Consider the following 62,936-nt stretch of genomic DNA (forward strand, 5'->3'; position numbering starts at 1 on the left):
AAATTATTTTTTCATAAACTTGTAAGTTTTCTTATTTATTTATTTATTTTAAATCAAAATTATTTTTCCTTATAAAATTGTTAGAATATATTCTTTTAATAAAAGTTAAACAAAAAATTCTTTTTAGATAAACTTGTCATTTTTTTTAAAAGGAAAACAAAAACTCTTTTTCTAATTTAAAAAAAGAAAAAAAAATCTTTGTTAATAAAGGTTAAATAAAACTTAAAGTCATTTTTTTCATAAATAAAATTGAATTGAGATCTTATTGTACATAAAATGTGTGAAATTTTAGATAAAATTTTGAAAATACAAAATTCTTTTTTAAACATAATTTTAAAGTTCCCTTTTTTTAAATCAAAAAATCAAATTGAAATTTTTTTTGTGAATAAAATAATGAAAACCGTTTTTTTTTTTAATAAAATTGGAGAAACAATATTTTTTAAATAAATTGGAATCCCTTTTTTTTTTAATAATAATGAGTATGAATATTTTTCTTTGAAAATAAAACTTGAATACAAAAATAAAATTGAATCGAATCATTTGTTGAAAATAAATTAAAACTTTTGTTTGTAAATAAGTAAATTAAACTTATTAATTTGAAGTTGCTTTTAATATAAAGAAAATCTTTTTAAAATTTGTTAAAAATGTTATAATCTTTAAAATAATCAAATCATTTTTTAAATCAATTTAATGAAGCACTTTGTACTCCTTTTTTTATTATTCCGTTTGTATTCTTTTAATATGCTTTTGTCTTTAACTTATATTTATTTATGACATTCTTTTTTGGTATTTATGATTAATTAATTAATTAATCATCGCAATTTTACTTACTTGCTTAGTAGAACCCTTTTTAGGGCTTAAAAAGGTACTCATGGTACTTTCCAATAAGTAACTTGATCATCGAGTTTAATCTCGATTTTTTTGCAGGCATGTCTTTTCATTCAAAAATGAGTCACAATAGGGTTTTATTTTTTATTTTGTTTTTCTTTTTAAAAATACACAAAAATAAGTGGCAATTTTAAATTTTCAAAAAATAAGTTTTTCACAATAAAAAAATGACTCTGAACAATAAATGGGAACACACGTGAAAAATACAGGTTTATACCATTGTTGTGGGTTTTGTTGATTTTCCTATTTGATTTCTTAGGAACATTTTGGAATCCAACATAGATAAGGAGGAACACATGCACCCCTTGAAAATTTTAAAACAATTGTGATTGTAATAAATAAATTAATTAATAAAAAAACAACTATGATTATTAGAAAGAAAAAAAAAACAAGTATACTAACCATTGTGGAGGGCTTCCTTCCATGTGTCCTCCCCCAAATCAAAAACCCTTGGTCCGTCCAAGGTAAGCAGATTATCCGGCTAGAGTCATCCGTTTGAACCAAAACAAACTCCGTCTGGCACAAGAAGAAAGAGATTCTTTCTTTATGAGAACTAGACAGAATGGATAGACCATGTCAACAGAGATCTTTAGACGAATTAACCAACACAACCGAAGACTCCAGACATTCAGCAAATGGATAATCATATCCAATGCCTAAGCAAAAACCTAGACGACATTTACGCCCAACACCTAGAGCGAGCATACAACATGAAGCTTAATCCAACTAAGTGTGTCTTTAGCATTAGCGTGGGGAAGTTTCTAGGGTTTATGGTAACCCAAAGAGGAATTGAAGTTAATCCGGCTCAAGTGAAAGTCGTCCTCGAAACCCCGTTCCAAACAGTAAGAAAGAGTTACAACGCCTCATGAGTCATCTTGCAACTTTGGGACATTTCATAGCCCATTTCCCAGACAAGTTGAGACTTTTCTTCCTCACACTTAGGGGGGTAAGCACATTCAGCTGGACGGACGAATGTGAGTAGGCATTTGGAGCAATTAAGCGCTACCTCATTGAATTACCCATCTTAAGTAGCCCCAAGTCTGGCGAAGAGCTCTATGTGTATTTAGTTGTATCAGACTATGTCGTCAGTGTCGTCCTATTTCGTTAGATACGAGACAAAGAGCAAAGGCCCCTCTACTATGTGAGTAAGGCAATGGTAGGCGCTAAGACTCGGTATTCCTAGGTGGAACAAATCGCTCTAGCATTGAAGGATGCCGCTCAAAAGCTCCGTCCATACTTCCAAGCTCATCAAGTGATCGTACTCACAAACCAACCACTCTGAGTTACCCTACACAAACTAGATCTATTTGGACGAATGTTGAAATGGGCAATCGAGTTGAGTGAGTACGAAATCAAGTATCAACAAAGGTTATCATTGAATGAACCAGTTATGGCTGGCTTTATAGCTAAACTCCCTAAAAAACAAGTACATCCGGTTGATTGCCCTAGAGAGCAATGATGGACACTTCATGTAGACGGAGTGTCCAGATCCGGAGTTGTTCTGATCCTACAATCACCAACTGGTGAACTAATGGAGCAAGTTATCTGTCTTAGTTTTTTTGCTTTCAACAACGAAGAAAAATATGAAGTTGTCTAGTTGGGCTAGATCTTGCCCTAACACTGATTGCAACCAAGTTGGAAATCAGGAGTGACTCTCAGCTAATTGTCGGACAAATTCAACGAGAGTATGAAGCAAAGGATGAATGCATGGCTCGCTACCTCACCAGGGTGGAAGATCGCTTGAAAAAACTAAACGAGTGGGTCATTAGACGGGTGCGATGAAAGGAGAATGAAAAGGCAGATGCATTGGTCGGAATAACTACCACTTTCCCCATAAAAGAGGTAGTAATGCTACCAATCTACCTCAAAGTCACGCCCTCAATCACACCTGAACCAATGTGCAGCACTAGTGAAGCAAACTCCGACTGGATGCATGACATCATGAGATACCTCCAGATTGAGGAATTACCAGAAGACGAGAAGCAAGCATTCAGATTCCGCATATAAGCAACATGTTTCACTTTGATTATTGACCAACTTTATAGACGATCATTTAGAGGTTCATACCCAAAATGTTTGAGCAAGTCAAAAGCCAAATATGTCATGGACGAACTCCATGAAGGCGTATGAGACAATCATCTAGGTGGACGAACTTTGACACACCGCGTCTACACACAAGGGTACTATTGCCCCACCATAAGTGAATGTTGAAAGCTATTTTAAGAGGTGTGATCGATAGCAATGACACACTCTCATTCCCCATGTACCTTCAAAAATTCTCAACCCGGTCATCAGTCAATGGTCGTTTGCACAATGGAAGATGGACATAGTCAGCCCCTTGCCCATTGCAGGAACACAAAATAAGTCTTTGCTCGTGGCAACTGACTATTTCAACAAATGGGTGGAAGTAGAAGTCTATGCCAGCATCAAAGATAAGAATGTCACCAAGTTCGTTTGGAAAAACATCGTATGTCGATTTAGAGTTCCACGAGCGATTGTTACGGACAATGGGCCATAGTTTGACAGTATTGTCTTCTGAACATTCTGCTCGGAGTTAAACATCCAGAACCTATATTCACTGTCTTGCTATCCACGAAGCAACGGACAAGCAAAGGCAACAAACAAAACCTATTGAATGCACAGAAGAAAAAGTTGGAGAGCGCAAAAGAAAAATGAGTGGACGAACTGCCCGGAGTTTTATGGGTTTATCGAATAACATCCAGACGGCCAATAGGAACCACTCCTTTTGTCATTGCTTATGGTATGGAGGTTGTTATTCTAACTGAAATTGGCATGCCTACTACCAAAACAACCGTGCAAGATTATAGGGATAATGATGAACTCATAAGACAACTGGATTGGGCAGACAAAATGCGAGGAGTTGCGACTATCCGAATAGCTTCTTACCATCAAAGGGCGATCGCTCTGTATAATAAAAAGGCACGACCATGGTTTTTTCCAGCCAGAAACTTTAATCCTTAGAAGAATCTCCGAGAACACGATTGAAATAAGGGCTGGAAAACTTCAAGCAAATTGGGAAGTGCCATATGTTGTAACTAAGGTTGGAGACTCATGGACGTACCATATTCAAACACTAGATGACAAACCCCTACTCCACCCATGGAATGTAGTCAATTTAAAGTAGTACTATCAATAAAGTTTTCTTACGAAAATAATATATCAGAGACAAACAACTAAAGTAAGCATATTCATATTTAAAATTAGTAAAGGCATCCATTGTATTTACAAATTTAGTAGTTTAGGCTACAATCGACCAAAATGAACAAATATAAAAAATCACTCTTTCTCGCCAGATAAACCACCTCCTGAAACATGTCCTCTTCCATAGGTAGGGCCGCCTAGAAACTCGTCCTCGTCATCGGAGGGGAAGTTGGGAGTGTCATGGGTGATGCCAAGCTTCTTCATACAACATCGATAGTCTTAGAAAAACATGTCATCCACCTATTTTTGGTAGTCTACCTCCAACTATTCTTTCTATGCAACAAACATTGCCTGAAGATCTTGCAACTCCTACCTCAGCTAGACAACCTCTTCTTCAGTCTTCTTCTTATCTACCACCATAGCTTCTTTCTTTTCAATCAACTGACGAGCTTCAGCCTGGACTGCCTTCTTCTCTTCCTCAACCTTCTTCAGCAGATTGACTCCTTCTTCAGCAAGCTTTCGGGTAGCAGCGACCTCACTCTTCGTCGTCTCTAAGCTAGCGAGGAGATCATCATTCCCGTCCATGTTATGGGCAACATATGCCCTCATGGTTTTGGCTACTTTCAGCTGATAGAAAAAGTGAGTGCGCTGCCGCATGAGGTTTCAAACCATGACTATCACCTAGGGGGCAGTAGAGAAATCATTGTAAAACAAGAGGCTAAGGCAAAATAAGTAAAAAATGGGGAGACGACATACCACTTTTGCCATCTCAAAAGTTGTATAGTATTGCATACGGGCAATACGGGTAGTAGCGATGTCCGAAGTACTGTACGAAAGTCGTGCCTTGAAGAACCGACTTGGATTGTCGTCTATCTCGATTGGGATCCGCTAAGTAACTGAAAAAAGCACCCTCATGTTTTGTATTGGGGGCTCTTTTTCAATGAAGGAAGGAATTCGCTTCAGAAGCTTAGATACCTCATCCCGACTAAGGACATAGGTTGACTTTGGACAGGGATGAAAAGAAGTCATGTACTCGAACGATTCTTTGTTGAGGTTGTCCGGGATGACAAAGGGTCTCCTCATCTCGTGATAAATAGTATCATCAGTGGAAGAAAGTTTCTCATCCAGCTTAGGAGTGACGATCGCAGCAGTAGCCGAAGGTATTGGCACAGGCGGAGGAACTGAAGCAGGTTTCGAACAAAATTTCTTGGAGGGAGTAGGATTGACATCAATGGATTCGAATAGGCGCTTACGTTGTCTCTCACGAAATCTGACCCTCAAGTTGGAAGTCATATCCTCTTCTTCTTCTTCTTCTTTGTAAATGATAGGGGACACTACCCAATCAACCTCTACTTTTGGCCCATCGCTAGAAGATGAAAAAAAAATGAAGAAGAAGGAGAAGATGAAACTGATGAAGAAGACGAGGATGCAGGAGGCGGATTCCTCGTCCTCCAGATAAGACGAGTAGTAGGCTTCTTCCTTTTTTGAGTGGAAGGACGGACAACAGAACTAGAAGATGGATGAACAACAACCGAAGCTTACCTTTATGTTCTCTTTTAACGCTTTCTCTCCCGCTCCTCTAAATGGGCCTGGCGTGCCTTAGAATATGCTAGACGAGCAACCTCGTAGAAGGGCAAATCCTTCAGCACAAAGTGTTCACCAAACACCAAAGACAGTGGAGTTGACGAGGGAATACAGGCATGATGAACGACTTGGGATTGTCGATCAGCGCTAGCAAGTTCTTGTCCGAAAAAAGAACCTTATAAGCTCATTCGGTCTCGTCTATCTCTAACAGCTTGTTGAGTCGGGTGAAGGAATCCTTTTCCACTCATTCTACAAGGCGTCTCCACATTTTATTTCCGGTTATACAAAAACGGAGTGGTCATTAGTAAATTTACAGTAAGAAAGAAAAAATTGCAAGATACAAAGAAAGTAACATAAGCATATCCTACTCGGAATCTCCAACAAACACTGTGGAGAAAAAACCTTGTTCGATCCCTTAGACGAACCACTCCAAGAACCAAAAACTAGGACATGCCCCTTTGCCTAGCTTTTGCATGAATATGGAAGACCGGTCACCAATTGGAGGAAATGAATATGAACAAACAAGCTGAACATTTCCTTCTGACTCATCTTGATAATATAAAACAAGACTTCTAGCAAGGAGAGATCCAGCTGGAAGAACATGTCCAACACACTACACCCCATCAACACTTAGATAACGTTCGGATGAAGAAAAACTGAAGAGATTTGTGTGAAATGAAGAAACTGCTTGAAAAGCTAAAGGATAGGTAGACGAAGCCTAGCAGCAAATTGTTCCTTGGTAAAATACATCATGTTGTTGGGAAAGTCAGCTAAGGACAGAGCCTCAGCGTCTGTTAGTTGGATCGGGATACTGTCCAAGATATGGAAACGAGCTTGAAATTCTCGTTCAGATAGGACGCTATCTAGATGATCTGGTCTGAGGCGTCCGACTCTAGTGTTTTTCTGTCCACTTTGCTAAGGCCTTTCGCTGGTAAAAATGACTCATCATTTTGCCATTATGCTAAGTGGATCTAGGTTGTGTGGAAACTTGCACGGGACAACGCAGTTATCAAAACCAATCACCCAACCCATCCGTCGTTCAACATTGCCTCAATAATATACCAAGAAACCTAGATGGACCAAAAGTTAAAGTCTAGACTGATTGGCTATCGAAGCTTGCAAAGCAAGTCCTTTAGCCAATAAATAGAGAAATGATCACTCCTATCATCCCAGCGCAATGGCGGTAGGACAAAAAACTTGAACTGGCGAAAAATGCACTAACAACATAGAAGCAAAAGAGGAAACCTAAAAAGCCTTAAGTGCGACCATCAACAAAATCATCATCTCCAAAGCAAAAACATCGCAAAACCCTAGAATCTAGATGCCAAGGTGTCAATTTTCTCTCTAACCAAACAACCGTCGACACGGTTCGGAGAAGAATAGTAAACGAAAGGAAAAATGAGTGGTGGAAATCTTACCGGAGTCAGAAATGAGCATTCTCTAGTGGGGAAGAAATCCGTCGAAAGCAAGCTTAAGGACAATGACGAGGAAGGTGAAGAGTGACCAGTGGCAGATGCAACGGCGGTGGAGGTGCAATGCGGGTAGAAAAAGTCCAAAGCAGGAAAAGGCCAAAAGATGATCCAAAAAGTGTGGAACCCTTCTATTTATAGGGATCCAAAACCCTAGGTATTCCAAAGGATAAGCTGCTTGGAAACACATCCCAAAGCCAATTGAAGAGGTGCACCACCTGACAACCAACCTTGATTAATGTGACCCATCATTACTACCCCAAATGACACGTGTTCTTAAGTGCCCAAATAACTTGAAAAGACAATTACTCTGTTCTGCCTCAACCCACCATCTACTCGACCAGATAGAAGCAGACGGATTAAAGGGGCATTGTGGGGGACTTTTCTCTCCACGTGTCTTCCCCAAATAAAAAACCTTTGGTCCATCCAAGGTAAACAAATTATCCAGCTATAGTCATTCGTTTGAACCAAAACAAATTCCATTTGGCGCAAGAGGAAAGAGATTTCTTTTTTTTCTGAGAGCTAGACGGAATGAACAGACCATGTCAACTGAGATCTCTAGACGGATTAACTAACATAGTTGGAGACTCTAGGCATTGAGCAAATAGATAATCACATCCAGTACCTAAGCAACAACCTAAACGACATTTACGCCTGAAAGTCAATGTTTATTAATTGCTACACGCAATTTGCAACATTGACAAACGTAAATGCATAGTCAACTACATGGTCCGAAACTTTTGCTCGACAACTAGCTAATGGCACCAATCAACAAATTTTATTTGGTATGATTGCCCAATCCACGCAAATATGATAATGTTGACCCTCTTGCTAAGGCTTGACTTTCACCCCTGATGGCAATCATCATCATAGAAAAAAGTATGAAGGCACCATCAACGTTATGACGATGGTGTCATCCGCTCTATAAAAGCCCTATGAGAAGCATGAAAAAGATACGTGCAATCAAAACCATTCGAAAGAATTAGACCTTTCCTATTGCTTTTATGACTTAAGTTTCGGAGGAGCGTACCCGGACCACCTGTCTAGACATCCTTTTGTGTAGGGAAGAAGCCCGTTTGACTCCAGAGAAGTTAGATGAACTCAACCTAGTTGGCACTACACCAACAACCATCACACTAGTTTTGTGTTATTAGGATTTCTACCCCTTTGAATAAATGTTATGTATTTTGCCCGATGTTTACTTTCTAACTCTACCAATGAATCATGCAAGTTTTGGAGTTTTTAGGTTGGTGAAATCTTACATTTCTAATTTAAGTGTTTGAATGAAGTTCAAATTGTGACCTTTTGTTTATTTTCCACATAATTTCTTGAGAATCAAACATGGTATAGATTATGAGAATCTTACAAATACTTTCAAGTTCTAGAAAAGAGATGGGAAAAAGAGAAAATAAAGAAGAAGAAAAATTAAGGAAAATGGGGAAAAAAAAAGGGAAGATGATTGATGTTAAGGTAAAAAAATGGAAAACAATGATGGAATGAGAAAAGATATAAGAATATAGGAAGAGGAACATGAATGGAAATGAGAAAGAAAAACAAAGGAAAAATAAGAGCTTGTGTGGTTTGGAAAACATTAAAAATGTAAAAATTAAATAAGAAGAAAATAGGAAATTTTTTGTAAGAAAGCAAAAAAGGAGAAATGACAAAAGAGAAAGGAGAAAAAAGAAAATGAATTAAGGTGGGTTGGGAAAAATTTTAAAAATAAAAAATAGGAAACAAAAAATGAATAGTGGTGAAAAGAAAAAATTGATAAAAAGGAAAAGAAGACAACAAGAGAGAAAAAAAAAATGAATGGTCACAAAAAGGAAAGAAAAAAAAAAGGAAAAGAAGATGGACAAATGGTGTCATTTGGTATTTCAATAAGTCATTTTCATATCTCATATTTATGGTAAAAGCGATTGAGGTTTAGAGAGTATATGTAATTGTCAAGAATGTTGGTGTATTTCTCTAAAGGCTATGATGTGTTGTCCTATTTTTTGTTGATAAAAAGTCATAAAAAAAATACTATCCATTTCATTTTTTTAATTATATAAAAATTAATATAAATACAAATAAAGTAAATTAAAAAATATTAAAAATGTTTCCTTGATTCAAGAAACTACCATGGAGGAGATGAATAGATATTATTTTTTTTATAGCCCCAAACTCAATTTCCTTAAATCACATATCTTCCCAATTTTGACAATTCTAAAGGTAAAGGAAGATAAGTATTAAATCAAAGAAAGTTTGACCTCATAAGCTTTTGCTTATTTTCTACTTGGTTTCTTGAGAACTAAATATGGGTTATAGGTTGGTTTTGTAGGGAGAGTATTTGAGAATCCTATAAGTATTTTGTAAATGCTTATTCCTTCTCATATAAATATCATCCACTTTTGACCCAATGAGCCCGCATGACTTTAAATCACGTATGCATGGTTAATCTCCTATCCAAAGAAAGATATTGCAACCCCCATGCATACACAAACTTCTTATTGTGCCCTAAAGTATTTTGAAATCAAACAAATAAATACCCCTTATAGAACTAGACAAACAAAGTTTCACATCAAAAGTATGAGATTGACTTTGATACTACTTGTAGTAAACTTGACCAATAATCATTTTAGCCCTATTAATTAGGAAGCTAGAGAGAAAACTATTGGAAGTCCTAAGGGAATACAAACACCTATAGGGTAGTCCATTTAAGATCTAACATGGATCATTCCTTTGATATGCACACTGCATTTATCTAGAAGAAAATGCTAAGCTTATGAGGTAACATCATGAAGATTGAATCTACTAATGCAAAGAAATTAAAGCCGTTAGATGAGGAAATCATCTATCCCATATCATATAGTAGTTAGGTGAGTCATACTTAGGTTGTGCCTAAGAGGAGTGATGATAAATGAGAAGGGAGAACCCATACCAAAAAGACTCGTTATGGGATGATGAGTATCAATTCAGGCTTTTTTCATCTCCCTAGGTGTTCGTTTCTAAGAACCTCCTGTGCGTACACATTGAAGGACTAATCCCATGTAAATCAGAAATGGTCTAATCTAGGGCATTTTTATAGCCCCTCATGAGCTTTAGTAATTTAATTTCCCAAGTTTGAGAAAGTAAAGAGGATATTACAATTGGTAAGGTATTCTTCAAATCCAAGAAGACATGAGTGTGAAAGGAATCAACTTTAGATACCACTAGCTTTGATGCTACTTTCTTTATGAAAACTTCTTCCACAACTTGCAATATTTCTCCATGCTTTACCTCCTCTATTAGTGTCTCCAAGACTTGAAAATCATCAAAAAAAAAACTTCCAAGAGCATCAATTAGTTACATAATCATCAAAATATGGAGATTCAATTGATTGCACTAAGCATAACTTAGTGGGATCTTTAATACAAAATATTAGTTACATGTGTTTTTTTACAAAAACATCACATCAACCATGTTAGAAAGATTCTGGTTTGTTGCATGAAGGAATGGGCGATTCATCAACTGTCATCTTTATCACGAGATAGAGGTTTAAAAAATATATTAATGAATACTACATGAATATTTTCTTCAAACTTCTCAGAATACTTAATTAATTAATTATAAGATTACATATTAATGAATATGAGTAATATAAATTTAAAAAATATTTCTTAAATTCGTGAAGCTTTGAACCAAATTATAACCCATGAATTGAAAATCTTCTAGATGAATTAAAATTGGGTTGAATTTGAGTTTTGACTCCTGAAGGGCCCAAACTTGGAATTGCAGCATTTGATAATTGATATAGAGGGTTGCCTCATGTATTAACATCAGCCCGCTACAAGTCCAATCGTTTGAAAATTGGGCCGGCCTAGGCTCTCAGCCCATTACTATATGATCAATCCGTAAGGCACGTTGTGCACCACATTAGGGTATGCTTGCAGCGCAAGAAGTTCCGACCTCTGTTTACACCTAAAGCATTCCGATAATTTCCTCTCCAGACGCTGCTTTTCGATCCAAACTCTAAGCTCAAGGTATCTCTCCATTGTTTATGTCTATTCAATCAATCTACTTCTATGTTAGAGGCATTAGTTTGGATGCCAAGAAAATTTTGGATGGTAAATATTCATCATCTAGGGCTCGATAACGTAGGAAATGTTTCGTTACGTAAAAATTATGTGATTCTTTGGATAGGTTGATCTGACGCTTTGGCAGCGAAGAAAGTAGGAAGATAACGTATGAATTAAAATATGGTTTTCTTTTAATTTTTTAGAGAGTCGGATTTCACTCTTATTGCTTTATAACTTAGGAGCGCAATTGCTGGAAGTTCTGCATTATAGGGTTTCTCTTTCAACAGCCATGGAACTATTGCATGTTAATTTTGATCTATTTTAGATGCGGAGAAAAATATGATGAGAGGATTTACAATTTTGATTATTAAAATTTTCACCACCGAGGATTGGGGAAAATGGGAAATGCTGCTTTTCTTAAAACAAAAAGATGAGATATAGCATAGCAATGAAGATGCTGTTTTCCTTTTTTTTTTTTTTTGGGAAACTCAACAGAGGGCTAGGGTTTGTGTTTAAATGTTTCTATCTTCTATGCTATTGCTGAAAATTTTGAATGCTAGGATTTTATTTTGGTCTACAACTCAAAATTAACCATATGGGAACATTATCTGTACAATTATATGCAAAAATATTTGGCTTGAATTAATGTTCAATAATTTTACCATATGGAAACTTAAATGGTTCCCACTTCTGCCAATGATTCCCAGTGTAAATGGAAGCTCTTGGAAAAAAGGGGAGCAACAAAAAGAGAAAGTAAAAAATTCTTATCTTAAAAGAAGAAAACGGAGAACTTTAAAGTGCTAAATAAGTGTATGTTTGGATACATTTCCTGTTTCTATTTTAAAATAAAAAATAACAGGAACTTTTATATAAGCTATAAGAATTCTTAAAGGCGTACATTGAAAAAGTAATGGTTTTAAGAAAAATTGAGGTATTAATTTTTTTTTTACCATTTCAAAATTTAAAATTTCTGAATTTAAAGACATAAGATAAATCTTTACTTTTTGTAAACATATCCAAACGGACACCAAGTAAAATGATTTTAATTTCTTATGATATTTATGGTCAAATAATAAAGCTGTGGGATATGAGGGGAAAAACGATATAATAGGGGGTGTTTATGGAGACAAAAGGTATACAAACTCTTCGTACTTTTATATATAGTACTAGCATCGATATGGATAGTAAATAATAAAGTTGTGGGATATGAGGGGAAAAGTGATATAATAGGGGCATTTTGGAAACAAAAGTATACAAACTCTTCGTAATTTTATATATGGTATAGACATCGATATAGATGGTAATGATCTATAGATATAGATACATATGTCTTACCTGTAAGAAAATATTTAATATGAAAGCTTAGGTTGTGTTTTGTGTCAAGACTAATATTTTTTCTTCAAACCAAGTTCAACATGGCATTTGTTTTCTTCAAAGAACAGTTTTTATTTGCACCTATGTTGATAGATAAGTCAATAAGTAGTGAAAAATATGATACTCTGAAGGACGTTTGTCTTGTGTCCACCCTACAAGCTGCTAGAATGTGTTTTCAAGCATATGTTGATGGCAGGTCAACAATTTCAATTTGACCTTGCCTTTTTCCTGTTGTGCCCAGTTATCTCTATATAATACTTATTTTTATATGCTTTTTGATCTCCATTTATCATTTATGTTGAAAACTTTGTATAGAAAGTTTTTTCCATACATATAGACCTTGCTTATTGTAAGTTCTAAACCTATTAAAGATTTGTTTAGTGAACTAATCAGTGGATTTCCTGGTTGCTTAGTCACTTCCCCATTTTACATCTGTTAACATGTTTCAAAGTCCTTATTCATTGCTAAAGGGACTGTAAGAGTTGAGGTCTTGATCTTCTAGAAGTTATCTCAAATTTAATCCTGTCATATGCATTCCATATCATTGTGTCACTGAAAATGTTGTAAGCATGGCGATTAAATAATTTGATTACTTATCTGATATTGTTTATGTTGACATGTTTTTCTTCAGCTTTTTCCGTTCTGCAGGTTGCAGGCATGTTTCCCTCTCGGGGAAGCAATACATATGGACAGCAACCATATGCTGCACAATCTGGATATGGACAAAATGTGAGTGTAAATTTATTATTAATATAATGTCTTCAATGTGAAAATTTCATACCTACACTTGTGCTTAGAACCTTACTGGATGGTACATTACCTATTGTTTAGTATTAAGGGATGTGGATGCACAGAATGTTTCTTGAGTGAATCTCATTTTGCCGTTATCTTTTATATCCTTGTAGCTGGGATCTGCTTATTCTGGAAGTTCCATTGGAGGACCTGATGGGGGTACTCAACTTTCCGTGGCTTCTCGGCATTCGTCAATGTTAGGTGGTTCTCAAGAAGCCGAAATTGGTGGATATAGAGCTCATCCCTCAGCTGCTGGTCATTATGGGGGACAATATAGTTCTTTGTATAGCTCTGCTTTGAGCAGTTCTCAACAGGTTAGTGGATTTCATTTGATTTTCTCCACAAGAATTTCAAGCAACTTCTACATAATTATCTCATTTCAACTCAAAAGCCTTATCTTATCAATTTTGGGTTAGTCACATGGATTTAATCATTCTTGTATGTACATTCTCTTGTGTGTTTATATACATAGTTAAAAACTTACGATACACAATATGATACAATGATACGATACATTTTTTTATGGAAATCGATATGTATCACAATCTGTATCTTATTTTAAAACGTATCTTACGATACATATACGATACATGATATAATACGTGATATTACGATACAACGAGACATACATCTTCAACTATTTTCTATAATTTAAAAAAAATCAAATTATTATTATTTTTTGGTTAAAAGAATTTATTGTATTATTGTCTAAAATATACTAAAAAAATTTAAAATCGATCATAAAAATGAGAAATAGGTTAAATAATCTTAATATGAAAATTTACATTCTTGTTGTCATATTCTATATTAGAAGTCATTATTTTTATAATGAATATTGGAAAATTTTCATTTGAATAGTTTGAACGTTGACAATGAAAATGATGGTGGTTAGTGAATAAAAGTTTGCACTTAATATATTAGTTTTTTTAATTTCTTTTTTTGTGGAAAAGGAATGATAACAAACTTAAAGAGCTAGAATTTTGAAGATGACACATAAAGTCATACATACGTATGAGTTAGAATTTGTAACTAAAAATTATAACTAAAAATTGAAGAAGTTTATCTTTGTGGATTATGGAATGAATCTATATATTGAAGTTATATTTTGTTAATTTGAACTTGTCAAAACTTTAACATTCAATGCTTTGATTTGATGGGTATACTTTAACTCTTTAGATCGTACTATCTTCCATAAAATTGGTTGTATATTACTCTATACTCCATACTTTAAATAGAGATGCACACATATACATATTTTTTCTATTTATTTTTCACTTTATAAAAAAACTTACAATATACGATATAATACAATACATGATACTAAAAAACAGAAAAATGATATATGGTACACGATACTAAAAAAGAGAAAAACGATATACGATATATTTTACGAGTTGACAACTATGTTTGTATACACACATGAGAAAAATGCTACACTTTTAATATATAAGATCAACTCTGTGGAGCTGTTGCACCTAAGTATGCAGAGGATATTTTTAATGACCTTAGTGTCAGGATTCTTTATGTTTGGTTACCTGTTTGATGATGTTAGTAGTTTGTTTATAACAAGATTAATGAAGCAAGTGAAGTGGCATGCTTTAAATAGACATAGTCAATTAGGCAAGTGGCTTGGTGAGACTGGATGGTCATCTGTATTGGCCTCATGATCACCTTCAAAATGAAATTGTTGTGACATGATACTCATAATGATTGCTTCTTTTACAATATTATTTCTTGTTTAATGTTTTTGTTTTTGTTTGTGTTTTATGTGCCTTTATTGCCTCTGCTCCAAATGCCGCCTCTCTTCCTCACTCTTGCTCACACACACACACACACTCACACTTGAAATTGCTATTGTAGTACATCTCTCTCATATTTACATACATTATCTTTTATTGCATCTGTCCATTTAGTTTGACTATAAATCCTTGGTTGATCTGTTTTGACTTTTTTGACCATCTAGTTTTAGGTTAATTGGCTGGCATCATATATAACTTTACCTACAAATTCATATATTATCTTCTCTGTACAGGTTCCAGCAAGTGCCAAAGGAGTAGGACCATCAACTTTGGAATCTCGCAGTGGCTATGCATCAGCTATGCCTGAGTCACCTAAGTTTACTTCAAGCGACTTTGTCTCATCATCAACACATGGATATGGTCAAAAAGGCGATCAGTTTTTTTCAGAGAAGCTTTCTGATTATCCATCTATGGAGAGGCGGCAATATGGTGAGCGACAGAGTGCCTATGTAGGAGGGAGGGAATTGCAGAGTGAATCAAGTGGACGCTATGCTGATCCTGTTGGGTTTAGTCATCAACACCAGGTGTTGTATTTTTCCAACAATACTCACACACATATTGTTCATCCTCCCTGCTGCTCAAAATTAATTTGCTTTTTCCTCCTTTCTTTGTGATGGTTTAATTCTTTCACCATGATGGTCTAATTTTTCTATGTATATCATGCAACTTCTGTGACAGCCTGAGATTTATGATCGTGTTGATCAGGCATCACTTCTTCGACAAGAACAAATGCTTAAAGCTCAATCACTGCAATCTACTTCTCTTGATGGGGGTGCCAGGTATTTTTCTTTGATGAGTGTTTACTGTTTGGCACACTTAAGTAATTAAGTGATGTGTTCAATAGAAAATGGTATTAGTGTTATTATGTTTCCAACCCTTTAAGAAACAGTGGGTCATCGTTGCTTGTATTATTGATATGATGGACCTATCCTTGAGAGTGATAGTGTACCAGCTGTAAACAGAAATATTAGATGATACCATATTTCTCACCACACTGAGTAGCAACGCATTTCTGGCAGACAAACTGATTATCTTGCAGCAAGGAGTGCAACTATTCGTCATTCAACCCAAGATCTTATGCCATATAGTGGAAGATTGGATGGTGATCCTCGCAATCTATCGATGCTTAGTGGTTCTTCATATGGTGCACAACATGCACCCTCTATTTTGGGGGCTGCTCCACGAAGAAATGTGGACGATCTCATGTATGCTCAAAGTTCTTCAAATCCAGGTTATGGAGTGAGCCTTCCTCCAGGTAGGGACTATGCCACAGGAAAGGGACTTCATGGCACATCTCTTGAGCCTGATTTTCTATCACGTGGTGGTCATACAAGGATCAATGAGCGTAAAGATGACAGGAGTGCATATGTTCGAGAGCTTGAGCTAAGGGAGGAGGAACGACGTAGAGAGCATTTTCGTGAGAGAGAGAAAGACAGAGAAAGGGAAAAAGAACGAGAACGTGAACGAGAAAGGGAAAGAGAAAGAGAAAGGGAAAGGGAAAAGGAAAGGGAAAGAGAACGTGAAAGGAAACGCATTTTCGAACGGCGGGAAAAGGAGAGAGAACGAGAGCGCAAACGTGCAGCTGAAGTTAAGCGTGAACGAACTCCACTAAGGATCTCTAAGGACCGCCGTGGATCCTCTTTGGTGAAGGATGAAAGATCAATACGACGAGAATCTCCACGTCATGAAGCATTGCATAGGTGGATCTTGATGTTTAATTTTGCGTCCTGCTCTAGTTCTCTATATATAGCTGCTTGTATATCCTGGGCCCACCATAACTAACTTGTTCTTCTGTTATGCTGAAGGCGTCATACACCTGTTAAAGAAAAACGGAGAGAATATGCCTGCAAGGTAAAAAGAAAAAAACAATCCAAAATATTAGTCTTCAGTCATTATCAGAACATTTTCCTTCGAGAAGATCTGCTCGTTTTTCTATAGGGACCTGGAGTTGAAGGCTTCTTAGGATTCAGTCTTGTTCCTTGGCTTCAGTTTTGTAGCTTTCTTCCATGTTATATTGCTTCTGGTTGACTTTTGTTTCTGCCTTTTCTTGTTCCTATTATTGGCTTCAGTTTTGTGGCTTTCTTCCATGTTATATTGCTCCCAGTTGACTTACTTCTGTTTCTGGATTTCATTGTTAACTGCCTTGTTTCCTGCTTCACTCCTTTGTTTTCGCTTAGTTTCTCCTCTCTGGATCTTGTAATCCTTAAGATTCATTTGTCCTCTTTTTTCTTTTTTCCTTCTTTATCACCCAGGCTTAATTTCTATCCTGTGATAATTTTGCTGGGCTCTTAGTTTTCCAGGTTCCTATTTGAGACCTTAAGCCTGAAACTAGAAACTTTTACTTGTATGTGGTATTATATTTTCTAATTTTTTGTTGGAGGCTGTTCAGTTTTTGTGAGCTTGAGTTTTTCCTTTAGAGCTGGAGAAGTGACTAAACACTGGAAAGTTCAAGTCTTTAGGTTGTCATATAAGATTATTATTACTTTTATGTGTTTACTGGATTATTTATTTGATGCATATCACTATCCTTGTGTACAACTGAAATTTATTTATTAATTCCAATGATGTTGGTACTTAATGCTTTCCATTTATAGGTTTACTCATCCAGTTTGGTAGATATTGAGAGGGACTATTTGTCCGTGGATAAGCGTTATCCCAAACTTTTCATATCTCCAGAGTTCTCTAAGGTTTGTTATTTTAATTTTATTTGAAATTGAAGAGTAATGACTTGAAATGGTTTGATATTTGTTTTTGACATTGTCCTTCCATCTCTATTTAGGTTGTTGTGAACTGGCCCAAGGGAAACCTTAAACTTTCTTTCAATACTCCTGTCAGGTACTTTCTTGGAAATGCTTTTATTTTACATGGATTGCCTAAGTTTTAATTCTTTTTATTGTATGCTTATATTGGTCATTCAGTAGCTTGGACATTTTTGTTTATTTATTTATTTTTATTTTTCTGTTGTTTCAACTGGAGAGGGAATACTACTCATTCATTCATGAAGTTTTTAACTGTCATTGTGGAAACATCTCCATTGATATTTCACCTTTAATGTTGATTATCAGAAGTGGACAGAAAATTTAGAATCTGATACCTATTAAAAATTGGGAATTTAGTAGAAATTATTGCAACTACAAATTGTTGTAAGATTCCAAATGTTCTTTGTTCTTTATTTATTGGTTGCACATAAACCACACATTTGAAGAACAGAGAAATAAGTAAATAATAATAGTTGAGCACTGTCTCTTTTGATACAGTTTTGAGCATGATTTTGTTGAAGAAGAGAGTTTCCCTGAACAGAAAGAGGTATCTACCAAGCAGTTGGCTGAAGAACCTGTAGAATCAAAACAAGGAAGTACAGTGTGGAATGCAAAGGTAGGTTATTTGTAATCTTTTTAATTTTAGATTCATGCTTACAACTTCTTACACGTTCGATTTGAAAACAAATCCGTCTTCATTCTGTGGGTGCTAATGTAACTCCAGCTTAACTTTTAATGATCTTATATAAACTGATTTGGAAGTTATAGATGCATAGGTAAGTGCACATAAGCAAGTTGTCAGCTTGAATACTTGAGATCAATTTAGACAAAAGTAGTCTCTTTAGTATCAACATGAGTCAGGATTAAATCACTTGGTTGGCTTTGATGCTTGAATTCAAATGCTCTGATCGACCCATATCCTACTTGGGTCTACCATTAGAGGGGAACCCAAAGGCAAGTGATTTTTGGGATCCAATGATTGATATAATTTTGTACATATTAGGTGGAGGAAAAAAACCATTTTGTCATTAGGGGGAAGAATAAGTCTAATTCAGTCATGCCTGTCTCAAATTCCTAACTATTTCCTCTCTTTTCAAGATTCCATCATCAGTGGCTTCAAAGATTGAGAAATTGCAAAAGGATTTTGTTGGTTAGGTGTTGGGGAGGGTAAGAAAGATCATCTCATTAGTTGAGACTTAGTGTGCAAGCCTAAAGTGGAAGGGGGATTGGGGTTTGAGAAGATTTCTCTAAGGAAATATGCCCTTTTAGAGAAGTTGCTTTGGAGGTTTCTTAGGGAAAGTTCTGTTCTTTGGCATCAGATTATATTAAGCATCTATAATATGGTTATATCGTTGTCTCTAGAAGGCTATTGCACCCAGGGTTCTAAGTATCGACCGAGTCCTGTACAACTCAACCAAGTTGTATTTGCCTTGGTATTTTCCACGTCGAGTCCGATGCCTGATACCATCTTAATCACAAACTCGCCCCAAAATGGGTTAAACTCAGTTAACTTGGTCGAGATTCCGAGTTGACTCGGTTGAAGATCTAAAATATTCCCCAGTTTAGTGATGTTAAAAAAAAGTTCGTTGTGTGATTGATGTATGTCATTGTCTCCCTGGTTCAGATGATCTTGATGAGTGGACTCAGCAGGAATGCTCTGGAGGATCTGTCATCTGAAAAAAGCCATGATGACCGCATACCTCATATTTGCAATATCCTTAGGTTTGCTGTTCTTAAAAAGGACCGTTCATTTATGGCAATTGGAGGCCCATGGGATGTTGCTGATGGAGGAGATCCTTCAGTTGATGACGACTCATTGGTTCAAACAATTCTTAGGTTTGTGCTTATACTGTTGCCTGTATTCCTGTATGGTGCAGTCAACTGACCTAAAGTAATTTAATTTCTTAGATATGCAAAGGATGTGACTCAACTTGATTTGGAGAACTGCCAGAATTGGAACCGTTTCCTTGAGGTAATCCTTTTCTTTCTAGTGCTTAAACTTCTTCATTCTGTTGGAAATGTAAGCTCAATCAAATGGATCTTATGGATGCATTAGCCCCTTATTATAGCATTGGTATGAGATATGGTCATGGTTCCTTCATGGTTGCACTCACGAACTTCTATGTATCTCTTTTTTTGCTTTCCTAGTTGATTATTGTAATTGTGCATTATCATCCTTTATTTCATTCTTGCTTTTATAGTTTCTTATCATTATTGTCCTGATTGACATGTATGAATCTTTTTGCTTTAATAATTGTCTGTCTCTAACTTTCTTTAGTGATTGACTGATCAATAATTTCTATTTACATCTGACCTATGATTGTCATGAAGTGATACTGATTGAATGCTCATGTCATTGAATTTAGTAAGAATTCTGAAGAATTAAGGATGGAGTGCTCTAGCAGGTTCACTGATTTATTTGAGTCTCATCTTATTTTCCTTCTTGATCAGATTTTTGCTGTTTCTTACTCATTGTTTCACATTTCTATTCTTACCCTTGCACTCCTCTTTTCTTCCTCTTGATTTTCCCTAGTTTCTCTTTTCATCAGTTGTTTCTGCACCATCTTTTATGTGCTTTTTTTTCCTTTCAATTTGCATTCTCCTGTTCTCAGGGTTCATTAACTCCATCTACCTGTAAACCATTTAGTGGCATTGAACTTTAATCATATACATTAGTCATTCTTTTATCCATGCATGGTTAATGCAAATTATATGGGTTCATGGAAAACTCTTGAAAACTCTATAACATTTGCTTACTCTAGTCTTTGCTTTATTTATATTGTTGTTTTATTAGTGATTTCAATGTCCCTTTTACTGCCTTTTTAAATTGTCATCAGAAAATTTTAGGGCAATTTTTCAGTGTTGATCATGTGGAAATTCCTTCTCTAAATATATTTTTTCCATTAATTCAATTCAATTCAATGATGTCTTAATATTATTATTCAAAGATGCAGTTGGGTTCCATTTGGAAATGTAGCGCATGAAGACTTCAAATCTTATATTCCATCTCACAGTTTGCAAGGAGTTCAATGTTTGATCACTTCACATAAACAGCTTTTGACTATTGGTGCCCAATCATATCATTCCTCCTTCCAAGGAAAAGTGCACCTTAACTCTTACTTTTATGTTCTTATAAAATAAAAGACTCTTAATACGTTCCTCGTAAAATGAGTTCACTGTGAACTTTCCATCACTAGTATCAATCCATCTTATGCTATTCAACCACCAAACACCTCATTCCCTGCTTGCTGTGAAGGTGGCACTGATTCATTCACCATCCCCAGTTTCCTGTCTTGAAATGTTTAATGAAGCTTGAACCCTAAAGAATGACCATCCCTCATTTTTCCCTTGTACTCTGCCACCCTTTCCTCCTTTCCACAGAATGAATGTTTAGATGCACTTTCTTTAGAAATTTTGCTCACATCAAAGGCCCAGTGGAAACCCAACTTGATTCTCACTCTGAGTGGAAAAGAAGATATGCTCATCAGAACTTTGGCAACCTTTTCTAGAGCCTTTCCATAAACTTACCCCTAAGGGCATCACACATGTAGCATGGTCACAGGACATCACATGACACAATTATGATGCTGTGTGGGAAAATTCTGAAAGAGTAATACGCCACGAGGGCAGAAAATAAACAAGTATGTGTTCTTTATGTAAAACTATGTAAAATGACATATATGTAAGTTTAATTAACTTTTCTAAATTTTCATAGCAACATTGTAGAGCTTTGATGATGTATCTTGAGAAATTTGATGCATATAACTATTTTAAATAATATTTGTGATACTCATTTGTTATCATCATAATTTTTCTTCAAAATCATGTTCTTTTTGAAAAAGTGTGTTGGCTATGCTTACAAAGTGAAAAAATTATTTTAATATTTTGTGTTCAACATGTGCCCAAAAGTGTAAGGAGTGTCTTGTTCAACATGGACACAACTCCTCTTTGAAAGTGTTTACTACACAGACTCATATTTCCTTTGAGATCTATATCCTCTTGTCCTTCCTCTATTTCCATTACCTTTCACCACAATTTACCATTCTCCACCACAAATCTCTGAAGGCTTTTTATTCAACAAGGCTTTGTTGGACAATCCCAATCGTCTTAAACATTTATCCTTTTATTTGGCTAGCAAACCAACTCTTATCCTATGAGATGGTAAAGGCACTTATTTAACAAGGCCTCGTTGAACAACCCTAACCTTCTAAAATATTTAACCTCTTATCCTCTTTGGCTTGCAAATCAACTTCCATCCTACCAAATGGATTTTTTAATTGGTACTCATTTTGTATCGTCTTGTCATATTTGCCCTAGAGATCCGGCCCAAGTAGTAAGGGGTTAAGGGTAGGGAGGGGAAGGCTCCAAGTTCAAGTCTCAATGGGTACAAAGAAAAAGTTACCTATCTCCAGAAAAAATAGGTACATAGAAAAAGTTACGTATCTCCAAAAAGAAGAAGAAGAAGATACAGGTTCCTAACATTTGTTGATAACAGGGTTCTAATATTTGTTCTCATTTACCTTGGCATTCTAATCTTGGGTGCATTGTTTATTTATAACATTATTAGGGGCACCTTAGTTGTCCTCATAACGGGTTCCTAACATTTGTTGATAAACATTTGTTCTCATTTACCTTGACATTCTAATCTTAGGTGCATTGTTTATTTATAACATTATTAGGGACACCTTAGATGTTCTCGTGAGCCTTTTCAAATGTTGGATTGTCTATTATTATGCTTTGTACAACACTTCCCATTTGATTGAAGCTTTCCTTTATTTTGCTTGGAATTTAACTCTCATAACACCTCTGACAGGTTCATCATGTTTATGTTCCTATAGATTAAAAACTTCAAACTTTGTTTCGTATTTTTAAAATATTTTCTGATTAATTTTGTTTTTATTCATTGGATACCTATATCTTCAGTAATTCTATAGGAATTATCCACTCCAATTCTCAATTCCACATTCTCATTCACCACTTTTCTACATGTTATGAAATTAGACCAACATAGTGGCATGGTACAATGACTTTAACACTATAATTATCTAGGCATGTTTACATTTTTTGCTAATTTTTTCTCTGGATGTTTTGTGTTTAAAATCCAATGAACCTCTCATACCTTGGAGAGTTGATAGATAGATCTGTAGTTTGAAAATGTATTGGGGTGTTTTTGTCATTGGATTGGAAATAAGCACTCTTTTGGAGTTCTGCTTGTAGGCTGAAGGTATACTTTTAGAGAACAGTTTTTGTGTTGAGTCCCCAAGCTCAAGAACTTCAGGCTGTTAAACCCAAGGGAAATGAGTTTAGAACAACTTTTGCTTTCAAAATTTCAAACCAACCCTGTGTATACAATTGAATTTGGGTGAAGTGGAGAGTGATCAAAGCAAAGCCCACTCCAAATTGGAGCTCAATCAAGTTTTATCTGTCCCTTACACTCACCTTGTTGCTATCTAACAAGACCAAGAATCAGTTGCAAAGTCTGTGAGTCCTGTTGGTCTAGAGACAATTCAAGATTACTCATCCTTGTTAATTTATCTCAAGGTACACTATGCAGAGGCTCACTATGTGCAGCACCACCCTTCTTACCACTAGTACTCAGCCTTAAGGCTTTTCCAAGTAGACAAGAATGCGATAATGGCGGAGCTCACACAACCATCGCTCTACTGTTCTCAAGCTCGGACCCCAACTCCAGCAATCAGGAATTGTTGCCCTGAAGCCTTCATTATTGCTCATTTAGAGCTCAAGCCTGTGGCTTCCTTTACCTCAATTAGATGCTCTCTCTCATCTCTTTTCAAGGAAAAGGAAGATAATGTACGACAATAAATTCAAAGCCAATACTTCCTGGAATTTTTTCTCTCAACACTAGTGGTCACTCTCACTTCACACTCTTCCATGCTCAATTATTTCAACTATTGTATTGCTTTTTCTTTCTCCATCTCAGTTGCTGGTGCTCTGGTTTATACAGAGGGGGAAAGTCAACCTTGCCATTGGTTGAAAGGATGGATGGGACTCCTCATCCCAAGATAGTTGACCTATCACTCTATGGCAGCAGGGGAAGTATGGAGTCTTCTCAAGGCAGTTGGAAAACCCTCTTTTGTCCTTGGCAGAGGATGGGACATTTCAGAAACCTTTTTCAGCTGGGTTGCTTGGGAGTGAAGGCCTGGTGCACCTTGGGGAGGCGAGCTTGGCCTTCTTTTCTCATTTCAGGAGCAATTTGCTTGGTTGGAAGCATTGGCCCAAGCAAGCAAATCGGGTGGGCGTAGGCAATCCCAGTGAGTGAAGGGAAATAACCTTCCCAAGTTCATTTAGGTAACTAAGTGGCTGTGGTTGTCTCAAGCATTGCCCTCCATTGTGATTTTGCTCAGGGTACCCTAACTAACCTAGGTTACTGTAGAAGGACTTGGCTTGAGTGAAATCTGTATATGCTTGGCCAATGGTTATGTGTGCTCAAGAAACAGTGATGTGCACTTAAGTGAAAGTGATATCCCCTCTTGAGTGAAGTCAGTCTGTTCCTTGAATGAAAGCGAAAGGGATGTTTGCTTGAGCAAAGTCATTGACCACAGTTTCCCCTTTCTTTTCTTAACCCAAAATTTGCTTGGGGGAACTTCAAGCAAGATGCCTTGCACATTCTTGTTCCTTGCTTTGCTTTCATCAAGACTTGCCCGCTTTTCCTGGAGTAAGTAGTAAGCAATCTTTACTTCCTAATTCAGCACATCTACACTCAAATTCCATTATATATCTGGAAAAGGGTCTTAAGCTAAAAGTCCAGCTGCTAGACAGTGATGGCACTCAAGAACCAGCAGATTGGGGTCTTTTTGGTGTCTTTGAGATGCAAATCACATCCCCCCGACTCTTAGTTGGTCCTGGGGCTAAGTAAGGTGAGAATGTTGTCATGCCATATGGTGTAATGCTGAATTGCTTTTTCATGTCCCATCACTTGTTGAAAGGAAATTGGTCATACTTCACTAGGTTTGTTGTCACTTTTTTTTCCCTTTTACCAACTCTTTCCTACTCATCCTTGTGTGTCATCTTGTTAGACTCCCAGAATAGCGGTTGATTTGCCATAGGATTTAGTTTTGGGAAGCACTTCCTTTGAGTGGAGCCATCGTATTTTCTGTTTCTCTTTTTGCCTTTTTTTTTCTTTTTCTTTTTCTTTTTTTCTCTTTTCTCCCTTTTTTTTAGTGAGGGCTGAATGTTTCAGGCTTACAACTTATACCTTAGTGTCATATAACAAGAATTACTAATAACTCTTGGTCAATTGGCTCATGAAATTAGGTATGCAAGGACCTGTCAGAGGTCACCCCTTAGGCTTCACGTCGAACTTTAGCAGAGGCCTATAATACCAGCTAAGAAGGTAGTCCTTTGTTGGCTCATGTAGTGAGCAGGGTAACGGGTAGCTCCCAGCCAGTCGGCTCAGGGTACCAGGCTTTCAAGGACCTTTTTGAGATCACCCTTCTGGTTATTGTTCAGGCCCCCTTGGTTAAGACTCCCTCTTTGGACACATTTTGTTTCTCACATTTCTTGTTTCTGTTTTTATCTTTTACACTTTTTTCTTCTTATTTAGTCTTCTCTTTTTTTCCTTTTTCTTTTTCTTTTTAGATATTTATTTCTCCAATGGAATATTTCCTTTTATTTATTCAGCCTTAGGTGGGCCTTCCTTTACTCTGAGGGTCTAGGGAGACAGTGCGTGTACTAGCGTGAGTAGGAGTTGAGTGTTAAAAATTGTTTTGCCCTTTGCCCTCCTTGTTGAAAAGTCTTTAGAATGCTTCTCAGCCATCACAAGGAAATGTTAATTCAATTGACCTGGAAGCACAATTCTGGTGAGAGCTTTTCATCATGCCCAGTGAGGTTGAAGTCCTTCCCAATTAGCTAATCTGGATTTGCAAATTATCATAGATTATTCATTAGTAGAATGGAAAGAATTACCCCCCTCCCCCCTTCCTTTAAGATATGGTTCGTGCTGGTGTTACTCAAATAGCTCAGAATTGAAGACAACATATGGACTGAATTTTCATTGCGTAAGTTCATTACAGTGCAGGTTTTTCAAAAATTGTTAAAGGGTAGGGGTAGAGCATTTACCCCAAGCATTTGGTTCTTCATCTGCACTACTGCCAGTATCTGTGTCTGCAGTGGGGTCTAGTGGGGATGTGACATTACAGGTATGGGGAAATCCCATGGTCTGCATTTGATGGGCCATTCATTACTCTGCCCATTTTCGTTAAGCGTTACTAAGCAGCAAATTTCTTTGTGCCAAACCCTTCATCACCCATCCAAGTCTGCTCCTCATTCTCTCAAATTGGGTGGTTCCGGTTTATGAGAAGCTGTGTGATTAGTTTAGGAAAGGGTAGATGGAGACGCTTGCTTCTTCTTGATGCCTTTCTGCGGAGGCGGTCATGAAAGCTTCAAAAATGACCTCAGGCATGTAGAAATATTCTCCTTTGCTGAAGTGGTGGAGCAGGCATAGGCAGGCCCCTTTTCTTTTAATCTATGGGTCATATTGACGGAAATTTAGAGTTAGTGTCAGATTTTGGAGCCTTGGATGATCATTTGGGCCACACCCTCAAGCTCTGGGGTTTTTGGATGTACCTCTTCATCAGAGTCAGTGGGTTGGTCTTCCATACAATGATGCATCTGAGCTATGAGAGCTATCAGAAGAGAGGGCAATGGGGTGGACACTGGACCCATTGGGTACAGTTTTTAATCTTTTCCACATTGTGTTTCTAGGTCTGCCTGCCTTAGCCTTCTTTCAGTTGGGATGATCCTTTCAGATAAGGGGAGACGGGGGCAATCTATGGTACAACCCTTCCTGAGCTTGGTTTTGTATGGAAGCTACATCCTTGCAGTTGGGTTGGCTGCTTGTTGCTTTGCCCTTTGGGGATTGGTGATTCTGGCTTCTCTTAGAGCTCATTTGGCCTTGTCTCACTGCCCAAGGGTGCTTCAAATTCTCCCCAGGTGTCAGGATCAAAGTCATAAACTCTGTTATCATCATCAGCAGCAGGCGGAGCTGGTGGTGCAGGGCTGTGCCATTAGATCATCAAATGATAGTTTGCAATTGGCTATTGAATTTGCTGTGCATTCCTGCAGCACCACTTCCTGAGTAGTGTTGTAATCTTGCAGCTCCCGTCTCATAGCCTTCACCTCCCCCTTCTACTAAGGCCACTTTTCTTGTTTGCATGAGCAAGATGCCCTTTAATGTCATTTGACTGCTGAGGAGGAACTGGTGGCACTCTTGATGGGGTAACTGCTGGTTCTTCCTCAAGTTCTGCCGTTTGCTCATGGGGTTCAGTTACTGGAATGGGCTGTACAATTTCAGGTGTTGCTTCTGACAGGACACCTTCAGTACAGATGGGCTTCTGTTGTGTCATGTGAGGCATTTCTGCAGGCTGGACTGGTGCTGCTGGGCCAAGCTCTTTTGCTTCCGTGTTCCTCCTCCTGGTTTTCCTCTTGGGCCCTGCCCCTCTTTCTTCTGTTGGGTTTTGGTCATCTTTCTCTCTTCCTTGTCTGGCTGTGTAGAGTTATAGCTGATAGTCCACTGAGCAACCCCATATTTTTCTACCACTGTTATTTTTCTCCTCTTCATCTTCAATGGGTTGGTTCTGTTGTCCCAAGTAATGGGATATGAGCCTAGTATACATCAACTTCACTTTAAGACTCTTCTCATTACAAAGAACCTTTCAGCCATGGTGACATTACTCTAGATTTTGTAGCATCATATGGGGGGCACACAGGTCCCTGAAGAAGCTTCTAGGGGATCTCACTTAAACAATCTGCATTCCTAATGATGGTCCGTGGGGGCATAAATTGAAATGGAAGATCAAATCAGCCAGCCAATATGATTCCTCCAACCAACCTTGTACGAGGTACTTCTTTGTCTTTCCTTTGCTGGATAGTTTCTCCAGAATTTCATCATAAGGGGGCTCATTGGCTCCGCCCGTCCAGGGCCTTCTTTTGCTTGGAGGATTGTGTTTGTGACAGCGGCCAGAGTTCTTGCGTTCCAACAATAATCCCCCCCATCAATTGAAAAGTGGACCTCTAGGACTCCTGATTCTCCTTTTTGACCTACAAGGTGCGGTAGAAAGCTCTGACTTTTTCTGCAATGTATTGATCCCTTGCTTGAGGCAATGCTCTATCCTTTTTTGGCAGGTTGGTTCAGCCATAAATTCAATCACTTCAATTGTTTTTTCTAAGATTTTCTTCTAGTGAGTGTATTCCTTGCCCACTGGCATGTGCTATTCAGGGAGTTCAGGCGCAGGTGGGGGAGGCTCAGCTACTTGGCACTTTCCCCACTTTCTGGATGGCTCTTGGGAGGCTGGGCCTTGCCTAACCCTTTTCATTATAATCATTTCCCTGCAATAAGGGAGGAACTTATTTAGTTGCTAATCAGGCAATTAATCAAACACCTACAAGTCTAATCTTTTGGAGCAGAACAACAATTCTGAGTTGTGATGATGTTACATCCTAATCCAAATGGTGAACAAAGATACTTGGATGTGGAAATGGTTGCTGGATTGAAGATCAATAGCACTCCTTTGCTTGGAAGGGCTTTCTAGCAAGACCCTCTCAAAAGGATGAAGTTGAATAACCTCTAATTTGAGTGCCTAGTTTTAAGTATAGCATTAGGGTTTCATTTGGGTGAACCTTGCTTACTCGAGCAAAGTCTAGTTGCGCATGGTCTCCTAGTCCAGGAAAGTATGTGTTCACTCAGGTGAACTCAGGATGCTTACTAAATTCGCCCAACTGGAGTTGATCTTGTTCAGCGAAACTCTCTTGTTCAAGGTTGCTTATGTTCTCTTGCCAAGCAAACTGCCATTTATTCTTCCCTCTTTGGTGTGTGTTTATTTATGTAAAATGCAACCCTAAGAGAGTCGATTATCTCATGGCAAGTGAAGGATCCTCCTGCTTGTTCCTGAGGTTCTCAAGCAAAGGTTTCAATCTTTGACCATTCACCTTAAATGCCTCTCCAGTCTTTTGGATTTTTGACTTCTATTGCTCCACATGAGGACATTGTTTGGACAATGTATGGTTTCATCCATCTAGTTCGTAGCTTTCCAAGGAACATGCGGAGACGGGAGTTGTACAAGAGCACTTTCTGTCCAGAAAGGTTCTTTGCAAAATTGCTTTGTCATGCATGGCCTTGACGCTTTCCTTGTAAAGCTTGGTACTCTCAAATGCTTCATTTCTTAACTCTTCAAGTTCATTCAACTACTGTTTCCTCCCAATACCAGCCTATTGGTTATACATATTCAATTTCTTGACAGCCCAATAGGCCTTGTGCTCAACTTCCATAGGTAGGTAGCAAGCTTTACCATATACCAAACAATAAGGTGACATTGTTAAGGATGTTTTGAAGTAGTATGATAGGTCCATAACTCATCAGTTAGAGGTCAGATTCATGCCTTCTTTTGCCTTAACTAGAGGCTCTTTCTCATCTATTTTCAAGAAACAAGAAGACAATGCATTACAACAAATTCAAAGCCCACACTTCCTGCAATTTTGTCTCTCCACACTAGCACTCACTCTCACTTCACACTCTTCCCCTCTCAATTCTTTCCATCGATGTATTGCCTTTTCTGTCTCTCTGTCTCTGTGTTTAGTGCTTTGCTTGGGGAAAGAGTCAACCTTCCCTATGGCTGAAAGGATGGATGGGATTTCCCATTCCAGGACGGTCAACCTGTCATGACTATGGCAGCAAAGGAAGAATGGAGTCTTCTCAAGGTAGCTGGAAAATCCCCTTTTGTCCTTGGCTAAAGAAGGTACCTTTCATTAAACCTTTTTAAGCTGGGGTTTCTTGGGGTGGTGAGCGTGGCCTTATTTTCTCAAGTTGGGCATAGTTTGCTAACAGGGAAGCACTGGTCTTGGTGTTCGAATTGGGTAGGTGTAGGTCATCCCAGTGGGTGAAGCTGCCAAGGGAAGTAACCTTCCTGAGTTTGCTGTGGTGAAATTGGTTAGTGGGCGAACTACGTGGGCGTGGTTGCCTTGTGCATTACCCTGGTGCAAACTAAGTGGGCATGGTTGTCTTGAGCATTGCCCTCCATTGCAATTTCGCTTAGGGTAGCCTAACCTAGGTGAGCATGGTAGGACTTCTCTTGGGTGAAATTCATATTTGCTTAGGAAGTGGCTATGTGTACTCAAGCAAGAGCGATGTCTGCTTGGGCAAGTTCTGCTTGTTCAATGGCTATGCCACCTATGCCCAGGTGAAGCTTGAGTGACGTCATTGGGCGCAGTTGCCCATTCTTTTCTGAACCAGAAGTTTGCTCGGACGAACTTGCCTTCAGGGATACTACGCTCAAACGAAATGCCTTGCACCTCCTTGTTCTTTGCTTTGCTTTCGTTAAGGCATTTTGCTTCCTCTTCCTAGACTAAGTAGTAAGAAATTTTACTTCCTGATTCATCATATCCCCACTTAAATTCCATTAGATATCTTGGGAGGGGTCTTAAGCTAAAAGTCTAGCTACAGGATCATGATGGCACTCAAGAACTGATGGTTTGGAGGTTCCCACACCCTTTTTTTGGTGTTTCTGAGATGCACATTAACTTCATCCAGGATTGCTTTGAAAATTTGGGATTTTTGGTTGAGAGTTGAGTGGATGACAACTTATGATCTTCATTCTTTGTTTCATATTGATATTGATCTTCTTCACTTCATGGATGTAGGCACACTGTGGAACCACATAAATTCTTGTATGGTTGCTCGTTTGTTTCTTTATTGCCATGCTTTATCACATTGTCATTGCAGCCCAATGGTAACATTGTAAATGAATCCAAGCTTTTCTAATTTGAATTGCATATCTACTAAAAATAGGATTTACACAATATCAAGTTAGTTATATGCATTTATACTAGATAGGCATGTATCACATGAGCACACAGTTGTCTTCTTAAGCTTGTAGGTTTGCTTCATTGTTGTATTTGAAAAGAAATTATCTTTGATTTTTTGCACACATTTTGTGATGTGCAGAAGTTATCATCCTTTGCCGGCATTTTGTGATGTCAAGAAGCTAATTGACCTTTATTTGTCTATTGCAGATACACTATGATAGAATTGGCGAGGATGGATTCTTTAGCCATAAAGAGGTCACTGTACTGTTTGTTCCTGATTTATCAGGGTGTCTCCCTTCATTAGATACATGGCGAGACCAATGGCTTGCACACAAGAAGGCTGTTGCTGAGAGAACGTGCCAACTTTCTTTGAAAAGAGAGGTCTACTGTTTGCTATTTTATTTTAAACACACACACACACACACACTCACTTTTGCAGCAATCTCTAAACGATTTTCTCAGTTCACATTGTCAAATTCCAATAATCATACACCTGTATGATTATTGGATATTCTTGTCTATTACATACAACATAGACCCATTATCTCTGAGCAGCATAAAAAAGAATGGGAAACATTATCTGATTGCTGTTATTTGGGATCATGTTTTGTTAGCCTTGAGAAAGAATTTGGGCACCATCGAGTTGGTCCACCACCTCAAGTAAACTGAATGTGTTCTAAACATCGGATTGCTTTCCTTTTTTTCTTTTTAATTTGTTTACTACTATTTTGCAAGTGTTTAACAACTAGAAGAAAAATAACACAAAATTGGATTTCATAACAAGTTAGTCCTGTGCAGCTTTTATTGTTAATGGTTAAACAAATGAATATGATGGATTAATGTTTTTTTCTAGACTAATATATTTTCTTATTCTGTAGAAATCTAAAGAGAAGAAGGAAGGGCTGAAAGGTAATGGAATATTTAAGTTCATATTGTCTTAATTTCTTTTCTATGATTTCATCAATGACTGGACTGATATTTCTAGATATTCTTGCTAATACAGATAAGGAAATTGATTCTACAAAAGCAGTTAAACAAGTAGACAAATCAGCAAAAACAAAAGATTCTGCATCCTCTGGACAGGCAGATGTTAACAAAAAAGAGAAAAATGGGAGTCAACCAAAAGGTGATGAAGCTGATAAAGAAGGCAATGGAAATAGTGATACAAATGTTGTGAAAAAAGATGTGGTTGAAATGAGTCAGGATGGCAAAAATATAGAGAAAAAGGAATCAGGAGGAACTGCTGGTTCTCAGACATCAGGCAATGCAAAATCTGGGAAGAAGAAAATTGTAAAAAAGGTTGTAAAACAGAAGGTTGCTGATAAGAAAGCTGGTACAGAGAACACAGAAAATGAAGAAAATGATAAGCTGGATGACAAGGATGTAGGGGAGAAGAATGCAAAATTGGAAACCAAAAGCCAACAGCAGGAACCTTCTGCTGATCCCAGTGTCAAAACTTTTATAAGGAAAAAAGTTGGGAAAAAGGTCACGGAGGGCAAAACCACCCAGGATGAAAGCGTGCAACCTGAGGTAAAAATTGAGAATGAGGCACAATGTTCTGAAGATAAAAGTGAGATTAAGTCAGATCCAAGCATTGCTGCTTCAGTGCAAGGGACTGGTGTGAAAACAACTATAAAGAAGAAAATCATCAAGAGAATACCCAAAAGAAAGGTCACTGGTGGAGTAGGGACCAATATTGCGTCTGCTGAAAGCAAAAAAGATGATGATAATGATGAGAAAAAGGTAGTTCAACAAGGGACTGAAACCAAAGATGTGTCAGAGCAAACAGTAGAAGCAGGCAACCCAGTTTGTGAGCCTAAGATATTAGAGAAGAAAATGACACCTAAAACAAAGTCAAAAACAGCAACCTTCAGCAAGCAAGATGAGAAAACTGGCTCTGGGACTAAAGTTGAAATTAAGTCAAAAACAGCAACCTTCAGCAAGCAAGATGAGAAAATTGGCTCTGGAACCAAAGTTGAAATTGAGGCTGAGAAGCAAAAAGTTCCTCAGAAGGATAGTCAGAATGGCAATAGAGACAAATCAAAAGATCAAGAAAAGTTAAAAGATGAAAAAGAGAAAAAAGAGAAAGATGGGAAATATGATTCTCGGGGCAACAAACCTGATAAAGAGGCAAAAGAGAAGAAAAATCTTGAAGAGCCTCCAAGGCACCCTGGATTGCTTCTACAGACAAAATGGAGCAAGGACTCTAAAGTAAGTTGGATTTCACAATAGCACAGCATTTCTTTTGATAGACAGTTTATGATTGTGTACCATAGTTTGTATCAAAGGTATCCAGCATGTGTTTCCATTATACCCTGTGTGTACTTCCTATCTAATTCGGCTATATTCTGCTACAGCTGCGTTCATTGTCCCTTTCACTGGATTCGCTCTTGGGTTACACTGACAAAGATATTGAGGAACCAACATTCGAGGTTTGATTTCCTTTTATCTAACTTCTATCATTACTTATCTAAATGCTGTGGCATTGTAGTGATACTCTTTGGTTGTACTCAGTTAGTGCAAGTGTTAATGTACTTGAGTGATACTGCATCTTATTTTGTTCTACCTTTTCGCAGCTTTCATTATTTGCTGAAACGCTATATGAAATGCTTCAGTATCAAATGGGTTGTCGTCTTTTAACATTTCTCCAGGTTAGTTTTGGATGGTTGTATTGCTCTATGTGGCTTCTAGCGTATTAATTACTTGATTCTCAGTTATTGGTTTGGGGTTTTCCTTTATGCATTTATTTTTTGTGTAGAAACTGCGTATAAAATTTGTGATGAAAAGAAATCAACGGAAAAGACAATGGGAAGAAACCTCAGAGAAGGGCAGTGACAAAAGATCATCAACAAAGCGTCAAAAGATTGCCGAGCCCTCCATGGGAATGAAATCTACTGAATCTGAAATGCTGGATGCAGCTCATCCAAATGATGAAAAACCTGCAACCAAGGGCAAGAGTACATCTGTTGATGTGGTAAAATTAGAAAAGCCAAAAGAGGAAGGGGTTGAATCAGAAAGGCTGGAAGATGAAGGGGTAGAAATGGAAAAACTAGATGATGAAACCGATTACGATGAAGATCCAGAGGAGGATCCCGAGGAGGAGCCAATGGAAGATGAAGAAATGCAGGATGCAAACCCTCAAGATGAGGCAAGATTTCCTCTTGCCTTTTTTTTGTTATTCAATTTCTTGTTTATGATGGAAACTGTCTTTGTTTTTTTTTTTTATATTTTACTTTTTATTACTCAGAAGAAAACACTTCTAACATTTTTCCCCATCCTTATCAGTCAATATGCTGCCCATAAAACTCAATGCTATTATTTGTCTGCTAATTTGCAGAGCATCAATTGATACTTATAGTCCATTTGACAGTGATTCTAAGAAGAGCTTGTAGCCTAAAAAGTGCTTTTGAAAGAAAATTAGATGTTTAGCAAACTTTAGGTAACACTTTTAAAAATCTGAAAAATTACTTGTAGTGTTTTCTAAAGAAATACTTGATAGGTGGTGATTCTTCTAAAAATACTTCCATTAAAAACACTAAGTTGAAACACTGTTAAACACACTCTTAAAAATACTTGAGAATTGAAGATTGTTATTTTAGTCTCTTAAGAGGTATTAATTTTTTTATTTTCGTTTTTTAAATCACAATTTTTTCTAGACAAGCCCACCAAATCAACACAAAAATTTGGTACGCCAGAACTCAATTGTGTTGCTACTTCTGCTGGAGACAGCCAAGTCTTTAAGTCAACCTTATCTTCCAAATTGTGTCCTGTTGTTGAATCCACTATGACCAGTGGGGCTGAATTAGAAGCTGCAATTATGCCTTTAATAGTGGACAGTTAATTTGTATTTTCTATTCTTGCATGGTCATATGCTCTTCTATATCATATATTTAGTTACATTTTTCATCTAATTTTATATTCTATGCAGAATAATGAAGAGCTAAATATACAGAATAATGAAGGGGAGGCAAAGGCCAGTGGGGATACTGAGCCTGAAAAAGTGGCAGGGATGGGAAAGGAAGAAGCTGAGGAATTTGGTAAGGAGAAAACTAACAATAAAACTTCAGGAACAAATGAAGGGACAAATCTTGGAGAAGAGAGGAAAGAAGCTCCTGTCATTAATAAGGTGGCTGTTGACAAGGAGCTGCTGCAGGTAAATTCCTAGAAACATTCCACTCTTCCTTTTGGATAAGGTGGCTGTTGACAAGGAACTGTTGCTTTCCCCCCCTTCCTTTTGGAAATGTAGATTGCACACTGTCGTCACTCATTGATGCCACTTTTCTTAATTTATACAGGCTTTCAGGTTTTTTGACCGGAACCGAGTGGGCTACATTAGGGTAATGTTTGAAACTTCTATTGTAGTGCTTACAGTGGTTAGGGTGGTGAAGGGTTTTACAGTAATTTGCTTGCCTTTTCAGGTGGAAGATATGAGGTTGATTGTTCACAACCTTGGGAACTTCCTGTCTCACAGGGATGTAAAGGTGATATAATCTATTTTCTATGAAGTTTTTTGGGAACTATAGTTGGCTTCATTTTATTTTCCTTTTTCACTTTTACTTTCTTTCTGTGTTCTCTTGCCATCAATGGTTTGGTGATTTAAATAGTTTGCTGCATCAGGAACTTGTGCAAAGTGCACTCTTAGAGAGCAACACTGGAAGGGATGATCGCATTCTTTACAATAAGCTGGTGAGAATGTCCAACATTTGAGGGTGACTAGAAGAATCTTTTATATCAAGATTTAGAGAACTCAGACATTTCCCCTTTAGGATCATGAAAGGACATGAATTTATATATTTTGTACTTTTCAGCTATGGTTTAACACATATTTTTGGTTTTTGCCATTGAATTATATCTTTATTTCCTTCTCAGCAGAATGTACTAGGTGGGCAAGTTTTTAATAAGCAAAACTTTATGGTCGTTTCTCCAGCACTTTTCAGCATTTTTCTGTCTTTAATAACTTGAGATTCAGAAGCCCTGTATGGTTGCAATTCTTAAAACTGCCATAGCCAGGAGCTTGCATCATCCTTCATTACTGAACGCCTGAGGCTGAAGGTTGATATTTCCAGCCAAAACTGCTGGCTTACTGAAAAGGTCCTTTAATTCATCCCGGAATCCTTCATCTTCATGTCTCTGTAATTAACAAGTTATTTTCTAATGGCTTTCCCGTCCAAGGAATTTAGAGATAACTAATCAAAAGCTTTTTGTTGGTTGTAATTCTTTCTTTTTTCTTTGTTCCTTTGGTCATTTATTCTCTTGGTGAAAAGTTTTGGAGCAAGCATGTTTGATGCAACAGGTGCCAATGTGGAAATCCTTGCTTGCCATTGAGCCATTGGATTAGAAAGTATACCCAAAAAAAACAATGGAAAATTTTGCAGAGCTAGTAGCTAGTGCAATGTTAATGTCAAGAAAGCTATAACCAAACGCCAAAATCTGGGTCAATGCTATTAGCTGATGGCTTCTCTCATGATCGCCAAGCACAGGAGGAATCCTCCTGTAAACACTTAAATTGCTCTCCGATTCCACTGCTCCGCCTCCACTTCTGTTCAGTTCAGCCACAAAGGCCGCTGCCTTGGGAACCCTCGCAGCACTTACCACAGCCTCATATCCTTGCGCTTGCTTCATGGCGAGTGCACACCCAGGCAAGGGAATGTGATCTCTTCCCCCACATACAAGCGCCTCACATTTTAGATCACATGAATGGTTGATGAATGCAAATAGTATCCATAATCCCACACCATATTATTCACCATTCTTCCCCAAAACTTTTGCTGAGCTCGCATCCTCAGCTAGGGAATTAATTCACATCCAACATGTTAAAAATTTTGCCCGTATCAAGTCCACTCTCCTGTTTCTCAGGCCTGAAGAGACTCAAATCAGCAATCGCAAGCACATCCTCATCTTAAATCAAATCAAATCAAATGGACTCTCCTGCATTTTGAAGCTGATCCAACAACTAAATCAATAAAAATTCTTCCACATCACTAATTCTACTTTGTCCCCCGAATCATCATTCTGCTCCTGTAAAATACACCACCTTTCAGTAGCAATTGCCTTGGTGACCAAGACTATAGTCCCTGCATCGATGTTCTTTGTTCCAAACAAACCATGCCCACTAATCTAGACTTCCTAATCCCTACTGCACCAATGTTGCTCTGCCAGTTCCGGAAACTTTCCGCGAAACCCATTTACGACCCAATCACATGGGTCAAAAGCTCTAGTCCTTGACTGATACTTAAGTTCCTTGCATCTCTCTACAGACTTCAAGTACCCATTAAGGGTTTCAGATTTCAAGCTATCCTCAGGATCAAGGAGCTGCTTTGAAGAAGTCTAATGCCAAGGACTATCTATGGAGACTGAGCAAGATTCTACCTTTGCAGAGCAGAGTCTTGCATGTCAAGTGCTCTACATGGTTCAAAGTCGCGGTATCGGTCACCGACTCGGAGGGTCCCAAGACGTATCGGTCTCGGTGTATTGGTTTGGTATCGGGTGATACGTAAAATAAGCTAATTAGAAAATTAAAAAAAATATAAAAATATTATGTAAATCATCAAAAAATAAATAAATATACAATTAAATAAGCTCAAAAAATTAATAAAATAAAATTGTCTCACATTTAACATTATTTAAATAGTTATAAAAGTATATGCTCAAAGTTATTTATGATAATGCTAATAAAAGAAAGTTATTTTATTTCAAATATAATAACATTTTTACTAACAAACATACAATACAATAATCAATTTCATGTTGAATGACGAGGGGGTTCAAAATCATCATCATCAGTCCTACGACAAATTGGGGTGGCAATTCCCGTAGTGAGGATATGGTTGAAAGAGTTGTTCATAACTTGAATATGTTGGGTGAGATGATTGGCTTGATGATCCATAATCAGGAAAATATGGTTTCGAAGGCTGTTCGGGATCAACACCATATTGATAGTATCCAAAACCTCGATAAGCAATGCTACTGCTAATAGAAGATTGATCATATCCATATGAGTCACTAGCTCGTGTTCTAGTATTTGAATATCCCTCTGGATGCATCATTGGAAATTGATCAAAATCGTTTCTACTAAAAGTACTGGAAGAGCTATCACGGTCTCTTAAGTTGTGATATGATCTATCATCTACCCCTCTAAAATACGACCTTGATCCTATACCCAAATTTTGTAAGTGCTCATCAATACGGTGATAATTTGATCTATGTTAATCATGCCCACTAGAGTAATCATCATCGTTGGGAAATGTAGTTAGTCTTTCCAAATGCTTTCATTGTTCCCATATCCTTGGTCGATATCCATGATCTGTATCTTATGTGACATAGTAATTTTCATCTCCTTGTGCCCATGACATGCCAGGATCTACTTGACTAACATAATTGCCCCCAGTCCTACCATCTCCTCCAATACTTTCACTAGTGCCACCAACTCCTTTATTGCCCCACTAGTGCCACCACCCCACCTACTGCCCCCATTGTCACCATCATCACTACTAGAACTTGAAGAAATTGTTCTAGAAACCTTATCTTTACGACGAGAATCAACATCTCTTTCTCTACCTTCTTCATTAGTGGGAAGACCTTTATCCAACCAATCCAAATTATCAGAAGATAAAATAGGCTCCTCTCCTTCTCGTATCCACTCATCTAATATATCATCATTAATAAAGATATGATTCATATCAATTGGATTGTATAAATCTTCATTGCTTCGCTCTTGCATCAAATTCTTAACTCGAGTCACATATTGTAGTGCACATAAACTAACTTATGCAAATTTTTCATTGCCAAACGGTTGCGCAACTTTGTGTGAATCAATGACCATGTGCTGCAATTTCTTTCACAACCTGATGAAGAACAAGTTTGACTTAAAATTTTAACAGCAATCTTTTGTAGATGTGGACCTTCGTCGCCATAATTGTTCCACCATTCAGCTATAATAAAGAAAATGCATACTTATTAATCACTATGATATATTTAACAAAAAATGATGATAATTTCTTATTTGTAATAGACGTAAATGTATTGAGTACCTGGAAGAGTTGATTTATTGCTTTCTTTGTAAGTGCACTTCCAAATTCTCCTTGGCCATCAACAAATAATTTCACCTACATCATTAACATTTTTTTTGTTAATGCACATTACATATACAAAATGCATTATATAAAGGTCACAAACTATTATTATACCTCATTAATAGTTTTTGCTTGTCTATCCAAATCTGACTCTAATCTCTTGATAACCTCCTTTAATCCAACTTTAATTTCCGGATGATTAGAGAAATGCTTGGAATATTGGAACATTGGATTTAAAAAATATACTACCATAAGTTAAATAATGATCAGTTTATAATAATTTATACTTGAAAAAAAATAATATATATATATAAAGAATTTTTTTATTACCTGCAACATGCAAATGTCTATGTAATTGACATTCCCACTTTCTATCAATGACTTCCCAATACTTTTCCCATTGCTTGACCGATGCCTTGATAGCCAATTTAGCTCTATCCATTGCTTCATAAATGATTGATAGTGTGAGCTTTTTATCTTGATCAACCAATTTCAATACTTTGACGAGAGGTTCCATGATGGTTTGAACTTCCCCTACCTTATTCCAAAATCGATCAGTTAAGATAAGGTTGGATACCTTATCTCTTAGACTTTTTCTACTCCTATCTTTATTGAATTCATGCCACTCATTTGTTGTGCACATTCTCTTCAAATCAGCCTCATAACGTATAAGACTCTCACGTGAAATGAATTCAGTGGCAAAACGGGTTATCTTAGCTTGATTTAATGTCTCCTTAATTTGCTTTATGCTTGCAATATCTTCAAGTATTAAATTAATACAGTGGGCTACACAAGGAGACCAAAAAAAATGCTTCTGCTTCTCCATCAACAACATACCGACTGCTTTAAAACTTGCCTCATTATCAGTGACTACTTGAACAAAATTTTCCTCCCCAACCTCCTCTACAACTTTATCCATAAGAGAAAAGATGTAGCATGTTGTCTTAGGTATGTTGGTAGTGTCAACTGAAGAATGGTATATCATACTTCTATCATAATAAATCATGAAATTGATGATAGGCTTTCTAGTCTTAGAACTCCAACCATCACACATGATTGTGCACCCATATATAAGTCATTTAGCCTTCAATGTTGTTATGTATACCTCAAGCTCTTGCACCTCCTCTTCCAAAAATGTATTTCCAATTTGGTATCCCGTGGGACCTTTAATGTTTGAACCTACTTCCGCTATGGTATCAATCATTGATTGATAGTAAGGCCCATTGTCAGCTGCATTAAAGGGTATTGCATTAAAGAGAAAGAATTTAGAAATAGCTTTACCCACTTTCTTCACGTCTTCAGTAGAAAACAAGCTTTTTATTGATTTCTGCTTTGATGGGAACATGTAGGGATCAATTCCTTTTGGAGGTATGCTAGCTCCTTCTCTTACACTGAAGCTACGTGTCAGTCTGTGCTAAATCCTAGTATTAGAAGGTTGTGAGGAGCTACCACCCTTCTGATGCTCTTGTCCACATTCTTCAAAAACTTGATGACTTTCTTTCATTGCTTGTTTCATTTATCTTCTTTCAAAATTAGCCATAGCAACTTCCTCAATTTCATCATCAGAATCACCCTCATCAATTTCATAGAATTTTTCTCTATTTAAGGAACTCAAAAGTCGTTTTTTTTTCTTTAACTGTGCTTTTTCTTTTGAAGTATCAGACATATGTTGTCTAACACTATGTGACACTTCTACCGGTACATGTGGACATCCTTCCACTTGTCCGGATATATGTGCGATGTGTTGCTTTAATCTTGTTATACCGCCATGTATAACTTTCCCACAATATTTACACTTTGTGGTTCTTCTACTACCACCAATAGGTTCTGCATACTCCCAACCAATATCATGTTTTGAAGCCATTTTGAAATTTTAACCTAACCATATATAAAAAGAAAACAACTTACTTTTCAAAATAAGTACATATAAACACATATATATATAAGAATTATAATATTCAATTTTCCACTCACTTATATGTTTCATATTGTTACCATATAAAAATAAATTCTACTAAAAAAGCAATAAACACGATCTCACCTAAGTTCATCATCTTTTGTTTTCCACTTATTTATATGTTTTTTTAATTAAAATAAATAATAGTTAAATAAATGAATATTTTTATAAAAAAATTATTTTAAAAAAGTTTTTTTTGATAATTATTGATTTCCTATTGTAATTTAATTGTAGAATATTATAAAATAAAAAATCTACATGATATAATGAAATAGGATTGATTCAAATATAAACGTAATTTACCATGTAAATGCAATGCCTTCATTCCGTATTATTAAACCATTTATGATTATTTGATTTAATAATTATTAATTTTCTAATGTAATTTAATTTTGCAATATAGTATTAATGTAATTGAGTAATAGGGAATTTTTTTGTCACTAATATAATGTAAATTTATTTATACTAATAGAAAATTGAGTGATATTTTTAAAGTATCCAATACAATTTCTTGTACATTATATTTTGTAGCATTATACAAAATTTTATATAAAATATAAAACATTTATTCAACCAGACAATGTAACATTTCAGAGCTCATGATATCACTCAATAATAATATTATAAAATATTTTGATGATAATTTTACTCAATACTATTTGACTAATTATATGTCAAATGTGAATTTTTCTCCTTATGGACAACTAGGAAAAGAAAATTAATTTATTTTAATATCTTGTATGATAAGACGCTTTGAAATTATGTTGTAACATTGGTGATTATCGTTAGTGAGTAACTACTTGGCAATTCTAATTCAAACAAAAGATCAAGTATTAAAAGTATCTTGAGATTCAGTCAATTTATTAAAACCTAATTAGTTAAAAATGATGAAAATAATTCTTATATTTGAAGAGTAACTCATTTTTTATATATATAAATACCCTTGATTATTTTAAGCATTTACATGAATGCTTTAAAAGAAATAATTATTTTTATAAGAACAAAAATGAGTTTTTTTTTTTTTAAATGATGCCAAAAAAATAATGAAGGGTTAGATTTCCAAAATTGGGTTTTCAATAACCTTTTTAATTAAATAAGTCATTTACTAATGCTATATTTGGTTTATGAATATTAGAGGGAAAAAAAACTAAACAAATTTAAGGTTAATAAATTATTTTTGTATGGCTCTTTTAATTCATTTTATTTATTTATTTTTCTATATAAAGATTATATAATTTAAAAATATATAAATGTTTAGCTAATTTTTAATTGCAGCTGATTTTCTTTTATATTTTTTATGATAAAAATAGTGAAAAAAATAAATAAATTTTCTTAATAATTTTTTGGGAATCAAATATAACCTAAACGAAGGTTTAGTATCTATTACAAACGAGTACTTATAATTTTTTTACTTATATATGGAAAATTAGATTATACCATAGTTGAAGAATATAAAACAAAAATCAAAGACCATTCGACCAAAGACTAATAGATCACATTTCAAGGATGGTCAATCACCCAACTGGGATAAAATGAATTTTAATTAATCACTTAATAAATCAATTAGTATTTAATGTCACTTGTCATTGTATAAAATAAAAAATAATGACTGATTTTATTAAAAGTATTGAGAAATTGATAAAATGTATAATTTAATGGTGATAATAATTTTAAAATATTAAAGATATTCATTTATGTTTTCTCATTTATGTGATGGATGAAATTCAATCAAATTAATTGGCACCTAAAAACAAAAATGTTATAACCATCCAATATTTCAAAAGGAATGATAGATTATATATAGCAACAATAAAGTGTTAAATCGTATACAGAGAAGTATATATATACTCACATGCTTCATTAAGCACAACTATATAGCAAAAAGGGGGAATTACCTTTATTAGTTATTACCTACTGGTTTGAAACCCTTCCCTTCTATCTTCTTCCCAACACACCACAAAGACCACGATCTGTAGCCTCTCAGACTATCGGACCTTCCCACTGCTACCATACAACCACAATCTGCTACCTTCCCACCGGCAATGCACCAAAGACAAAGATTCTACACTCTAGCAATGGTGGATTTAGGGTTAAGTAAGTTATTCTTCAATCGAGGCTCTTTTTAAAGTCTTTTGAAAGGGTCACTTGTTTGTTTCAAATTTTCACGAGTTTGTTTCAAATTTTCACGGGTTTTCTTTTGCAGAGGAATTTCTGATTTCTCTGAAAAATTGACTCTTGTTGTAATGGGTTTCTTTTGTAGGGAATCTATTGATTGGTTTTTTTTTTTTTTTTTTTTTTCTCCGAGTTGACCTAGTTAACTAGGAATATCGGTCGAGTCATCCGAGTTCAACCGATTCAAGGTCAAGTCTAGGTATAAATTGTATCTGGTATCAAACTCGTCGCAGTCGGCGTCGAGGCGGATACGACTCAACCGATTTTTTGAACCCTGGTGCTCTATCGCAATCTTGACAGGGTTGGAAAGGGCTAAGCACAGGGATTTTTGGAGTTTGGAGAGATAATGGGGATCAGGGTATTTACGAATGAGATGTGGTGTCGGTAGAAAGAGGAGAAGTTAAAGAGTAGGCTTGCACGGACTCATTCCATTCTTCTCTGAGGAGGAGCTTAGTAGCTTTGGATCTGGTGCATCAGCTCTTATTTGTTACTCCAACGGTATACAAAGAGTATATAAAACTGACATTTGTGGAAGATTTCAATTGATTTTTTTTATTTTTTTTATTATTTTTATTTTTACCTTGACATCTAAGGACTACACACTCTCAAGCCACACATTCTTCATCACACGTTCATCTTATGTACTTTATTTAACTCGCATATGACAATTCAAATACTTACCCCATTAATGATGTTATGAGAAAATTTTTGTTTTTACGTTTTCCACCATTTTATGAACTAAATGGAAACATAATTCACATATTTTATATGGACACATAATTTATGCATGTCTATAGAATTTTCACCACTATATAAGGGTATTACACTAATCATACAAGAAAAATACACTAATTAAACAAGGGGTATATAGATAAGGTTACCATTTGTAAATGATTTTAATCGATTTTAAACAACTATTTTTTTTTTCTTGTTATCTAAGGGTTATGCACTTTCATGTCACACATTTCTCCATCATATGCTCATTTTATATACTTTATTTCACTCTTACGTGACAATTCAAATGCTTACCTCATTAATGATGTTTTGGAAAAAAAATTGTTTTTATGTTTTCTACTATTTTTTTAACCAAACCATTAGAATGGTTTACATCCTATGTGGATACATAATTTATGCGTACATATGGAATTTGCACTATTATACAAGAGTGTTATATTAACTATATAAGGCAAATGTACTAACTACATAAAGGGTGTACAATGCTATCATTTGTGAAGGACTTCAATTGATTTTGAACAACCCATTTTTTTTAATCCAAATATTGCACTCTCATGTCACAGATTCCTCCATCAAACACTCATCTCATACACTTCATTTAAGTCACACATAAAATTTTGAATACTTACTCTACTAATGATGTTTGAGGGAAAATTTTATTTTTACATCTTCCACCATTTTTACTCAATAAGCAGATATATAATGATAAAAAAAAAAAAAAACTTAGGCACAAGTGTTATAGGTTTTTCCTTCTATATCAATTTCTACCTATGATAGGATTCACTACTAAGCCATACTTACATCATTATTTGCTGGCTTTGGAAGTGCTACTTAATCCATTGAGTCCTCAACCATTCATTTTAAAAAATTGATACAATTAATCATATTTCAATTGAATGTAAATGAACTAAACCTCATCCCCATCTAAAAATAATTAGGTGAGCATTGCATTATGTACCTCTCCTTGTCTAAAACATCCAAAGTCCTTAAGATTAGCTATTACTCGGTGGTTAATCAGGTCACCATTCTAAGCGGTGGCATAGGGCACCATGAGTAGGACTTCAAAAAAAGGGATTCTTAATTTCATTAGATAGAACAATTGCATAAAGTAATGGAATATTACAACATATGAATTAGCTCTTAATGATAGAAAAAAAAAACAAGGAAATAAATGGAAAATGAGTAAAATACCTATAAGAAGAGTAGGCATCCATGAAACCATGATGTTTTGGATTGCTGAAACTATCTTATTTCCTCAACTAGTTCATCCACCACGAATTACCCTTAATTGACATTATTGTGGAATGTGTCTTCATGTATTATGTGTCATAGGTGTCTTGACATCCATCAATCCTAGATGTCAGCGCTAGTATTGTGGCACAAGCATAAAATATGAAGGGCCTTCGAAACTCCTCTCCTATAGGTCAAGAAACGAGTTGTTCCTTGTACCTTCAAATGATGCCAAATGGATGCTTGGATGTGGTGAAGCCTATGTGGAGTCTTTAACCACATGTTGGAAGACCAAATATGTTCTCAACAGCAGCTACTGCCACCTTGATTGGTTTGTCATGACTTATATCTAGCCTCCTAAATTCAATGTTAAAATGTTGGATCAACCATATGAAAAGGTTGTGGTGCGGCTCATGGCATTGAATGGGGAGGAGACCTCCAAACTAGAGGTCTCTTTTGGATTATAGTTTATCATCCAATAATTTGATACACAGTTTAAGAAATTTGGTAGCTGAGCACTTATTGGAGAAAGATTGAACCTAGATTCAATAGATGAAAAAGTGGCCACATTGGTGACTGCAAATTTTATTTATTACTGCATGATTAGTTTTCTATAGGGTAAAACTCCTTTAGGTCACTACAAGGTATCACATAAGTTATAATAGTGACTTCAAACTATAGTTGATGGAGTATGAGAGGATAGGTTTCTAAAAAAGTGCAATTTGATTAAAGACGAATCCTAAAAAAACTTTAAAACCAAATTCCACATTTAAGGGGATGTTATCAAGCCATACTGAGACCTCAACACTTTGTTCATCAAATTATGGTTGGGATTTTTCATCCCTATAGTAAAAACTGAGTTCAAATGCAAACATATGATCCATTAAATTAGGATCAAGGCATGTTTCATTTATGTTTCTAAGCATAGTAAATAAAGCACTTCTAGAAAACTAAACAAAGATAATCATGTATAAAGAAATATGTGAACATGAAAAATCTAATAAATAGTGAAGCTCAAAATCTCTAGGTAAAGACCTCAAGTAGATCTTTCTAGAGATAAGAGATGTCACCGATAATATGAAATTTGTGCAATTTAGAGAACACAAAGTAGATGAATAATAGGAGATTTGTGATAATGTTGATTAACTAACTATTTTTTTTGTTTTCATGAGTATATGATATTTCATTGTCTAGTGTGAAGAGATCGTTGCTCGTTGATATGAAATTGAGTCACCAAATGAGTCAAGGTGAGTTTTTCACTTTGAGTAAAACTAAGGTGATTGGGCCTAATTCAAAAATAGGATTAAAACTCTTTACCTTAAGGGTATTTCTAAATTTTGCTTGAACACACACAATACATGCACACTTGAGCACATTTAGATACTTGGAATAACTTGTTAATGAGTTTATGAGCATGAATCATGAAGATATGACTCTTGAAAAAAAATTGCAAAAAGAAAATTAAAAAATAAGGTTATCTCCTCTAAATGCATGTAATATTGTGTGTGTTTAAGTAGAATTCAAAAATAATCTTTAGGTAGATCATCTCAAGGGTGCATAACAAAATAAGAGTAATGAACTACTATATTGGGGTAGGTCGTGCACTAGTACTGCACCTCAAATTTCGTCGCATGTTGAGGTCAAACCTATAATGTAATAAAGATGATTAAAGAACCTACAAAATAAGATAAACTAGTAAAAGAATCCTTGTGCATTATATCCTATCTTAGTTTGAATAAAGTACTTAGTTATTATGCTAATTCTTGATTAAAATTGCCACCTTACTAACAAATGAAATAGGGAGATTTTCATGAAAAGTGATGAAGTAAGAAAAAAAAGAGTCAAGACTAAGTTCATCAATCATGGTCCAACCTCTTAATGCTTACTAAGTAGAAATTCAATATAGCACTATTAGCTATGTATTATGGTATCTTTAAGTTAGCATTCAGGTAAATCCCTGAGGGGTAAAACCCATAACAAAAGTTTTGAATTAATAAAAAATCGTAGATCTTGTGAATAAATTAAAGACAATGTAAAAAAGCTTTTGTAACATGATGTTTAGCATGGGTTTTAGGTTTTAGATATTGAAACTTTTCATAAAATCAACAAAAGGTGAGAAAACTTTAAATGCATTAGAAGAGCATTTTGTATGTAATTAAAATGGTTTTTTCCATGAGGTGGTTAAGTACTAGGTCCCTATCTTGTGCCTAGCCCCAACACCTTAATTGCAGGTGATAAAAAACATTGTAAATGCACTCTATTTTGTAACTTGAATGTGAGAAAATGTTGAGTAAAGGTAAGCTACAATTGTAGTCCTATTTAAGTCATGGGTCCGTTTTATCTTGTGTGATGACTCAATCAAGCTTGACAAAGGTATAAGGCAGATCCAAAGAAAGATCCTTAAATGTTTTATTAGGTTTTGTTTTTTAGGTAAGCATTTATTAACCAAAATTCATGAAATAAATTGCAAACATAGCATCCTTTATAGGCTGCATCACTAGATTGTTAGGTAACTCCAAAGGAGAAATATTTCTATTCACAAAAGTATGCACTTTTTACAAACATCACCACTACCTCTATGGTAAGTCCATAGAACAAACCTTTCTAGTGGTAAGACTAGTCGTGATATCAACTATTATTTTACTTACCAATCCATAAAACATGAATATAATTCCAACAAACAAAACAAATAACTAATTGTCTAAATTGTCCAACAACCTTCTTCACTTTATATAGAGCATTAAGTGGGCAATATAGAACATTGTCTACCATTATTAGAATTAGTGACCACAATAGCATTTCTCATACTCTCTCAATCCATGCTCTAATGAAAATATCATCAACCTATGTAATGGAAAGGTTCCAATCTACAGAAAACTAAGCTTCATCCTAGTTAATTCAAAAATGACAAATGAATATAAAAGAAAAGCCTTCTATTTGCTAGAATTTTTTTTAATTCATATGAAAATATATTTAATCATGATAAACTTATATATTAATTTGAATAATAGTGAATTCAAAATAATATTGATTTTTTTAAAAATAAGGTTATAATACCTAAATATAATATAGGAAGCCAATAAGTAAAAATATAGCACTATAAAGTCCTTGCTCCCATCAATGACAATACTTAAAGCAAGTCCAAATCCACAAAATGAAAATGTAGCATGTCGTACATATAACCATGATAATACATAATAACTAAAAAAAAAAAATCTATGTGATAGAATAACTGGGAAACAAACAACCCATAAAAATATTATAATAATAAAATGAGTTTATTGTGGCAAAGGATTAGTACATTTGGAGTGACTATGTCCAATGCCATGGCATTAAGAGCAATGAATAGTTTTCTTATAGCTAAATTGTGACTCAATGCACCATTATTGGGGTATTCCAGGAGGGCGTCTCACTTGCAAGGATTAAAGAGTAGGAAATGAATTGTCTCTTCCATCTTGCACACTCGTATATGCATTTACTTTGGGCATGTTTTGTGTTGGAAATGGTAGGAACTAAATTAAGTAAATCAAATATTGAGTAAAGACCTTGTAACATGTATTGACATACTCATCCATATCTTGTCCATCATGTGAATAACAACACATGCATGGGCTCATGATAAATCATACATTTGTTATGCCATACAAGTACAAAATGTTGGTTTATGTCCACAACCACATAAACCTCCCCAATAAACACCTTAAATGTCGCCCTCCCGTCCAAAATATGACATGATAGCAATCAGACCAAACCTCATAATAGTTGACATTAGCTTTTCTTTTGTTTTCGATCCAACCATGCTCTTCCATTTTTTTGTCCCACCAAAAATGGTGTCTAATATAGCCACAAGCTTATTCATGTGCCTCATCAACAAGGTATAAATTTTTTAGTGGAGCTCCTTCCTTAACCATGCATTAAAGGACTTCATAAAATTAGTGATAATTTTACCAATGTTTTTTAGGGAACTTTGGCATCGCCCATTAATGTTCAAGATCGTTATTCACAAACCATCTAGCTTATTTAAGTGGATATGTTTTGAAAATACCTCATTATGATCATTGGCTAATATAGCATATGCAATGCTATTCCAAACATTTTCCTTCAATTTCTTTTCTTTAATGTTTTGCAAATTGAAGAAGCTAGTAAAGTTCTTCTTCAAATGACCGTAACAATATGCATGATTTTCCATTCCAAACAACTTTGAAACACCATGCAAAATTCCTTGATGCCTATTTGATATAATGACAACATTTTTTTCCATTAAGGACCACTTTTAACTTATGGAAACCCTGGATTTCTCATTTCCCTAACCTTGGATCAAATGGGTCCATGCAAATCTATCCTAGGTTTCTTTAGAAACTAGTCTTAGAGAAAACATGGTTTTTAAAAACCATTTAGTTTAATAAAACTAGAGAAAAAACACTCATACTTGGATCTAGATGTTCCTAAATTAATTCCTTGTGGTGAAGAAGATGTTTGAAAAGTCTTCTACCAATGACTTGAACCACAGCCTTGACACTCCAAATAGTAAACTTTAGAAGGAGGACGCCTTAACTCTTTCTTTATTTCCATGGATGTGGAAGATGACAATAAAAAAGCCTTAGAAACCCTAACCCCTAAGAAGAGTTTATAGGGTTTCCTTACTAAGCTTAAGTCACTTAAGCCAACCAAGGTGTGAGTCACTTAATCTAACCCAAGACAGATCCTAACGGATTGCATAACCACACATGGACATCTAATTAATCAATTAGCCCAATCTAGAGACCTTGTTCACTATACAACCATACGTAATTACCAAAATGCTCTTATATACAAGAGTGAACATAAAGCTAATCCAACCTTATAATCTGTGCCATCAGGGTTAATGAGCTCAGAAAGAGGACCATTAGGACCTATAGGAGTACTAGTTCCCTTAGAATCCAATTTTAAAGTTGATTCAACATGCCACTATAGAGAATCAACTACACTCCAGTACTTTATGTAAATAACAATGAGAAAAAATTCAGGTTCGTGACCTATTACCCACTACATGTAGACTCCCCATGAACTAGTGTTCATAATCTAGCATGGTAGTGTTATCACCTATCCAGATTATCTTTCCAATCCTTGAGTTACAAATCCCACTTATGCTGTGATCAATTGACATACTTAACTTATAAGAAGCATAGGTTAAATTTCACTAAAGAAAATACTATGACTATAGTCTTTTAGATCACGTCCTTTGGATCACCCAAGATGACACTCTTTCTCAATTTCATGAGATATCATGGTGCCTTTATTAAGAATACTTGTTGTCACCAACTTCCATCAACACTAACCCAATCCATAAGTATATGTGACCACCTTAGGGTCTCACCCAAACATCAAAGTCTCCTATTGACTTTGGAATAGACTCAATATCCTCTCAAGGTTGAGAGTTTATATAGTATAATAGCTTTAATGAGTTATGACAAGTGATAGCCTTACATCATGATTCATCGTAGGTCCTATCCAAAGTGTAACCATACACACTAGTGCACTCACCATGGGAAACCCATCCCAATGGCTAAGACAATTCATCCCTTAAATTAGGAGGCAATGCACTATAGTTTCTATTAGATTGTCTAAATCCATGAACTGACTATGGACAAATTATCTACTTACAAGAAACCCATGACTTGTATCCTCTGTGCAACTCCTAATGCACCTAAGTCATGTACAATGTAAGAGATATAGGTGTATGCTCAGATAGCTTATAAATGCAAATGGGATAAAATGAAACCAAGAACCATAAATAAATCTTAATCTTTTACATCATTTTATGCTTTTAAGGGCTCAATTCAAATATTAACTTCTCCAAGAACCAATACTAGTCCTCATAATTTTTTGAAATTACAACACCAAGTACTAAAGGAAACATTCCATCATCTGTATAATATGCAATGGTTGAAAAAAGAGCTCCCTTATATGGGTTACTAAGGTGGCAAAAATCAATAGCTAATACCAACTGACATCCCATGATGATTGAATTGAAAATGCATGGGTACTAAACAAGTGCATAAAATACCTTCTATTTGAAGTATAATCTACATTAATACATGTGTTAATTTCCATTAGCCTTTGGTATAATGAAGGCAAAAAGGTGTAGGAGTCACATGAAACACCATAAATACGCTCCTTCGCCTTCTCTTTAAAGTGTCATGCTTGGTTATATGTCAATATACTCCATGCTCATGGGTAAAATCCTTGCATATTTGGCGAGGAAGATAATCTAGAGTTGTCCTAAACACTTCTTCAACAACAATGACACCCCTCTTTGAACTAACTCCCACTTGAGATGAATAATCATTTTGAGCAAAGCAATCATGACTAACTTAGTAAGTATGTACCCGCAAAATTTTATTCCCCACTTCAACTGAGTTATTATCTTTTAAAGATAATCCTCAACCAAACACTTTACTAACACATGTTTCGATGAATTCTTCATGCCCGTGTATTGAAACCTCTCACATAATGACATCAAGTATATTGCATTATAGAACTCCTCTACATTTTTAAATGTACAGCCTGGCCCTAGTATTGCATCATAGTACCAATTCTATTCCAAATGCATGTACTCAGTTTTATCATACCATGATGTAAAACCTCTTGATTGCATCGTAGCATCGCATAATGTGTCACATGATACACTTGAGGAAGGAAACAAGGTAGTTGGAGCACTACATATTACACAAATACAATAAATAAATTTAATTCATGCATAACTTTGATATTACTATATATTAGTCATACCAAAAGTCCAATCCTTAAGGGGGTATTTATGAGGTTCCTCTACGAAGCTTAAGTGGCTTGAGCCCATATGGGCTTGGGTCACTTAATCTAGCTCAAATCTAGTCTTAATTGATTAATTAACCACATAGGGTCATCTACTAATCAATGTACCCAATCCAAAGACCTTGTTCACTATCCCCTATGTAACCATGTGTAATTACCAAAATGTCTTTATGCACAAGAGTGAACCTAGAGCCTCATAAAACATATCATCATGGTGTATGAAATCAAAGTGGGGACCATTGAGATCCATAGAAATAAGTTGATTTAACATCTTACTACAAAGAATCAACTGTACTCTAATACCCAATACAAATAACGAGACGAAGTTTAGGTTCGTGACCTACTATCCATTACATGCAAACTCCCCATGAATTAGAATTCATAATCTAACAAAATAATGTTATCACCTATCAAGAATACTTTTCAAATCTTTGAGTTATAGATCTCACTTATTATGCGATCAATTGACATATTCTAGCTCTAAGGAGCATATATCAAATTCCATTAAGTAATTATTACGACCACATATTTTATGATCATATGTCATTTGAATGCTCAAATCAATGTCAATGCATAAAAGAGATAAACTTGGGATAGTAAAGTCTAACTTTATTACATCATGTTTTTCTTTTAAGGGCTCAATCCTAACAAATTCCTACCAACAACAAAAGTAAACTAGGCACCGTAGAAAGAATTTGCTCCATAGTCACATCACTTCTTTTAACTCTCTAGCAAAGTAAGTAGTACTTCATTTTTATGTGTTTTCTCTACTAGTGGTACCTTGTTTCTTTATATTGTGCCACCATCCCACTATTATAAAAAATAGGATCTTGGACAATACAACCAAGGGAACTACCCTTAAGCCAAATGGTTTCCTTTGTTGTTTTAGAAGGAACAAAAACCACTTACAATATACACATATCTAGAGGTATACCTACAAGATTCCTCATCAAATTGAAGGTTTAATTCCTGATACCTAATGAATACCAATTCATCGTAGAGACTCGTAAACATATAATTCCTCGTTCTCCAAGTATACTTGAGTATATGTTTGACATCCTCCCAAAACTTTAATCCTAAATTGGACTAATATCTACTCACCATTCCTACAATAAAGCAAATATCTGATCTAGTACATATCGTCACATACATAAAGCTATCCATAGCAAAGACATAAAGTATTGCCTTAATGTGATTTCTTTTCTCAAATATCTAAGAACATTGATCCTAAGAAAGACAATTCCAAACCTAAAGGGTGTCAAACCCTTCTTGAAGTTTGGCATCATACACTTGACCAAATGCTCGTCAATGTAGGTAATATATTACAATTTCCTTATTTTTGTAGTCCCAAAGAACCTTAAACCCAAGCATATATTGCACCACTTCTAGATTTTCATTTAAACTAAGTAGAAGAGAAGATCTTGAATGATGATAATGTCTCTACATCATTCCCAATGAGTAGATTGTCATTTCCCTATAAGATTTTAGATCACTACCATGCTTCCTTGCATCTTTTTATACACATAAGGCCCTTTGCTATGAAAATGTTCAGTTGTTATGATTACTCTGATAAATTTGAGTATGACTATTGTTGGAAAGGTTTTCTATAATTGAAATAAAGTTTCAAATTGTAACCCTTAACTACAGATTAGCCATATAAAACTTAAGCTTTCCATATACTCCATTGTTCCTCTTATAAACCAACTTATGAGTTTTATCCCTTCAAGTGCTTCTATAAGACCCAAACTATGTTATAATACAAAGATTCTAATTGTGTCTTCATAGATTTTTGCCTAAAATGAGCACAAACACTACTTACCACATCATAATCTATAGGATATAAACCTTTTACTATGATGAGGTATTGGTGTCCAAGAAATCATAGGAATGGTATATCTCTAACTCTCTAAATCCATAGTATCTTGTGCAAAAGTGAAATTGTCTTCTAATGTATCCTCTAATCTATATCACTCTTTGTCTTATTCGTTATCATAAGTCTTTATCAGAAATATGAATTTTGTGCTAACAAATATCTTTTAATGGTTATGGCTCTAAGGTAATAACCTAAAAATCCTCTTACATATCTTATAAATTGATATACCTCTTAAAATAAAAAAGAAGGTATTACATAGTTTCTAAGACATACCCTCAAAAGAATATGAGAAGTAATGAGAATTCAATCACTTATCTCACTATCTCTATCAAAGTTCAATATCTTTTTTCCATTACTCCATTTTGTAATGGAACTCTTGGTGCACACAACTGGGAAACAATCTCATACTCCTAAGAAAAGAATCAAACGTATTAGAGATACCTCCTGGATCTAACCTAAGTGTTTGATGTGTTTACTAATAGGTTATCTAATTCGACCTTAAATTTAAAGAATTTATCCAAGGCATCAAATTTTCTATACACATATTCAAACCTAGAGTACTCATCAGTAAAATGATGAAATACCCACACTTTTCATGTATAAACATAAAAATGACTATACCCATCAATATGCACCAACTCCAAACACTCCTTGGCACTATGACCTCTTAGTCATTTTACCATCTATACAGGATTTGCAAACCAAAAGATCTTATAAAATCACAAAGTCCAAACATGAGTAGTCTTTGAATCTTATTTAGATTAATATGACCTAAGTATAGATACTAAATGTTTGATTAGTGTTAGGTTTAATCTTGAGATCTGACTATTCTTATTACTTAGCAAAGTGATAATGGGCACACATAAAAGAAAAAGTGATAACTTCCACTAACATGCATAAATAGCCTTGCAATTGAAGCTAAGGTAAGTACAATCTCATCATGTAACCTTCTCACTTGTTGAATACCTTATAAGGACTTACAAATAATGGGCCAAGAATCTATCCACCATAAATGGTGAAATCCACAACTACACATTCTATAATGAGAATGTGATGTGTACTTTCATTTTTTTACTTAGGTGAACTAGGTATTCATTTTCTAGTGTCCTAAAAGGCCACAAAGGAATCACTTGCCCTTAACCTTGCTCTCTTATTCCTTTTTCTGAACTTTCTTTATTTGATGTTGTTTTTCTTCTTCTTGGTAGAAGAACTTGAAAAACCCTTAACTCTCATATAAACACCCTTATGGTATTTGAGAATTCCCTTAGCTATCCTAAATAAAGTTGACAAGGTATTTAAGATCATATGAACTTTGGTATTCATAATAGTCCTAAGGGCAACTTGTCTAAGTTGACCTGCCCTTATCACCAAATAACCTTTTCAGAGTTGAAAGAGAATACCGAAGTCCTTAGTAATAGACATATGTTGCTATTGCAACACATTATTCAAAGATCCAAGTATTAGGCACTTGGTATTTGGATCCATCTAATGCCACCTTTGATATACCAGTATTTTTTTTGTTAGGTTAGTTTATCAAGAATAACTAGTTCTACCTAAACTAGCTTCTATGTAATTAGTTACTATATCCAAATCAGTCCTAAAGAATAGTTAGGTTTGGTCTAAAGTGAGAAAGAGAGTGATAACTAAATTAAAATGATATCTGTAACAAAGAAAATAACCATGCATATGACATAATTAAGTATTCAAGGCAATTGGTAATTAATTTAACAAAAATGTAGTGATCTCGAACTACAAATCTCTATTGATAATAAAATACTAAAGCCTAAATACAAGATAACTCTGGCCAAAGATATAGTTACCATGACTTTATAGTTTTCTAGGTTGTCATCTTCTGGGATCAGATCCAATGTGTTTATTTGTTTTTTTTTTATTTTTTATTAAAAGGATTAACTATTTTCTAAAGATATTGAAATCTAAAATTAAATACATGAGGATAAAATATGAATAAATATTTCCTAAAATATTTAATGAAATAAATCAAACAAAGAGAGAATGTTCCGAAGAGTTTACAATCTAGTGTCAAATTTTTAAAGAAATAGAGAGAATATTATAAAATATAATGTTTAGGATCAAAGTCAATTCGTAATCAAATTGAATCTTAAGACCAATATTACATTTGAAACTTAGATTTTTCCCTCCTAAAACCTTTAAGTGAATGAGATTAATTAATTGTTAAAGGTTTGACTTTTTAACTCTTTCTACTTATAGTTTTGCTTTGAGACAAATAACGATAGGGAAGACAAGGATAACTAATGATCAAGAGTTACCAAGAATCACTAGTATCAGGCAAAAAATGTATCATATCTTTCCTTAATACAACTCACAAGGATAGGTGATGGTTAATTTTTATTTTCAATTTTATTCAATCAAAAGCCTATATTCATCTTTATAAATTTGACTATTAGGGTTATTAATAGTAGGATCAAATTATAGTAACTAGTGATCAAGGTCTTCCCAAGAATCACTAGTATGTTGATAAGAATCCTTTGTAGTTTATCTAGGGTGATCTCACATAGAGGATTATTCCTGTCAATTAATTCTTGAAAACATAAAAGAAAACCATAGCTTTACCTTGTTCTTGCTACTCTTCTTTGAATTCTTCACCTTCATGTTAGCATCTCTAGATAATTCAAGTTTAGCCAAACATGGTGGAGGATTTCTCCTCATGACCCATGTTTGATTGCTAAGAAAACAAAATAGAAACATCGAAATAAAAAAAAAATAAAAATAAAACCTAAAACTTTATTATGAATTTCAAAAGAAGAGATCAATCTTCCTCTATTTGTTCATTTTTCTTCTTCTCTCTTAAAAACCTAGAACTAAAAGGGTTTATATAATAAATTCAATAACCTAACATGTGGCACACTTCCATTGGCAGCTTATTACAAAGAAAAGTCATAAACAACCTAAACGACTTAAAATATTATGAGTTTTATCATGCATTTTGAATTGAATGAAGGCATTTGGAATTTGTTTTGACATGTTTCGTAACTCAAAACTTGATCACTAGTGGTTGAGTTAAAAATTAGGGTGAGTTCCAAATTTTTGAATTCATAAGTGGAGGAAGATTTCTCAATTTGAAATTAAGGAAGTGAGTTCGAAGTTCACTATGAATTTAAACTCACCTACTGCCACTTGGCTTCTAATGTGTATAACTTCCTCATTTCACCTCTAATTTACACACTATTTGATGCTTTGGACTCTTGACTTCTCGAGGTTCGAAATGATATATAGCATGCCTAAAAATGACATTAGGAAGGGCTTTAAATTTCACCTCAAAATCAAAGTATATGTTATGGCCAGATTTTGAGTTCCAAATTTCCATGTGAACTTGATTGCATTTGCTTCAAACCTCGTCCATTATGGCTGTTTGCCCTCTATCTCACTTCATAACATCCATTGCTAGTATTTCATGCCTATGGCTTGCTCATTATGCCTTTTCTTGGACTCTTCATGGTTCACAAGTTCAAAGTCTCTCATTTATTCATATTTAACATTTTTTACTCCCTGAGTTGAGAATGAAATTTGCACTTAGCATTCCTTTCACCTATTAAACCTGAAATTATGATCAAAATAGAAGTTAGATCCATATCTAGGGTCTTAGCATCAATGAGATTTAAGTTGGATGATTTGAGTTTTTATATTCCATAAATCATGTCATATTTGTGCCATTGGAGCACATATTTTAGGTCGAATCATAAGTGTATAATCATTGTCCTTGAACTATCAATGTCACCAGTAAGGAACTCCACCAGTGAGGTGGTTGCTCCCACTACAGATATGTGTGGCCTCATCCTAATGAAAAGTCCATATCCCTTGATTCCTAGGACATAACTTGTCGATGAGGTGGTGTTGAACCCAAATCAAGATGGGCTCAATAATGGAGTCCATGGGCTTGCCTAGGGCTCTCTTCTGCTTAATCTTGTGAAATAAATAAAAGCATTTTAAATAATTAGTAATTATCTTGATGAATAAATTATTTACTTTGAGAATTTCTAAAAATATTTATTTTCTAATTGGAAACACAATATAATAAAATAATGTCAACATGAAAATTTTAAAATTTCCATGAGAGTATTTTTCGAAAATAAATTTTGACAAAATATATACTCTCAAAATTTTAAAATCTATATTCATAAATTCTCTTTCTTTTACATAAATCCAATTAATAATTATTTTATCTAGGAAATACTTCAAAGAAATTTATTTCTATCAAATATTAATAAATATTTTGGAAATTTTCACTTTAGCGTTAATCTAGCCACTTGAGTGTTACAACAGCTCGAATGCTATAACTCTCGAGCATTAATCTAAGTGCTCGAACATTAATCTAAGCACTTGAGCATTGCATCCCTGAGCTGCACACCCAAGGCTACTTCTATACTTTTTCTGGCCACCTTAAGCTTAGAAAGCTCATCTTTTTCTAGTTGGGGAATGTCCATGGATCCCCTTTGATTGGTCAAAATGCTTCCTTGCTCTCTTTAGGTTATAAGATTGACAAAAACCTGAACTTTTACATAATCAAAAGTCACATACTCCTCAAAATGGGAGTTTACAATCAATCTAGCCAAAAGAAAAATCTTTTACGTCCAAAAAGAAATTCCTAAGCTCCTAATCATGGAACTCACAACCCAAACTAGAAAACAACATAATGAAGACCACCAAATAACCATAGATTCATTATATGAACAATCATTAGAATATTAGAAATGTAAAAAAAAAAAAAAATACATTCATCCATTTGGACCATGGGATGAATAACTAACCCTACAAAAAAAGACATGATCATACTTTGGAATAAATCTAATATGCAAAATCCTAACTTAGGGCTTTGATACCAATTTTTGGGAATTTTAGATTACTTTGTTCCTAAGCCCTGGATCTCATAGAGCGTAAGCATTTATCCTTAGGGTTCTCTAAATTTAACGTAGTGGAAAAGCATGATATCAAAAACCATATTAAAATAAAAATCTAGAGATTGAGAGACTCATACGTGGAACTAGATGTTCCAAAATCAAATTCGTATGGTGAAGAAAAAGTCTATAGTTTGTGGAGATCTCGTATACCCAAAGTCTTCTGCCATATGATTTTGACCATGACCTTGACACTTCAAATGGTAGGCTTTAGAAAATAGGAAGTTTTAGTTCTCTCTCTGGAGGTGGAAAATTATAGTACAACAAAAGTCCCTTAGAAACCCTAACCCTTAACCCTTAAGAAGGTATCTATAGGGTTCCCTATTAGCTTAAGTGACTTGAGCCCATACATACTTGGATCACTTAATCTAGCTCATGCTAGATCCTAATTAATTAATTAACCATATAGGGTTAATCAATTAGCCAATCCAAAGACCTTGCTCACTATCCCCTATGCAACTCTATGTAATTACCAAAACACCCTTATGCATAAGAGTGAACTTAGAGTCAATCCAATCCTCATAAACCGTGTCATCATGGTATATGAGCTTAAAGTGGGGACTACTATGACCCATAAGAGTACTAGCTCTCTCATAATCCAATTTTGAAGTTGATTCAACATCCCACTATAGATAATCAATTGTACTCCAGTATCTTATGTAAATAATAATGAGATGAAACTCGAGTCGGTGACCTATTAGCCACTTCATGCAGACCCCGCATGAACTGATATCCATAAGCTAATAAGGTAATGTTATCACCTATCAAGATTACCTCTCCAATCCTTAAGTATAAATCCCACTTGTTAGGAATGAGCCTAGTACTTTATATGTTGGCATTTTTGTTCCAATTTATTTTCTAGCTTAGGAAACTTTTTAGAGAATGACTTACTCTCCACTGAAGATCCAATGTTGTTTTTGGTTCAATCGAAAAGTCACACATAAGTCTAAAAAGGTATGGTTGGTGGCGAGTTAGGTAACTAAAGGGTTAAAAGTGGATCGGTATATTTTCGATAAATTAAAAATGCTTAAATTATTGTTTTGGAAAAACAGGAAATGCTCGAGTGGTGGAAATAATGCTTAAGAGCTTATCTAAAGCTTAAGTTCTCGAGGCACTCAAATAGTGGGTAAGTGTGCTCGAGCACTCATCTTGAATCTACTAGAATGTGGCATAATATTTTTTGAAAATTCATAAATATTGTATTTAGAGAATTCGAGATATCAATCTCCTAAGGCTTATATATAAACCTTTCTTTAACCCCTTTTTAAGGGGAACACTTGCAGCGAAGTTTAGCCTAACTTGTCCTACCATTCCCAATCTCTCGAGAGGTAATTTTGTATGACTTGATCTCAAATAGTGGATTTTAGATTAGAGGTCTTAAGCCTCATAAATTTTTTATCTTCATAGTTAGTGTGGGGGTTTTCCATGTCAAAATTTCATATATTTCTTGCTTATTTGTTTGATTTTGGTTATTTTGTTTATCCCTAATATCATCCTAGAATTAATTTGGGTTAATAATTTAACTCTTAAATTATAATCTTTTTAAATATACTCATTCACCTCCCTTTAGGTGTTACCCTATTGGACAACAGTTTTTCAATTGGTATCAAAGTAGACTTTTCAAAATAAAAATCAAATTTTTATTGATCCTACAAATCTAGTATGGAAAAAAAGAGATTTAAGGCTCCCCTAAACAATCCACCATACTTTGGTGGGAGTAATTTTCCCTAATGGAAGGCCTGAATGAAATTTTTTCTAAAAATACAAGGAAAAAAGGGTTTAGAATTCAATGGAATATAGATAAGGACTCCCATTGAAACTAGATGTGAATGAAAAATCTATTGGTGAATTAAAACCCAAACTAAAATAGGATAAATTAGATAATAAAAGAAGTGAGACCAATGTTCATGCTCTCTTTAGCATATGTTATGGGGCAAGTCCTGATGAATTTCACAGGATAGCAAATTGTACACGTGCTAAGAAAGCTTGGGACATTCTCTAAGTTACTTATAAAGTCACTTATGTTGTGAAGTTGTCTAAATTAAAAATGCTCACTTCTAAATTTGAAAGCCTTAAAATGCAAGAGAATAAGAATTTATCTACATCCTATGCAAAGTTAAACAACATTGTCAACTCTTCTTTTAACCTAGGAAACAAATCTCTAAAGTGGTAAGAAAATTTTAAGATCCTTTCCAGAGAGTCTTAGGCCTAGGGTTTTTGAGAATGAGGAAAAAGAAATTGAAAATCCTAAGATTTTAAATAGGGACGAACTTATATGGCTAAAAAAATTAAACAAACCATGAAACTAAAAGAAAGGGAAAACGAATTAATAAATCTTCTAAAGAAAAAGACAAAGGATTCTCCAAAGGTAAAAAACATAGTGTTTTAATTGTGGAAGTTTGTGACTTTTTGTTACTGACTATCCTAGTCCCAAAGACATTAAAAAATCCATGCAGGCCACTTGGCGTGACATAGATTCTAAAGACAGTGGCTCCACGACTTTTGAAAATGCAAGGTATGAACAAAATGGTTATTTGACTATTATTGCATCTATTGATTTTGTGCATGATAGTGATAGTGAGTGTGAATATACTGTTGAGTAGAATTATGCTCTTATTGATAATCTTTCTGTTGAATATCAAAATCTGATTAAAAGATGTTTAAGAAATCATGATATTCTTGACTCACACAAAGCTAAAATTGAATTGCTTAATGAAAAAATGACTAATTATCTTGAAAAAACTCGATTTCTTAAGTTTTAGCATCAATTTCTCCTTAAGATAAACAATTCCAACTCAAAAAATAAAAATTGAGAAAATTAAATCATCTTCTCCTATCAATGAGGTTTTTCACCTTGGGACTAAAATGTTAGATGAAATCCTTGAAAAATACAAGTCCCATGGAGATAAGAGAGGCATGGGGTATGTTAACCGGACTGAAACTCCTAGTAGTGGAGACATAATTTTTATTATAGATGAGGAAGAAACCTCTAGCTAAGCAACACCTTTTTGCACTTCCTCATTTTGCACTCACTATAAGAAGTATGAACATACTCAAAATAGGTGTCACACTAGATTTCTTAAGAGGTAAGAGTCTCATCTAAATGGGCTTTTGAATTATTTTAATCCTCTAAAGAAAAATATTCTAAACATTAGAAAAGGGAAGAAAATTAATCCAAAGTTTAAGACTCAGCAAAGCTCTTCTAAGTCACCACCAAAAGTAAAACAAGTTTGGATGAGAAAAGAAATGTCTGAAAGTCAATTTTTTTTCACAACCCTTAGAGCTAGAGCCTCCAATGAATGGTATTTTGATAGTGGGTAGTCCAGGCATTTGATAGACAATAAGTCCTTATTAGCCTTTCTTGATGATTTTAATGGAAGAAACATCACCTTTAGGAATGGTAGTGTAGCCCAGGTGAGAAGTATGGGCAGTATTTCTATCCCTGGATGCCCATAGCTAGATGAAATCCTTTATGTTGATGGACTCAAGGCTAATCCCCTTAGTATCAGCCAAATTTGTGACAATAACTTTAAGGTTAGTTTCTCTTAGGACTTGTGTGAAGTGATCAACTAAGAAGGAGAAATCATTTTCATAGGGCATAGAACTATAGATAATTACTATGCAATTAATCTTAATTCTAAAACATCTCTAGTTTGTAGCAAGGCTAAGCTAGATATCACTAAACTTTGGCACAAAAGGTTAGGTCACATTAACTATAGGGGTCTTATTCACATCATGAATAAAGATAGAGTTAGAGGAATCCCAGTGTTGAGTGGTCAACCCAAAACTCTTTATGGTGAGTGCATGAAAAATAAGCAACTGAAAAACTCACATAAAAAGATTCAAGAGATTAACACTGCTAGGCCTTTAGACCTCTTCCATAGGGATCTCATGGGTCCCATGCACATTGAGAGTGAAGGTAAAAAAAGATATGTTCTTGTCATAGTGGATGACTTTTCCAAGTATTTCTTTGTTTTCTAAGGGAAAAAATTGAAACCATTGAGCACTTTAAGTCCTTGTGTACTAGAATTTAGGTGGAAATAGGGCATCCCATTGTTAAGATTAGGAATGATAGGGAAAAGAGTTTGACAACATAGAAGTTGATCTATTTTGTGATTCAAATGGGTTTAAACACAAATATTCAGCCCCTAGAAGTCCTTAACCGAATAGAGTGGTTGAAAGGAAGAACCTAGTTCTTTAAGAAATGGCCAAAGTCATGTTTTACATTCACGATACCCTTGTACATTTTTAGACTGAAGTAATTAACACAACTTGCTATTTTGCCAAAAGGTTTTCCTTGGGTTTGGAAGAAAGAAAAATCCTATGAATTATGGACACAGAGAAAACCTTCTATTAACTATTTTAGGACCATTAGCAATGAGTGTTATATTCCTAAGTTATTCCAATAAAAGTAAAGCTTATAAGGTTTACAATTTGAGTTCGAAAGTTATCTATGAATCTTCGAAT

The 62,936-nt window shown here is 35.2% G+C and overlaps 1 protein-coding gene across 2 annotated transcripts; it reads left to right on the top strand.

Annotated features, from left to right (window-relative positions):
- The first annotated feature begins 11,009 nt into the window (after positions 1 to 11,009).
- On the top strand, positions 11,010 to 35,612 carry LOC117929706 (protein SHORT ROOT IN SALT MEDIUM 1). Of its 2 annotated transcripts, none has more exons than XM_034850125.1 (22): positions 11,010 to 11,104; positions 13,146 to 13,243; positions 13,420 to 13,620; positions 15,339 to 15,629; positions 15,784 to 15,884; positions 16,125 to 16,805; positions 16,911 to 16,956; positions 17,700 to 17,792; positions 17,885 to 17,940; positions 18,363 to 18,480; positions 19,489 to 19,700; positions 19,773 to 19,836; positions 30,891 to 31,064; positions 31,562 to 31,592; positions 31,687 to 32,894; positions 33,041 to 33,115; positions 33,260 to 33,334; positions 33,442 to 33,831; positions 34,612 to 34,836; positions 34,979 to 35,020; positions 35,102 to 35,164; positions 35,301 to 35,612. In XM_034850125.1, exons 2-22 carry the CDS (start codon positions 13,172 to 13,174, stop codon positions 35,388 to 35,390), a joined length of 4,308 nt encoding a protein of 1,435 aa, XP_034706016.1. In that variant the 5' UTR covers positions 11,010 to 11,104; positions 13,146 to 13,171; the 3' UTR covers positions 35,391 to 35,612. The 2 variants fall into 2 exon arrangements, with proteins under 2 accessions (XP_034706016.1, XP_034706094.1); XM_034850203.1 differs by having other exon boundaries at positions 11,015 to 11,104; positions 13,163 to 13,243.
- Positions 35,613 to 62,936: the final 27,324 nt, after the last annotated feature.

Source organism: Vitis riparia, chromosome 1 (genome assembly GCF_004353265.1).
Source record: "Vitis riparia cultivar Riparia Gloire de Montpellier isolate 1030 chromosome 1, EGFV_Vit.rip_1.0, whole genome shotgun sequence".
Taxonomy (NCBI): Eukaryota; Viridiplantae; Streptophyta; class Magnoliopsida; order Vitales; family Vitaceae; genus Vitis; species Vitis riparia.

What these genes read in the sequence shown, in the direction of transcription:
- LOC117929706 (XM_034850125.1), top strand. Translation starts at nt 13,172, where the DNA reads ATGTTTCCCTCTCGGGGAAGCAATACATATGGACAGCAACCATATGCT. An exon ending in CTTTGAGCAGTTCTCAACAG is followed by an intron (nt 13,621 to 15,338) that starts GTTAGTGGATTT and finishes TTCTCTGTACAG; the next exon opens with GTTCCAGCAAGTGCCAAAGG. An exon ending in GAAGAAGGAAGGGCTGAAAG is followed by an intron (nt 31,593 to 31,686) that starts GTAATGGAATAT and finishes TTGCTAATACAG; the next exon opens with ATAAGGAAATTGATTCTACA.